This window comes from Macaca nemestrina, chromosome 4, assembly GCF_043159975.1.
Source record: "Macaca nemestrina isolate mMacNem1 chromosome 4, mMacNem.hap1, whole genome shotgun sequence".
Classification (NCBI taxonomy): Eukaryota; Metazoa; Chordata; class Mammalia; order Primates; family Cercopithecidae; genus Macaca; species Macaca nemestrina.
The window spans coordinates 122,485,657-122,557,745 of NC_092128.1; the positions used below are offsets into that span (position 1 = coordinate 122,485,657).

General features: G+C 37.6%; 2 long non-coding RNA genes across 2 annotated transcripts; both read left to right on the forward strand.

Moving 5' to 3' along the window:
• Positions 1-22,869: 22,869 nt before the first annotated feature.
• LOC105492389 (uncharacterized) lies at positions 22,870-39,138 on the forward strand. The gene is made up of 4 exons (XR_011621703.1): positions 22,870-22,955; positions 33,838-33,945; positions 36,898-37,029; positions 39,111-39,138. It is a non-coding gene; the product is annotated as an uncharacterized lncRNA (long non-coding RNA).
• A 4,891-nt stretch (positions 39,139-44,029) lies between these two features.
• On the forward strand, positions 44,030-50,798 carry LOC139362554 (uncharacterized). Its single transcript, XR_011621704.1, has 3 exons — positions 44,030-44,137; positions 47,225-47,388; positions 50,573-50,798. It is a non-coding gene; the product is annotated as an uncharacterized lncRNA (long non-coding RNA).
• Positions 50,799-72,089: the final 21,291 nt, after the last annotated feature.

Below are 72,089 nucleotides of genomic sequence, written 5' to 3' on the forward strand. Positions count from 1 at the left end.
TTAACATATGAAACTGATTTTGAAGTCTCCATGGCAACTACGAAAATGTTAAGCATAAATTATGTGATTAAAGTTATCAAAGATAGCTTTCTTTCAGCCTAAGCAATTTCAGACCAGATGATGAATCTGGGGTTCTTTTTCAGAAAGTCCTACCAAGTACACCTCTGGAAGATAATTAGAAGAGCTTTTGTCCATGATAGGCTATGCTGATTAATAATTTTAGAAATGAAATATATTGCTTTAATATAAGTGGAATCCAGGACTAATCTCTTCATTAGAGAAGATGTACTTGTATTAGTTTGGTGGCTTGCATTAGTTTGATAGTATAAGATAATCTTTCACTGGCGAAAAGTAGAAACAAAACTTCTTATTTTTCTATACCATTTCAGTGATGATAAACTTGGTGTAAATTATTTTGTTCTTTATATTAATTTGTGTGATATGAATGTGTGTATGACTGTGTTACATACATTTGTCTTGAGCAATTACATATCAATTGTTTTGAAGGGTAGCAGGATATACTATCCCAAAATAAGCCACTTTAGCATGAGAATGTCTTTGAGCTGAAGGCAGTTGAGAAGAAGTAGATATAAGACAAGCTCTCTGTCTTTCCCCTATTTGCCTAAACGCATGGCATAAATTTGCAAAAGTAAAGGTGTCCCTTCTCCCCTTTCTACCAGGAAGGACAAAGGTTTATCAACAGAGATGACTTTAGAGCATAGGGGCCTGGAGACCACACCAGATGAATTTATTAACAAACCTTACTAGCTGACCTTAATCTACCCTATGTTTGCTTTTCCACAATTTGCCACCCCTAGAGAATCAAGGTCCTTTTCTTTGTCTTATCACGCATCTAAATATTTATTTTGTTGTTGTTGTTGAAGATGCCACATGAAAGCTCGGATTCTGAGCCACCTCTTGAAGAGTTACTCACTTTTTTGGTATCTCTCATGTATATATGAGACTTACATGGTGTTTTGTTTGTTTGTTTGTTTGTTTGTGTTTTTTGAGATGGAGTCTCGCTCTGTCGTCCAGGCTGGAGTGCAGTGGCACGATCTCGACTCACTGCAAGCTCCACCTCCCAGGTCCACGCCATTCTCCTGCCTCAGCCTCCCGAGTAGCTGGGACTACAGGCACCCACCACCACGCCCGGCTAATGTTTTGTATTTTTAGTAGAGACAGGATTTCACCACATTCGCCAGGATGATCTCGATCTCCTGACCTTGTGATCCGCCTGCCTCGGCCTCCCAAAGTGCTGGGATTACAGGCACGAGCCACTGTCCCCGGCCTGAGACTTACATGTTAACACACTTTTGTTTGTTTTCCTCTTGTTAATCTGTCTTTTAATACTGAGTTTCTAGCTAAGAACTTGTGAGGGTGGAGAGAAAATTATTTTTTCCTCCCCTACAGTTTGTTGTTAGTGTCAAATAAAATATATTATATTCTAAATAATAAAATTACAGGTTCTTCATGGAATTCTGGAGTATTGTTTTGTAAAACATGTAAAAGTTGATTTATTAAACATCCAACTATACAATTGTGAAACATTTAATACATAATTCCATCCAATTTTCTTCAGCCTGTATGAACTCACCATAACTATTTCAGAAATCATTTTTGTGTTTCTGTGCTTGAATCTCATTCAGCTCTGAGATATCTAGATGAATCAGAAAAGTTGACTCTGGCAGTGTAAAAAAAAAAAAATCTGCCAAGGCAAATAAAATTAGATGGCAAAGAATGTTAAATTTGGGTCCAGAAATTAGCTATATAAAAATGAGCCAAACAATGAGAAAAAAATGCCTTAGGTTCTTGCATATTCCCTATATATCAATAGTTTGAAAGAATGTTAAAAACAAATCAACAAATAGATGGCCACAGAGAACAATTGGATACAAAGACAGAATGAAAATGATGTGGTTTGTAAGGCAAAGAGAGAAAGCTTTCCATCCATTCTTTGAAGGTCTGCTAAAAGTGAACTTAAAATAGGCAGATTCACAAGAGAAAAAGGTATACAAATTTATTTAATATGCGCAGGGGGAAAATCACAAGACAGTGATTACCCGATAATTCAATGGTGTCCAGATGCCTATATATCCTTTCTCATAGAGGAAGAAGAGATGGGAAAAAGTGATTATTTGATGGAAGTAAATGATTTTTAGGGGGAATGAATGGGCCTAATGTTCAATGTTTAGTAAATGATGCTCTTTTCGAATTTAATTGGACCATAGAACAGACAATGGTTTGGGACAACCATTGTCCTTTGGGCTTCATGTGTGGTGTTTAACTTTCAGTGTCTTTTGCCGTGATATGAGTTCTCATCTTTTTTGATTAACAAAATTTCAGGGAGGGAATTGAAGGCAATTGTGTTCCTCTTTGGCAGATCTGTTCTTTAGACGGATGAAGGAATATCAGAGTGAAGCCTCTTCCAGCATCTAGTAGCCTCCAGTGGCCTTTAACTTCAAATAATGAGCACACCAAGGTGTTACATTTGGGGGTGACATTCCCTGGACTCCTTTAGGTGACTTGTAAAGAAAAGGATGAAAAGAAGCCCAAATATGTCCAGCAGATAATGTCCTTTCTTCACTCTTTTTCCACAGCACACCTCTGGAGGAAGATTAACATGCTTGAGCGTGACCAATCACCTCTTGATTTTTGGTTACCACTTTTCCTATCCACAGCTGTGCTAAATTATTCTGTTAATATTAACATTCATTTTCAGTAAGCTAGCTGAATGACGCTTTCTCAAGTGACTCTTCAGCTATTGTTTTATCCGTCACTGTTTTTGCATCGCTACCTTCAGTTTTCAGGCTGGAACAGGGTCCTCCTTTCTCAAGACCTGCCGTCTTTTTTTGTTGTTTTAATAGCTTTGCCCCTTCTTTCTTCTTCGTTTTTGGAGAGTACCTCGGTTGTCTTCAAGATTACAGAATCACATTTCCACAGTGTCAGTTTTGCTTTTATTCTATGTCTGTTATTGATTTTGAGCTTCTTTTCGTTCTGCCAACCTCACACTCATCCCTAATTTCATTTTACCCATTTTCTGCTTGTTGTTCCCTAATTCTTCCATATAAATGACACCCTCTCTTGAGATTTGATTCCTTACATCTTGATGTTGGAATCAGATAGCAGGAAAGAGTAGTATCTTTTTTTAAAAATCTATATTACGGCTTCACATATTCTGAGTATTGAGATTTGCAGTCAATGGCTTTTAATCCTAGCATGCTTTCTGAAATCTCTCCCAACTGATGTACATTTTATTTGAACATTTTTCTCTGTACTGTGACATGTCGTCCTCATCCCTTTCATTTCTAATACAACTGCCAATTTTTATCTTTTAATGAGAGTTTAAAAGATTTTTATTTGTGTACACCTGACCTTTAACCTGAAAGTTTGTCACCATTTCAAAAGCTTTTTTTCCATTTTTTGATGTGCAGTTATCAAAACTGAATACTATAAAAATAAAAATCAGTACTTTTAATTAGGTTCTCACTATTTTCCAGATATTTTTAATAGACTTTTATGTAAAGTAACTCACAACGGCCCTGTAAAATAGGTAAAACCATTACCCAAATTGTAGAGATGAGACAACTGAAGTAGAGATTGTTGGAAAACATATTTGTACAGTGAGTCATTGGCAGAATAATGTATAAGCTCAAGAAATTTGATTCCAAACCCAGGCCTGAAGACTCTGCCAAGTTGCTTTTTCCATTTTAAGTTCATATATGTCATAACTTTCTGATACCTTAACGTGTAACGTGGCCTGACGTTCCGGCCACTTACTCCATAACCATTCATGTTTAAACTCCTTTACATCATAACAGATTCTGGAATCTATCTCTACTTTGATGAGTCCTGCTGGTCATTGGTCATAGATACGCTGAGTAATCCTATAAAATTAGGGGTACAGGGAAGTCCATTTCTGCATTATAATTCCCTACACAGTCTTCATCTCATCTTCAATGTTTGATAGACCCTAACGTTCTGCATCTGAGCATTGCAATACAACTCCATTTAACACAATTTAAAGGGACAATTCTGTCAGTCTCCACTATCTAGAAAGTGTGGCTATGACCATAGCACATAGGGGTGCTGGCAGCCCATCAGCCCTTTAACTTTTTTTTAACTAACATACACAAACTACCAATGACCTATGTCATATTCCTTGAAATGTCAATTCAGAATATTTTTTAAAAGGGAAGAAAGAAAAACACATTTGCTTATAAACACCACATATCTGAAACATGAATATTAAGACTAAAGACTTGTTTGGAGGCAAAGACAAATGTAAATAATTTTGCAAACACAAAAAATACCCATATTATATATTAAAAATACACTTGAAGAGAATCTTCATGTAAATTGTGAATTTATGGCATGAGTTTTCGAAAGGAAATTGGCAATCGATAAATAAAGAGAATATAAATTAAGGCCCAAAGTGTGACCATTTGGCAAACACAGGTTTATTGTAGGGAGGATGGTTGGGGAAAACTATCATATTTAAGGAGACAGAATAACTTTTTAAATAAATTTAAACAAATGAAAAATAAAGAACAAGACATTTCAGTAATAGATTCGCACAGGTGAGCACTTTGGCTATCACCTTGTTTTCTCATTTGGAGGGTGATTGCTAGATATGCAGCTGCACTCTAGCATTAGAGTGAGAATCTGACTATCAGGTTTCACCTAAATTCTTAGCATTTGTCTATTCAATTTTCTAGGATCCTGGCCAATTCTAAGTTTTAAAATCAATCAGACTAAGGTCAGAAAGGCTCTGAAATCACCCATGGGTATTGTAGCCTCCAGTCACCTTGATAATTAGTCTGAACGAAAGGATGTTTTATGTATAAATCTGTCATAAATCCTATGTTTATAGCAAATGAGTAGTTTCCATGAGACTGTAACTAGTTCTTAGAAGAAATAATGATATCTTTAAAGTGTTGGTTGGCCTTGGTGACAAAGGCCTGCATAGAAGTGGTATAAAAGAATGGCTCAGGTGGGAAGAAAGTGTACCCTGAGAATGAAAATGTTGAGATACTCCTCAGTGTGAACACAAAGCATTACCAGCAAAAGATGTTTGGGCTCGATTCTATGAGAAATGTTATCCTTTACAGTGAGGTGTTTTGAAAGTGTATAAGAAAAGTAAAACTATAAAAATAACATTAAACAATTTTTGGTAAAGTGATCTGGATAATGGTAACTTTTATTGTATAAAGCTTATGCTTAAAGTAGATGAAATGAGATGTCTGTAAAAATGTTTTTCATGGCCAATCCCCTTATGGCCAAAATACTTTTACAAGGGCACATTATCCAGTCATGCAGGATGAGAAATGTTTTTGCATAGTGTATGGCAGGGGAATGTTGCAATGAATTCAAGCACCTGACTCAAGGATATCCCATCCAGAAGAGAGATGAAAGATTTCTCTGTTCAAAGGCATTTAAAATGAACCAAGTAAATCAGACTGGTTCTTACTGAAATCTAAATGGTAGAATACAGAATGGTTGGCCAATGTATAGAGACTGAGGATGAGAAAGAGGGAAGAGAGAACGGGCTATGCCATGAAAATGAGACCATGCTTATTGTAAAAAAGAGCGGGAGCCTGTAGTCCCAGCTACTTGGGAGGCTGAGGCAGGCGAGTGGCCTGAATCCGGGAGGTGGAGCTTGCAGTGAGCCCAGATCGTGCCACTGCACTCCAGCCTGGGCGACAGAGCGAGACTCCGCCAAAAAAAAAAAAAAAAAAAGATGGCTGTGTCTAAAATCTGCCTCATTTCCTGAATGACTTGCTACCCATGGCTCAATGATATCCTAAAGTAATCTCTCATCTATCATGAAAAGAATCAAACAATTCTAAAGGCTGATGGCATTTTAGGCTATCACATTCAAAATGGAAACACAGCCTCTCTTTGATGGACGATGGCTCTATTAAAGGGTGAAGGGCAGGGTGCGGTGGCTCACGTCTATAATCCCAGCAATTTGGGAGGCCGAGGCGGGCAGATTATCTGAGGTCAGGAGTCCGACAGTAGCCTGGCCAACATGGAGAAAGCCCGTCTCTATTAAAAATTAGCCGGGCATGGTGGCGGGTGCCTGTAATCCCAGTTAGTCCGGAGGCTGAGGCAGGAGAATCGCTTGAGCCCGGGAGGCGGAAGTTGCAGTGAGCCGAGATCGCGCCACTGCACTACAACCTGGGTGACAAGAGTGAAACTCCATCTCAAAAATAAAAATAAAAAAATATAAAAAAATAAAAGGTTAAGTTACTAATTGTGTGTCCATCTTTATATTCTCAATTAAAGCAAAAAAGGAGATGCCTCTCTTGTCCTGCATGTGGAAGGAGTCAAGGGCATATTAACATTTGCTTTTCAGTGGTAGTTCGTTCATCCACTTAGTAAATACCAGTAAGTGTTTCTCATATGCAAGGCACCCTGTGAAGTGGTAAGTTGGACTCAACCTATGATAGCAAATGAGGTGGAAGGGCAATAGTGAAGTTTCGTTCAAGGTTGTCCCTCATTATTGAGATCATTGAGAATAAGAAATTGGCTTTCCTTTAGGGAAGATGCAGAATAGCTACAGCCAGCAATCGCTTGCTATAAGTTAATTTGATAGAAACAATAAACTCTTAAGTAATCACCATTCTGTAGCATCCGATTTTGATACTCATGTTTATTCTATGAGCGCATTAGTCATTGTGCCAGATTTGGCAAATAGAAATGAAAAATGCAATCTTGACTTTGTTAAAATCATAGGCAGTGATGGTAATGAAAAATAAATGGTTAAGCCAAAGATTTAAAGGTGATTCCATTTTTGCCTTCTTTTTAATTCAATTTTCCTGTTATAGTCATTCATTTTGCATATTTAAGAGATTTCGCTCTTTCTGGTAACAGTTTTATTGATATATAATTCACACTCCATAAAATTTACCCAGTTAAAATGTGAAATTAAACTTTTTTTTTTAGTTCACACAGTTGTGAACTTTAAAAAACCCAATAATTTATTAGTTGTGAAATATACAAAAAATTAATTTTAGAATTTTTCATTATCTCAAAAAGAAATCTGTATATATTATCACTTCCCAAATTTCCCCATTTTCCTAGTCTTAAGTAACTACTAATCTGCATCCTGTCTCTATAGATTTCCCTGTTCTGGACATTTTATGTGAATGGAACCATATAAAATCTATATTTTACAGCTTTTACTTAGTACACTGTTTTTAAAGCTTATTTGTGTTATAACATGGATCAATATTTCATTACTTTATATAACTGAATAATATTCTATTGTATGGTTATATCACATTTTGTTTATCCATTCTTTAGTTTATATACCTGTGGGTTATTCTTACTTTTTTGGTTATTATGAATAATGCTGCTATAAATATCTATGTGTAAGTTTTTTTTGTGGACATGTGTCTTCTTTTCCCTTGGACACATGCATAAGAATGGAATTGCTGGATTGCAATGTAACTCTATGCTTGACCATTCATGGAGCTGTCAAACATTTTTCCAAAATGGCTGCAACATTTTACATTCCTATCAGAAATTCATGAGGCTTACAATGTCTCTACATATTCGTCAACACTTACAGGTATCTAACTTTATGATCCTAGCCATCCTAGTGGGTATGATATGGTATTTCATTGTGGCTTTGCATTTTCTTGGTGACTAATAATATCTAGCATCTTTTTCTGTGTTTTTGGTCATTTAGATACATTCTTTTGGAGAAACATCTATTCAGACCCTTTGCCCATTTTCTTTTTAATTGCCTATTTGCCTTTTCACTATTGAGTTGAAAGAGTTTAAATATATATATGTATGTCTGTGTTCATAAAATACATATATTTTATGTATATGTATTACATATATGCAAGTCTCTTATCAGACATATGACTTACAAATATTTTCTTCCATTCTGTGGGTTGCCTTTTTTTATTTTCTTGATAGTGTTCTTGAGGCACAGAGGGTTTTCATTTTAACGAACCCTAATTTATTTACTTACTTATTGTTTGATTATGCTTTTGGTATATCTAAGATTGCATCACCAAATCCAAGTACACAAAGATTTATCCCTAAGTATTCATCTAAAATTCTCATACTTTGAGCTTTTGCATTTAAACCATCAATCCATTTTGAGTTTATTTTTGTATATTGTATGAGGCAAGGTTCTGATTTCATACTGTTTTTCCAATTGTCTCAGCATCATTTGTGGAAAGCACTATTTCCCTCCCCCACCCATTTAATGGTCTTGTTACCTTTTTAAAATGTCTATTGACCATAGATCAGGGGTTCACTTCTGACCTCTCAATTCTGTTCCCTTGCTCTGTTGGAATACTTAATGCCAGCAGCACAATAGCCTCATTATTGTTGCTTTGTTTTAAAGTAAAAAAGAGAGAATCTTTCAACTCTGTCTTACTTCTTCAAGTAGATTCAGTAGGATTCAAGACTTTTCATGGCATTTCTGGATCCACTGAGTTAATAGGAATTTTGGGAGCAACTTGTCAATTTCTATAAAGAAACAAGCTCAGATCCTAAAAGAAATTAGATTGAATCTATAGATAAATTTGGGGAGTACTGTCATTTTAACAATATTGAGGCTTCTGATTCATGAATAGAAGAGGTATTTCTATTTATTCAGATCTTAAATTTCTTTCAACAATGTTTTATGGTTTTAAAAATATATACATTTGAGATTATTTTGTGAAAATTGCTAATTATTTTCTTATTTTTATGCTATTGTAAATGCAATTTTTAAAAAATTTTTCTTTTCAAATTTTTCACTGCAGGTATATAGAAATATAATTGACTTTTGTTATTAATCTTGTTTCTTGAATACTTGCTGAATTTATTAGTCTAACTTTTTTTAATTCATTCCTTAGGATTTTCCACATACAAGATATAAGATCATGTCATCTGAAGTTATAATATGTTGTATATTCATTTTCACTCATCTCAAAGTATTTCTTAATTTTCTTTTTTCATTACAGTGTATACAGAGTGTACTGTTTAATGTCTACATTTTTATGTTTTGCAATTTTTTTCCGTTTTTGGTTGATAATTTCATTCCACTGTGGTCGAGAACAAACTTTGTTTTATTATCATTATTTTACATTTATTTAGATTTTTTTTCTTTTTTTTTTTTTTTTTTTTTTTTTTGAGATGGAGTCTTGCTCTGTCGCCCAGGCTGGAGTGCAGTGGTGGGATCTCAGCTCACTGCAAGCTCCGCCTCCCGGGTTCAGGCCATTCTCCTTCCTCAGCTTCCCGAGTAACTGGGACCACAGGCGCCAGCCACCTCGCCCGGCTAGTCTTTTGTATTTTTTCGTAGAGACGGGGTTTCACCGGGTTAGCCAGGATGGTCTTGATCTTCTGACCTCATGATCCACCCGTCTCGGCCTCCCAAAGTGCTGGTAGATTTTTTTTATGGTCTAGCACATGACCTACCATGAAGAAAGTTCCGGCCGGGCGCGGTGTCTCAGGCCTGTAATCCCAGCACTTTGGGAGGCCGAGGTGGGCGGATCACGAAGTCGGAAAATCGAGACCAGACTGGCTAACACGGTGAAACCTTGTCTCTACTAAAAATACAAAAAATTAGCCAGCGTAGTGGTGGGCACCTATAGTCCCAGCTACTCAGGAAGCTGAGGCAGGAGAATGGGCCTGAACCCGGGAGGTGGAGCTTGCAGTGAGCTGAGATGGTGTCACTGAACTCCAGCCTGGGAGACAGAGCAAGACTGTCTCAAAAAAAAAAAAAAAAAAAAAAAAAAAGAGAGAGAGAGAGAGAGAGAAAGAAAGAAAAAAAAGTTCGATGTGCACTTAAGAAGAATATATATCGTGCAGTTGTTGGGTGGAGCGTTTTGTAGATTTAGGTCTAGTAGCTTTATATTGTCACCTTGTGAAATTTTGCCTATTTGTCAAATTATTTTTGAGAGTGAGGTTTTGAAGTCTCCAACTATTGTTGCATTGTCTGTTTCTCCCTTCCTGCTTTGTTTCTGTCCGTTTCCCTTATGCATTTTGGAGATCCTTTTCTGGGTGCATATATGCCTAGTTATATCTTCCTGATAGATTGAGCCTTTCTATTATTATAAAATGCCCCTCTCTCTATCTAGTCACATTTTTTGTTGTTGTTGTTTTCTTGTCTATTTTGTGTGATATTAGTATAGCCACTCCAGCTTTCTTATGGTTGTTGGTGTGATGTATTTTTCTTCCATTCTTTTTCTCTCAATCTCTTTGTATCTTTGAATCTGAAGTAATGTCTTCTGGACGAAATATATAATTGGATTTTGTTTTTTTGCAGTTTGATTTTGTTTTCCTTTTATTCAATCTGACAGACTTTGCCTTTTGAATGGGTTGCTTTACTCATTTTCATTTTCTATTGTTATATAAATTGTTGAATTTATGTCTGCCATTTTACTTTTTGTTTGCTATGTGTCCCATGATACTTTTGTTTCTCTCTTCTTCAGTTACTGCACGCTCTTGCATTAAGTGTATTTTTCTAATGTATGATTTTAATTATTGTTTTTAACTACATATAGCTGTTTATTTAGTGGTTTCACTAGAGCTTAGCATATACACTTTGACTTTTCAATATCTGCTTCAAATTGATAATATCTTAATTTCAACTTATGTGGATGTATTATTCCTATACAACTATATTCACCTTTTCTTTTTTGCATGTGGGATTATTGCGATACATATTACAACTATATATGTCACAAACCCAAACATACATTTTTATAATTATTAGTTTATATAATTATATATCTTTTGGGGAAGCTGGGTAAAGAAGGGAGAGCAAGTATGTACTTATAGATGTTGTTATATTAACTTTATTAATTAACATTTTTGTTTCTTTTCAAAAGTTAGTTTTTTGAGAGGTGCTATGCTTTCGGCCTATTTTCCCCTTGTGCAAAATATAAGCTCAGGCTCTAGGCCTGGGAATAGGGACAGAGTCATTGCCTATCCCAACGTAGAATCTTTGACTTATAAGCTGGGGTGTGGGTGATCAAGGCCCCAGTATTCTCAGTACACTCACTCTTTTCCATGCCTTTTATCATGAGTGGGTGTGGTCCAGCCTCTTTTCCATGAGTGGATGTGGATTAGAGAAGGAATTCCCATCTCTCACTCAGCCCCAACCACATCCACTACTTAGTCTCTGCAACAGAGAAGTGAAAAATGGATGAGATATGCTGATGGACTGCCCTCCTGGGAAGGTAGTGCAACCTGCTTATGGGAGTGCTCTTGGATGCTCCCATCTGGAGTGAAATTTTAGACATGCTACACTGGGAGGAGAAAGTAGAAGTGCAGGTCATGCATAAAATGAAACAGACTTTAACTGTTTTAATTATATTTTCTTAAATAAGTGTTTTCTTTATTGGCTATGTGTCCTTAGGACTATTTCCAGAGACTCTAATTATTCGTTACTGTTATATATATATATATATATATATATATATATATAAAACATATATATATTTATATATATAACATATATATTTATATATATATTTATATATATTTGTAATTTGTAATATATAACATATATATATTTGTATTATATATATAATTTATAATATATATATTTTGTAATATATTACATATATATTTGTAATATATAACATATATATATATATATATATATATATATTTGTAATTTTCAGCCATTCTATGGGGCAGTGGGCCTATAAATCATCTCATGTTGCCATGCTGGATGTGAAACTCTTTAGAAGTTTCTATATTGAATTTTTCAGTGTTTTATGTGTGTCATCCTCCCCAAATCTCCACTACAAGAGTAGTGAAGAGTAACATATTGACCTGGCCTAGAGTGGAGGTGTGAAGGCCTGACCAGAGCCAGAAAAGAGAGCTGTAGGACAGGGAAAAGCTTCAATCCAAGGTCAAGTAAAATTATGGCTAAGGCAAAATAAATTGCAAACCATAGATGGTCCAAAAGGAAGGGGTCTGATACAACGAACCAGGTTATCCAAAACAGTTAGCAGTCTGAGCTTACAAAGTGTCTTGAGGTGACAATGGACATTGGGAGAAAGACTCTTTTAGAGTGGTAACTCACAAACGGGAAGGCTCTGACGTTGTGTCAATTCACAAAGATCTTCTAGGGTAATTTCTTGACCCAAATGAAAACCAGAATTTGTATGTACTCTATCACTTTTTGTACACTCTCATTTTTTCTTGATTAGATAATATTTCAATTGGATGAGGAATAGAAATGTGTATTTATTATTTCTTTTAATATTTTAATATTTTTGATATTTCTCATACTATTTTACTAATAAGTGTATGTATATACTATTAGAAGATCTTTTGGCTTCCTGGTAGTTATTGACTTTATTACTTTAACTATTATCTACATCCTGTTATATTTATTAATGTGATTATCAGGAGGATTTTTCTCCTTCTATAGTGTGGAATACAATTTTGGAATGTCATACTAAATAGTAATTACACATGTAATCACCTGAAAGGTTCTTCCTGCCCACTGCACAGACAAAATCAATTCACTGAGACCGTGGTATTGAGAAAGAGTTTAATTGTCCCACAGCAGCCAGGTCGGAGGACTGAAATTCTTGTTCAAATCAGTTACCAGGAAAATGTGAAGGCTAGGGTTTTTTTTTTTTTTTTTTTTTGAGGATAATTTTGAGGGCAGAGGGCTAAGGACTGGGTGCTACTGGTTGGTTGGGGATAAAATCTTAGGGGTGTGGAAAACAATTTTCATGCATTGAGCTTCCGGATGGGGGCCACAGGACCAGTTTAATCATGAGTCCCAAGTCTCGATGAAGTTAGGCCATCATCAGAATGCTAAAGTTTGGAAAACATCTCAAAAGATGAATCTGAGGTTCTACAATAGTATTGTTATCAACTGTAGGAATTAGAGGATTCACAGGTCTTGTGACCTCCAGAACAGTGGCTAAACTATGCCTACATTTTAGCAGAATTCAGGTCGCTCCCATAAGGTCTCTCATGGCCTTTCATTAGCAAAGAGGGGGTCAGTTTTAGGGAGGGTCTATTATTATATTTGCTTTAAAGTTAAACTACAAACTGAATTCATCCCCTGGTAAGCTTGGCCTGTGCCCAGGAATAAGCGAGGACCGCCAGCCTGTGAGTTTAGAGGCAAGATGGAGTCAGCCATACTAGACTTCTCTTACGATCATCATTTTTGCAAAGGTGGTTTCTCATACACTCTCACATAGACACAGATACACGCACATAAAATGACTAGAAATAGAAATAGTTCACATATCCAATGTTGAAAAATATTATTGAGTAATTTTCTATGCTTACATAGGCTGAGCTATTTTAGAAAACATACAAATCATATTTTCAAAGAAATTTAACATATCAACAATTATTACCTTTTTATAATTGTGAAATATACATGTGGTGTGTTTCTTGTCCTTTCACTCCTAATATCCTTGAAATCTCCAAGGTGAAGTGATCTTTTGTATGCTAATGATTTGGCTGATGGGTAGGGGCCCCTGGGTAGCCTCAGTTCGGGGACTGGTTGCCAGGGGAACCAACAATGAGATTTGAGGGTTGGACCTTTCATTCCTGTCCCCAATCTCCAGGGAGGGTAGGGAAGGTAAAGGTTAAGTTGATCCTCAATGGCTACTGATATCATCAGTCACGCCTGTGTAATGAAGCTTCCATAAAAACCAAAAAGGCGCAGAGTTCAAGGAGTCTGCAGGTAGATGAACATGAAGAGGTTTTCAGGAAGGTGGTTAAGAGCACATGAACATACGAAGAAGGAGGTGCACCCCAACTCCACAGAGGGAGATATTCCTGTGCTTCGTACCGTTCCAGACCTTGCCATATCTATCTCTTCTTCTGGTTGTTTATTTTTTTATCCTTTAATACATCATTTGTAATAAATCTTTAAAGTTAAGTGTTTCCCTAAGTCCTGTGAGCCACTCTAGCAAATTAATTGAACCCAAGGAGGGGATTATGGGAATCTATAACAAGCTGGTCCAAAGCACAGGCAAAATAACTTGAGGCTTTTGACTGGCAGCAGAAATCGGGCTGTCTTGTGGGACTGAGTCTTCAGTCTGTGCAATCTGATTCTATCTCTAGGTAGATAGTGTCAAAATTTAACTGAATTAGAGGGCACCAAGCTGATGTCTGCTGCAGAATTGATTGCTTTCTTGCTAGGGGAGAGAAATTCTACCATATCTGGTGTCAGAAGTGTATTGTGACAGTACAGTGAGAGAAATTGAGTTTGTTATTTTCCACTCAAAGATGAAAACAAAACAAAATAAAACAAAAAATAAGTGAGATGCAACTTTATGTATAGAAGGATAAAATGATGTAAGCTGCTCAATCCCCCAAAAAGAGGAAGGAGAGGAAGAAGAAGAAGAAGAGGAAGAAGAAGAAGGAGAAGGGGAAGGGGAAGGGGAAGAAGAAGAAGAAGGAGAAGAAGGAGAAGAAGGAGAAGAAGGAGAAGAAGGAGAAGAAGGAGAAGAAGGAGAAGAAGAAAAAGAAGGAGAAGTAAAAGAAGGAGAAGTAGGGGGAGGAGGAAGGAGGAGAAGGAGGAAGAAGAAGGAGGGGGAGAAAGAGGAGGAGGAGGAAGAAGAAAAAGAAGAAGAAGGAGGAGGAGGGAGCAGGAGGAGAAAGAGGAGGAGGAAGAAGAGGAGGAGAAAGAGGAGGAAAAGGAAGAAGAAGAAGGAAGAGGAGGAGAAAGAGAAGGAAGAGGAAGAAGAAGAAGGAGGAGGAGGAGAAAGAGGAGGAGGAATAGGAGGAGGAGGAAGAAGGAGGAGGTAGAGGGAGGAGGAGGATAGAGGGAAGAGCAGGAGGAGAAGGAGGGAGGAGGAAGGAGGAGAAGGGAGGAGGAGAGAGGAGGAGGGAGGAGGAGGGAGGAGGAGGAGGGAGGAGGAGGGAGGAGGAGGAGGGAGGAGGAGGGAGGAGGAGGAGGGAGGAGGAGGGGGAGAAAGAGGAGGAGGAAGAAGAAAAAGAAGAAGAATGAGGAGGAGGGAGGAGGAGGAGAAACAGGAGGAGGAGGAATAAGGAGGAGGAGAAAGAGGAGGAAGATGAAGAAGAAGGAGGAGGAGGAGGAGAAAAAGGAGGAAGAGGAGGAAGAAGGAGGAGGTGCAGGGAGAAAGATGAAGAGGGAGGAGGAGGAAGGAGGAGGAGGGAAGAGAAGAAGAAGAAGGAGGAGGAGAAGGAGGAGAGAAAGGAGAAGATGAAAAATAACTAAATCAATATCAATCTAGGTAAAATTAATTTTCAGAAAACAGTATCTCAAAATATTAATGAATATCTTCTTTCAGTGCTAAAAATATAATAGTATTTTTCTTCTTTGTACTTTTAGGCTTTCTTTTACATGCTTTGTAAAGTGCTTGAGTGATTGTATAGCAAAAAAACATAATGAGGTAATAAAAAAATTAGGCAGTAGTGTGGTCAATGTCACATATAGACTACTATACAATCGCTTCTCCCAGCTGTTCCCTTGACTCATGGGAGTAATCTATGCAGTGCACTGCTTTTCTGTGAGTGCTCAAAACTTCATTTTCTGAGAAGCAACCATTTGCACAGGGTAAAATATGCAGTCTCTACTTGCTGTTTCTTTTTCCTGTCCCCGTAACTCACATTCAGATGGTTGAAGTATCACATTATAATCACCTGACCCAACTTTGAAACATCGTCAAAATAATTTTATTTATAACTCATTTGAGTAGCTAATTTGGATTTCAAAATAAATTTAAGTTAAATAATAATTTGCCAAATTGCTTTCTGAAATTTGAGGGTTTTTTACTGTATAAGTTCATTCTCATGCTGCTGTGAAGAAATACCCAAAATTGGGTAATTTATAAAGGAAATAGTTTTAATTGACTCACAGTTCTGTATGGCTGAGGAGGCCTCAGAAAAACTACAGACAAGGAAGAAGACACGTCTTCACAGGGTGGCAGGAGAGAAAATGAGTGCCAGCAAGGGAAATGCCAGACACTTATAAAACCATCACATCTTGTGAGACTTACTCATTTTCACAAGAACAGCATGGGGGAAACTATTCACATGATTCAATCACCACCCACATGTCCCTCCCATGACACATGGGGATTATGGAAACTACAATTCAAGATGAGATTTGGGTGGGGACACAGAACCAAACCATATCATTCTACCCTTAGCCCCTCCCAAATCTCATGTCCTCATATTTCAAAACACAATCATGCCCTTCCAACAGCCCCCCAAAGTCTTAACACATTCCAGAATTTAACCAAAAAGTAGAAGTCTGAAGTCTTATCTAAGATAAGGCAAGTCCTTCTGCCTATGAGCCTGTAAAATCAAAAGCAAGTTAGTTACTTCCTAGATACAGGCATTGTGTAAATACACCCATTCCAAATGGGAGAAATTGGTTAAAAGAAAGAGGCTGCAGGCACCATGCATAGCTGAAATCCAACTGGGCAGTTATTCATTAAACCTTAAAGTTCCAAAATGATCTCCTTTGACTCCATGTCTCACATCTAGGTCACACTGATGCAAGAGGTGTGCTCCCATGGCCTTGGGTAGCTCCACCCTGTGCCTTTGCAGGGTACAGTCCCTTTCCCAGCTGCTTTCATGAGCTGGCATTGAGTGCCTGTGGCTTTTCCAGGTACATGGTACAAGCTATCAGTGGATCTACCATTCTGGGGTCTGGAGGACGTTGGCCCCCTTTTCATGGCTCCACTAGGCAGTGCCCCACTGGGGACTCTGTGTGGGGCCTCCAACCCAACATTTCCCTTCTGCACTGCCCTAGCAGAGGTTCTCCATGAGGACTCCATTCCTGCAGCAAACTTTTGCCTGGACATCCAGATGTTTCCATACATCCTCTGAAATCTAGGAAGAGGCTCCCAAACCTCAATTCTTGACTTTTGTGCACCTGCAGGCTCAACAGCAAGTGGTAGCTGCCAAGGCTTGGGGCTTGCACCCTCTGAAGCCATGGCCCAAGCTGTACCTTGGTTCCTTTTAGCCATGGCTAGAGTGGCTGGATTGCAGGGCGCCAGGTCCCTGGGCAGAACACAACAGGTGGGCCCTGAGCCCAGCTCAGGAAACTATTGTTTCCTTCTAGGCCTCCAGGCCTATGATGACAGGGGCTTCCATGAAAGTCTCTGACATGGCCTGGAGACATTTTCCCCATTGTGTTGGTGATTAACATTCAGCTTATGCATATTTCTGCAGCAGGCTTAAATTTCCCTCCAGAAAATAGGGGAGAAAATGGGTTTTTCTTTACTATTTCATTATCAGTCTGAATATTTTCCGAACTTTTATGCTCTTCTTTCTCTTGTACACTTTACCAGGTAAAAATTGCTTCCACCAGGTACCCTAAATCATCTCTCTCAAGTCCAAAATTCCACAGATCTCTAAGACAGGGCAAAATGCCACTGGTCTCTTTGCTAAAACATAGCAAGAGTCACCTTTGCTCCAGTTCCCAAGAAGTTTCTCACCTCTATCTGAGACCACCTCAGCCTGGACTTTATTGTCCATATCACTATGAGCATTTTGGTCAAAGTCATTCAACAAGTCTCTAGGAAGTTCCAAACATTCCTACATTTTCCTGTCTTTTTCTGAGCCCTCCAAATGGTTCCAACCTGTGCCTGTTACCCAGTTCCAAAGTTGCTTCCACATTTTCAAGTATCTTTATAGCAGCACAGCAATACTTCTGGTATGAATTTACTGTATTAGTCCATTCTCATGCTGGTATGGAGAAATACCAAATACGAGGTAATTTATAAAGAAATACCCAAGACTAGGTAATTTAATTGACTCATAGTCAATTAAACATAGCTGGAGAGTTCTCAGGAGACTTACAATCATGGCTGAAGGCACCTCTTCACAGGGCAGCAGGAGAAAGAACGAGTGCCAGGAGGGGAAATGCCAGACACTTGAAACCATCAAATCTCATGAGACTCACTCATTATCATGAGAACAGCATGAGGGAAACTGCCCCCATGATTCAATTACCTCCCACCAGATCTCTCCCACAACATGTGGGGATTATAAAAGCTACAATTCAAGGTGAGATTTGGATGGGGACACAGAGCCAAACCATATTAATTTGTAAACTATAAATGATATTAATAAATTATTCCATATACTCAACAGTGACATAAAACAGGAAGATTTTCTCAAGATTATGTAAATTTTAGAAATTTAATTAAATTTGCTTATCACTTATGGAACTGTAATTTATTAAGTCTCATAGTGCTTTGTATACATATTGAGTTAGGTAAGAGAAGTATAGAGTATAAAAAGATGGGATAGGGTACATATGCCAAAAAAGTTAATTTTAATAGTTTGTAAATGTGGCATAATGAAATGGGAAATGGATCAGTATGGGAAACACATATGCAATATAAACAAGCTCAAGGTAACTGAAATTTGAAATTGGTGTATCAGCTTCTGCTGCCTCCCCACTTCATCAATAAGACCTGTGAACTGAGAAACAGTCTCTTAAAAGGTTTTTCTACTTGTACTATTTCATTTTTTCCCCATCTTCAAGTCAGTCTTTACCTTGGAGAAGAGTGATGATTAAAGATAAAATTCAATCCCCTTTTTGCTTAGAATAACCTAAAAGACACAGGATTTGCGCCCTGCCTCCCCTCTGACCTCTTCTACCACTAGTCCTATTTCATACTCATCTCAACTACTCCATCTTCTTTCTGTTGTAAAATGTGATTTACTAAACAGCACCACTCTGGGTCAGAGCTCTAAAACAGAGTGAGAACCCCTTCTAAAGAGGACTCCCTGCACATCCTGCAACCTGGCAACACAGGAACTTGCCTTGAACCTTTGAACAGGGCGAAATTACCACACCCGCAATATCCTAGAAAACAGCTAAATCTTTCCAGGTCTGCAACTCCTCAACAGTAACAATCAATGAACTGTGAACTCAAGTACTAAGTCAGCCACCTCCACCAATGATGATTCTTTCAAAACAACTTGTGTAATTACCCTCAGCATCCTTCTAAAAATCCCTATACCCCTTCTTCTTTTTGAAACACAATTTGGCTTCTAGTCACATCTGTGTCTACTAAATTGCAATTCCCAAGACCCCAATAGATACCTCATCTTACTGCTTTGCAGTCTGGTCTTCGACCTCTTCATGGCTGTCACTATTGTGTTACAGTTTCTGCTAAATGCTCTTCCCACAGCACACCGACTCCTTCTTACTAGCTCTCCTTAGACACCTTCCCAGCCATCCTAGTTTCTACAGACTCTTAACTTTATCCCCAGGCACTCTCTAGTTCTGCCACAATGTTGCATCCCTTATAGCAGTTTTCAATACCTAAACTTATTTTGCTCATTTACCTGTTTAATTGCACATTGTCCACCGTCCTATCTGGAACTTAGGCTCTACATACGCAGGGAACTTCTTGTTCTCATCTCTTCAGTTTCCACGATAAACAGAGCTTTGCCAGACACATAACTAACATTAAATAAGAAGTGATTGTGTGAACAAAGGAACTTATTTTAATTACAAAATATTATTTCTCTGACTTCCCTTCTTCCTAAAGTCTTTAGTGAGTTCACCAGTGAATTATTGAAAAATAACATTTCACATTTCCAAAGTAAACAAAACTATTTTTATTCCTACCCTTGGCTTTATGATAATGAAAATGGAACGAGAAAGGCCAGGAGTGGTGGAAGTGTTGCGTCTGGTCCTTCTGACACCTTTTGTAATGTCTAAGTGTTGAGGAGCTTATGTTGTGCAAGTGCAATCTTGCTCTCTTCAAAACAAACGAAAAGCAATCACACTTCTGCTCTATGTAGCCTACCATAATCCTGTGACAATGCACAGTGGTACACAGTCTTTGGTCTTTGGTGTGCACCAGAATCACAGATGGAGTTTAATCAAAAGGAATCAACCTGGTCATCTAGCCATGAAAAGACATGCAGGAACCTTAAGTTCATATTATAAAGCGAAAGAAACCAATCTGAAAAGGTTGCATATTGAATGGTTCCGATTGCATGACATTCTGCAAAATAAAAACTATGCAGACAGTAAAAAGATTGTACAGCATCCTTTTGTGGATTATCAGGGAGGCAGAGACGGAGACGCAGAACAGAGGACTTTCAGGGCAATGGAATCACTCTGTATGATGCCACCTTGGTGGATATGTGTCATGACACTTTTGCCCAAACCCATAGGATGTACAGCACCAACAGTGAACCCTGATGAAACCTATGGACTCTGGTGATGATGCAGTGTCACTGTGGGTTCCCTGACTGTAACAAATGTACCATTCTGGTGGGGATGTTAAGGGAGGGGGCTGTGCATATGTGCGGCCCGAGAGTATCCAAGAAATCTCTATACCTACCTCTCAATTTTGCTGTGAACCTAACACTACTTTTAAAAAATAGAATGTCTTAAATAAATAAAAATTACCAGGAACAAAAACACAACAAAAAAGGAATTGCCCCAGTCTCGTCTCCTGGGTATTCAGTCAATTTACGGGGGATTCAGCCCCTCTGTAAATTAACTGCGTTGCACAGATGAATTGATTTACCCAAGAGGTTGAGAACTACCTCCTAAGAGATCACAGTTTCTTCCCAAGGTGGTTATTGGTAACCACAAATTCCCTGCTCAGCTTGCCATTGTCAGAGATGCTATTAGCTGAATTCAAAGGAAGTTGAGCCTTTGAACCACGTGATCTTTAGTGACAATTTCAACTTTGAGGTTTTAGAAGTATATGAACAAAAGTCTGAAAGGTTTAAATATAACTTGAATATAATTTAGTGATAGTACTATTAGGCATTATAAATCCCAGGGGTTACCGTAGAAGTGTTTTCCCTTTAAAAACAAAATTTCATTTTTTGAGAAATGAGGGTCCACCAAAACTTAGTTTGCTTAAGTCCCCGCAGCCACTCAGCCACTCTGCTATAGAATTTCTCCCAGATCCTTTCACTAATATTTTTAAAGCCTATGTCAGTTTCCTGTCTCTTGAAAAGACTAGACTTATTCACCAGTTATGTAAAGCAGCTCTGTGAAATAAAACTATGAATCAAGGTAATGCACTGAATTTCAAAGTGTTTAACTTTACTATTGGTAGAAAGTTTATGTTATTTGGGATTAGAAGTCATAGTGCTATCCATGAGATTTGTTGTTGGAAAAGAATTCCATCGCTCATTTCTGAGCTTAATCCTTGCCTCCAGAGCTTCCCCACAAGAGCAACGTGCTGCCAGGCTGTGGTGCAGCTGCAGGGCCCAGCAGCGTCTGCTCCCTCTGTGCCTCCTATACCTGCAGATCCTTCACAGTTACTGTCTCACCGCTCTGTCACTTTAAAGCACAAATCTATATAAATGTATTCCGCTTTTTCACATTCTTATTCCTAAACATTCTTAGTAGGCTGCTTAGCAACCAGAAAAGTTACGGTTTTGAATTTTTTTTCTGAAATAAGTGTAATCTCCATTTCCTGAGAGAGGTTGAACCTGATAGCAACTTCTTTCTTTATTCTCTGAGAGGTATACAACGTCAGTTATAATTTCTCTTTTTAGGGAATGAGGGAGGAAAGATAAGAATCTTTGTTTCTTACATGATTTTTTTTTAAATTATAAAAACATTATATTAAAACACTGGGTCTGAACTGACACTATTCTAGGTGATACAAAACATCATGTGGCCCTCCAGTCACAGTAGGGCCTTACGGAGATCAGGTGACCAACAGATTATTAGCTAGGGTCCAACTCACAGTGAGCCCAGGGTGCCCCCAAACCCACACTGTCGTTATTTCTGAAGTTTCAGAATGCATAATTAGAAGAGACATACGTAACAACAAGCAGAATCTCCATGTTGCTCTGTGATCTTTGAAATGGGGACTATTATGGTGTAAATAGCCAAGTGGAAGTCATTAAAACCACTTCTAATCTGAAATATAGCAAACCAAAACCACCAAACCGAAAGCAGTGCCGTCTTGTAGGGACTGCAGAGATTAATACCACCATCAAGGACTTGAAAGAGTTGGGGATAATGATTTCCACCTCATCCCCATTCCCCTCTCCTCGTTAGCCTGTGCAGAAGACAGATGGATCTTGGAAAATGGTACTGGACTATCATAAGCTGAACAAAAAGGTGAACTTTAATTGTAGCAGCTGTATTTCATTATTGAAACAATTTAACACGTACCCTGTGATTTTATTAGTTAAACAATTTAACACCTACCCTGGCATCTTACATGCAGGTATTGATCTAGCAAAAGCCCTTTTCTCCATCCTTGCTTCTAAGGCTCATGAGAAGCAGTTTGCTTTCATTTGGCATGGACAGCAATATACCTCACTGTCCTACCTCAGGGGTGTATCAGCTTTACAGCACTCTGTCACAGTCTAGTTTGCAGAGATCTTGGTTGCCTTTCTCTTTCAGACGATAGCACACTAGTCGTTTACATTGATGACATTAAGTTGATTAGACCTACTGAGCAAGAAATGACAGCTACCCTAGATTTATTTGTAAGACATTTGCATGTCAGTGGATGGGAAATAAATCTGATTAAATTTCAAGGGACTTCTACTCCAGTGAAATTTCTAGGAGTCTGTCAGTGTGTAGTATGTCAAGATAGCCCCAGTAAGGTAAAGAATGATTTATGGCATCTAGTTTCTCCTACAACCAAGAAAAACACACGAAGACCAGCTGAGGAGCTTGCTGAAGGCACAGGGAACAAGCAATGGGTACTGGAAGATGGTAGTTACAGACAACAGCTTTGACCATGTAACCAGTTACAGAAATGAGGACTGCGATTATCATGAGTCCTCCTCACTTCGTTATAAATATATCTGTGTGTGTATTAATCTATCTATCAACATTTTGTCTTTTCCCCTCTTTTATCCCTCTATTATGTATCATAAGAGGTACTGACTTTATACCATAATGGTGAAGCATTGTTAACTTTATGTCACAATATCCATTACAGAATACCAAGGAGAAGACTGAGCATCACCCAAAGGCTTGGCATACTCTCTGGGTTGTATGCAGGAAGGCTGTATCACCTTAGGTGCAGGTATGACATGGTTACTGTTTTCATTCGGAGATAAAGTATGGTTTAAGTAGATGCATCTGGGTGCCACATTGCCAACGGGTGGATTGCCAACGGGTGGATTTAAGTAGATGCATCTGGGTGCCACATTGCCAACGGGTGGACACATAAAATTAACGGGAGGTTAATTTTATGTGTCAATTTGGAAAGTGTTTTTGGATAAGATTAACATTTAAATCAGTAAACTCTGGGTTAAAGCAGATTGCCCTCTATAATGTGGGAGGCCCTCATCCAATTAGTTGAGGACCTAAATAGAACAGAAAGACCAGTTTCCCGAGCAAGAGGGAATTCTCTAGCAGATAGCCTTCAGGCGTCAACCATATCATGGGCTGCCCTGGGTCATTGACTGTCAGTCTTCATACTAGAACTGCAACAGCTTGCAGATTTGGGACTTTTCAGCCTCTGTATTCACACAAGCCAATTGCTTAAAATAAATCTCTTTCTTTGGATACACATATCCTATTGGTTTTGGTTCTCTAGAGAACCTTTACTAATGTATTACCCTACACCAACAGCATCTCTCAGAGTGCCGTCCAATGAGGATTCTTTTAACTCTTTTTTCAAACTCCTGTGATGATTGTAAGACAGAAAGCTCACATGGGTTAAATAAAAACTAAGGCCAGGTTTTTGTGAACTAGAGTAGTGTTGCCATAAATAGCAAGTGTTTGAAATCTATGGTTGCAAATGTTTTCTGTGTGTGTGCATGCGTGTGCACTTGATTATGATGAAAGCCACTTCAGCGTTAGCTAGGGATGAGACTGAAACTTCACAATTTAAATTCCTCAAATTTGAAATGTGTCAAAACAATCTCTAGTTTAATTACATTTTATCCAGTAACAGTACTTTTGTTCTTAGAGGTTTATATGTAATGTCAGGAAATAGAAATTTATCTTTGATCAATAATTGATTAAAGAGAGAATATTAACTAAAGAATATATTCTTAAATATTAGACTCTTGTTTTAATTAATAAAGCTGTAAGTCAAATAGCTTAGGATTCATTTCCACTTACTCATTTCCACAAATCATCTTGCTTGTGACCATACGAGTCCTGCAACATGACTTAAATATTAAAAGAGTCACTGTCTTGAAAATGTTGCATTTACTTCACAATTAAAAAATAAAATAGGACCCCTTTTTTTCTGTTCAGTTGTATAGAAGATTTGAGCATCAAAGTATGGGAACATTTTCTTACTTCTAATTAAAATTTCAGTAGAAGCTATTACAGGAGTATGTTAGATATCAAGTCAATGAAGATTGATTAAATCCATGGCTCTGTATAGATTTTGGGTAAAATTTAATAGTAACAGGGTTTAATACTAGACTGAAAACAATAGAGTTCTTTAAATATTATAAACATTTTAAAGTCAGGGAAAGAGTCTCCTTAAGTCTTACAGTGTTCCACTACAGTGGATAGGTTTCAGGCATGTGAAGTACAATGATTGCACATTAGACATTTTGCAGGCCTTATAGTTTATCATGGCCACCTCGGGAAATTAGCCAAAGACCCTGAAAGGAAACTAAATCTGGAATTTCAAAGTACTGAATTTTTCACAGGATGTTGATGCCAGGAGGAAATCTTCTTGAGAAAAACAGTAAACAGTAAAATTTAAAAGTAAATAGGGTTTTAGGAAACTGTAGAATAAAAAATGTGGCTGCCTTTTAGTTTGCAAGTGAACACCGAGTGCAAGATGTATTACTAATGCAAGTTGAATCCAGCATACAGCCTAATAGAACAAAAGCAATTTGCTTTATCTGACTAATTGGGGCATAAATAATTATAATGATCAGCCTTGTAGAAAATAAAAAAGACTCATTAAAGGCAGGGTGTGAACAGGAATGCAATGTTAATTTGGTTAACATTCCTAAACCCATATTGATTTTTAAATTGCCATTCTTGAATGTCCAAAGTTCAAGAATCTAGAAAAACTTGGCATAGTCCTCAGCGTTTACATTCCACAATTAACAAGCTTGATTCTTTTAAGCAAATTAGACTTCAACGAATGTTAAGTGAACTTCAGAGGTTAAAATTAGTGAGGAGCAAGGTATTTATAATATCTGTAGGCAAAGATCTTTGAAGGGAGTATGAACACTTGGGAAGCAAAGTACACCAGTTAGGATGTAGGGTGACCTGACTTGGGGTGTATTCAAATGTCTAAAAAGACCTCAACTTGATTTGACTACTAGAATTCCACCAGGGAAAAATAGTCCTTATCTTAAACTTTTCAAGTTGGCTTAAGTGCAAATCACTCCTATCAGTGATGCCAGAACCACTGCACCTTGGCAGGCTGAATTTCATGCTTTCTTTGAGCTAGTTTGATAAGAAGCAAACATTTGATGGGTGTGTGCCTAAGGACAGGCAAGCAAGGAAGAGAAGGAGGAAAAACTCAGTATAAAAATAATTTCCCTACTTCCTATTTTCCTACTTTGCCTTGGGCTGAAGATGTTAAAATTGTAACATGGAAATCAGAACTATCTGTTGACAGGATAAGTTAGCGAAATGGACAGAATTCATCAACAGAAATAATGAATTTTAGAACCTGCCTTAAATCATGAAAAAAATATATATATAGGATGCCTACTTTTCTTGACAGAGAGATGATATATTGTATTTTAATGCTTGGGTATTTCCTGACATTTTCTTTTCCTTGAACATATTTTTCATTAGTGCTACCATAGTGTATATTCAGATTTTTGAAGACTAATTTACAAAGAAAGATGCTCTAAAGAGTTTAATGATATACAATAATGCTTATCACAAGATGACCTGATACTTTGCAGTGGCACGATCTTGGCTCACTACAACCTCCACCTCCTGGGTTCAAGCAATTCTCCTGCCTCAACCTCCTGAGTAGCTGGGATTACAGAAGTCCGCTACCATGCCCGGCTAATTTTTGCATTTTTAGAAGAGACGGGGTTTCGCCATGTTGGCCAGGCTGGTCTTGAACTGCTGATCTCATGATCCACCTGCCTTGGCCTCCCAAAGTGCTGGGATTACAGGCGTGAGCCACCGCACCTGGCCGATGGTCTGATCCTTTCTATTAGAAAAAACTTCTCATTAACTCATTGTTCAGTGTGATTCTGGAAATGTGGAAAAGTAAAACTTGAGCTTCTGGCTGAGAAAAAAAAAGGTAATTATTTTGCTTTATGGAGTTCATTTTCAGTCCTTATTTGTTTACCAATTCTTCTGGTGTACAAATCCACTTATACGTTGTTGAACTACTTGGGCAAGAGCTAAGAGCAGAATGACACCAGTTATTACTAAAGAAGTTGAAACTTGTAAACCAAAAATAAAATTCTAAGCACTTGATTTGACAAGTGGAATTCCACCAGGGAGAAACAGTCCTTATCTTAAACTGGTCCCCAACTGAATGGGCCTCTCCTTTCTACCAAAGACAATCCAAAGTTAACCTGTAAATCAAGCTCAGGCCATAATAGTTAGGGTGAGCAGGACGTGTATTATGCCCTCTTCTCTTTAGAATTCAGGCACCACTGACCAACATTAATGTTAAAGCCAAGATCTTAAGACTGACAAACAGCATCTTCATGGCAATAAGATACCAACATGACAGAGAACAGGTCCTGAAAGAAATCAAAGCATTTTACCCCCAAATATATTTTTTGACATATTTTGAAATGACTCTGCAAGGTTTTCTCTTGTGGGGAAAATCTGCATTCTGTGGAGATCCACCTTTCCCTTCCAGGGCCTTTCCCTGATCCAGGAGAGAATGAATTAAGAGCTTGGCACCTTTTTAAGTCTGATAAGAAACATTAATAATCTATTCTCCCTGAAGCCTGCCACCTGGAGGCCTCATCTGCACGATAAAAACCTTGGTCTTCACTATGCCTTATCATAACCCAGACATTCCTTTCTACTGATCCCAGGTCTTTAGATAATAATTTAACTATCTCAATCAATTGCCAATCAGAAAATCTTTGAATCCACCTATGACCTGGAAGGCCCCACTTTGAGTTGTCCCCCCTTTCCAGACTGAACCAGTGTACACCTTACATGTATTGATTAATGTCTTATGTCTCTTTAAAACTTATGAAACCAAGTTGTAGCCCAACAACCTTGGGCACATGTTCTCAGGACCCCCTGAAGCTGTGTCATGTCTCATAGTCCTCATACTTGACCCAGAATAATTCTCCAATGTTTTACAGAGTTTTACCCTTTTTGTTGACAAACTCTTGTTGAGAACTTCCATCTGGACCAAGATCATCTATAAAACAAATGACTTAGTATTGACATGGAAACAGAAGAGCAATAAAATACTTAGAACAAAGCCTGGCGTATAACATACACTTTGCAATGTCTGTAATCATTGGCTTCTAGTGTACCTGTTACCAGAAAGGGGACCTGATCCAGACCCCAACTGAGGGTTCTTGGATCTCTCTCAAGAAATAATTCAGGGCAAGTCCACAGTGCAAAGTGAAAGTAAGTTTATTAAGAAAGTAAGTTTATGAAGAAAGTAAAGGAATAAAAGAATGGCTACTCCATAGACAGAGCAGCCCCGAGAGCTGCTGATTGCCCATTTTTATGGTTAGTTCTTGATGATATACTAAACAAGTGGTGGATTATTCGTGTCTCCCCTTTTAAGACCATATGGAGTAACTTTCTGATGTTGCCATGGCATTTGTAAACCGTCATGGCACTGATGGGAGTGTAGCAGTGAGGACGGCCAGAGATCACTCTCGCGGCATTTTGTTTTTGGTGGCTTTTGGCTGGGTCTTTTACTGCAACCTGTTTTATCAGCAAGGTCTTTATGTGCTGACCTCCTATCTCATCCTGTGACTTAGAATGCCTTAACCATCTGGGAATGCAGCCCAGTAGGTTTAGCCTCATTTTACTCAGCTCCTGTTTAAGATGGAATTGCTCTGGTTCATATGCCCTTGACATACCCATCACCCGAGTATTAAATGGTGTACACAATAGATAATTTTTTAACCCTCACCCTTCTCTCCCTTCCTTCCCTTCCCCCTTTTGAAGTCCCTAGAGTCCGTTCTCTCCATCCTTACATCCACATGTACCCTTTGTGGGCATTTATTGGAAACGGTTGTTTTGTCTTTTTTTGTACTGGTCTCAGATGAGACCACTAATGAGTAGGCAGACAAGGCTCTGCCCACAGGCTCTCGGGGTTTCAAGTGTCTGAATGTCAGTTGGATATTTATTTCTAGGTGTGATCAGACCATTGTCAACCAGCTAAAAGCATTTAAAAGTTTGTTTTGTCCAGAGTTTATGGTCTTTATGGTGGGTAACCGTGTTCCACCTGAACATATGTCTTGTCCGTTTTCTAGAGCAAGCCATTCTGAACATTCTACAAGCCAGGGGCATATGTGCAGAGATAAAATTTCCTACCCTCTGCGATTACTGCCTTAAGCTGCATCCTAGCATCCATGAAATAAGAGACACAAACAATATGACTTGAACTTTAATGTATACACAGATCACCTGGAAAGCATGTTAAAATGCAGATCCTAACCTAGTAAAACACGTGTGGATCCCACATTCTTCATTTCTGATAATTCCCCAAGTGATGCTGATGACACTGGCCTATGGGCATGGCAGGTAGCCAGTAGGCAAAGTCAGAGTAGCAAGGGTATATTCTTTTTTCTAGCATTAGGTCATTCATTTATTCTATAAATTTGCATTCTACACCCATTACATGCCAGGCACTGCTAGGCACCTATAAGACATGCATTAACAAGAAAGACAAAAATCCTTATCTTCATGGAACTTGCATTTTAGCAGGGGAATAAATGATAAAAAATAACTATAATAGATACATCAACTATACAGTACTATGGAAGACCATAAATGCTCAGACAAAATATAGAGATGGGTAAAGAGATTTTGTGGTACAGGGTAGGGCACAGGTTTCAATTTGAATAGGATAGCTAGGACCTTTTGAACAGTGGGAGTGACAGATATTTGGATTCTGGATATAGACTCCAGAGAGAGTTCATCTGGATGCGTCAAGCATTGGCAAACAAGAGATGCAATCTCTTTCTTTTGAGTTTGTGCAAATATTGAAAACACTAAGTCCCACAGAAAGAGCTCTGCATCACCCACTTGGCAGTTCATGCAACTTTTCCATGATATTTTGAGTTCAGATTCTCTTTTTTGTTGTTTTATAGTTATTTTATGAGCCCATGTGAACAGTTGCCATTTTAAAAATAAGATTTTTCCAGCTTGAATATAAAGTTCACTATTTTCTCACTTTAAACATTTGAGGATGATCACGTTTGCCAACTCTGAGATTCAATTTCTGTTAAATTATACTTTAAAACCTGTAATATATTCAAATAAATTAATACAAGGTAATTCATATATTAAATGTTCCCTTGCAATTAGTCTCTGGAACTTGGAGGTCTCATGACAATCTGACTAATAACAAGTCAGGTGCTGAGTGAAGCATGCTATAAAGATTATAATTCAGTGCACTCAAAGTGAGTGTTAATCAATTCTGTGACAAAATTAGAAGTTACAGACCATGATCATCTATTCAGAGACTTAAGAGTTCATGGAGGCAAAATTGTTTGGCAAACACAGTCTTACCTCCTAGTTCCCTTGGCGGCTGTAAGTCATCAGGGGTGAACTAACTGCTTACTCTCCAGTTTTATAATATGGATTCAGTGCCCTTGGGATAGATGTCCAGCAGGTACACCCACAGCCTACTGGGAAGCATCTGTGACTTCTTGTGCAAAACAGCCCAAGTAAACAATTAAATAGAGAAATTATAAAACCTTCATTTTGTTTTCTTTTTCATTTTGGACAAATGCACACCATTACTTAGCTTATGTCCAGCTAAGTGGAAATCAGAGACAAACAATAAATTGCTAGGTGATAGGGAAGTTTGATAATAATGTGGATATTTTAATGGAAGAGAGTATTCATTAATGACTAGGCAGAGAGCTGCATTTGCCAAAGATGTTGAAGGTAGGACATTGTGTCAATGAAGAATTAAGCTCCAAACTGATGTTCTGAGGGCTGAACTCACTACCCTGTCTTATCTACCTCACATTGCTCCTGGGATCTCCTCTACCACCTACTTGGGACTGCATCCTCATTGTTAAAGACTCTGCTGTAAAACTATGCCTACACAACAGTAATTCCTTGCTGGGATTTTTATTACTCCTGGCTTGGTATTGTTCCCAAAGTATCATAAAGGACCATACTGATGCAATAGTAATTTTGTGGTGCCCCAAATGGTTTTGGATGCCTGGTATTTACTACGGAATTTGAAGGTATATATATTGCTCCAGGGCACAAAGATAGAAAAGAGAACTTATATTTCTTCAATCCTCAGATGCCTTCCTGAATTATGAAAATGCACAGTATTGCACTGCATAAAAGAAAATTGAGTTAAGAACAAGGCTTAAAAACTTTATAATTGAATAGCAATCCATGCCCATCAAGAGTGAGTTAGGAAAGAAAATGTGAGTCCAGTGTCCCTGCTTGAAGACCTTCACCTAGTCTAATCACTGATGCTTTCTTCAAAGAAAATTATTATATTCCCCAGTAAATGCCAATACCATACCAATAAGGGTCTTCTTCTCTGGGCAGTCTGAGCACAAGGTGCTTGATTGGTACCCATGGTCATACAACGCTCAGGAACATCCTCACACACCTTGCTAACTTCCTGCCATGAGATTTCACCTCAGCATTCCAATTCATCTATCAACCACTCACACTCTGTTTGTTCAGCAAGTGTACTTTCGATTTATTTTATTTTATTTTTAGTATTTTTTTTTGAGATGGAGTCTCGCTCTGTTGCCCAGGCTAGAGTGCATGACGCAATCTCGGCTCACTGCAAACTCTGCCTCCTGGGTTCACACCATTCGCCTGCCTCAGCCTCCCCGGTAGCTGGGACTACAGGTGCCCGCCATCATGCCCAGCTAAATGTTTTGTATTTTTAGTAGAGACAGAGTTTCACTGTGTTAGCCAGGATGGTCTCAATCTCCTGACCTTGTGATCCACCCGCCTTGGCCTCCCAAAGTGTTGGGTTACAGGTGTAAGCCACTGCGCCCGTCCTGTACTTTCAATTTCAATACTTCCCTCTGCCTATACCTGTCACCATTTAAGTGCCATTAAAATAAGCAGCAGGCAGAATCCAACACTGTCTACTCCTGTACCTATCACAATTCAGCGCGTAAAGCCTTCTCTACTACATACCAAGGGAAATTCTTCAGATAGGCCGGCGGGCCTGGATATCAATAAGCAATGTTTTTCTAAAGAAGAGACACGATACAGCAGTTGGTCAGGAGTCAACCTCAGAAATCAAGCTGCCTAGCTACAAAGCTACCCTCCATAACACACTAGTTTGGGCAAGTTATGGACCTCCTCTCTATTCCCTTGACCGAAAGCTGGTGATAAAGTAGTACTCACGTCATATTCCTCTTGTGGGAATTAATAGTTAGTAACTTATAGAATTTTGAAAACTGGGCTTGGCACAAAATATGCACACGGTAAATATTACTTACTGTATAACCTATTTCCCATGATATTGCAAAATCCACGGGATAAAGGAACTTTTCTATTTTGCCCACTGCTATTTCACCAGAACAGAGTGCCTGCCTTATATCAGATGTTCAGAAAATACTTATGGAATGAACAAATATAGTTTTATTATTGACAAGGGTTGATATTTTCACTTATGCAAAACTTTGTTCTAAACAACACTGGGGCCGGGCGCGGTGGCTCAAGCCTGTAATCCCAACACTTTGGGAGGCCAAGACGGGCGGATCACGAGGTCAGGAGATCAAGACCATCCTGGCTAACGTGGTGAAACCCTGTCTCTACTAAAAAAATACAAAAAAACTAGCCGGGCGAGGTGGCGGGCGCCTGTAGTCCCAGCTACTCGGGAGGCTGAGGCAGGAGAATGGTGTGAACCTGGGAGGCGGAGCTTGCAGTGAGCTGAGATCCGGCCACAGCACTCCAGCCTGGGGGACAGAGAGAGACTCCGTCTCAAAAAAAACAAAAACAAAAACAAAACAAAACAAAAAACAACAACAAAAAAAACAATTTTGGGATTCAAATATGCAGTGTTCATAATCCCTGTTTCCAGAAAGTTAAGGAGGTATATGGTACTAACAATGTAATCCTCCTTTTAAAAACATAACACTCACTAAATATAACTTTATTAGGTTATTTTCTAAATGTGTGTAAGGGAATAATTTGTTAACAGTTTGATAGAGTAATATTTATAAATGAATAACACATTATGCAAAATCATATGAAGCAATACATTTATCCCATGGGTATTATCTTTGAAAGTTAGTACAATGTTCTGTTTTAAAAGAGAAGTTAAAAAAATGGCTTTTGACAGGGACAGGGTCCCTCTACATAGAAAAGTTGTTTTGTTGGAATCAAGATCAAATAAGTTTCTGTCAACACATACTGCCAAAAAATTTAAAAACAGGAAGTAATCTGGAAATTATGTCAAAGGGAAAGAAATATAGTTGTTTCTGCAATGAGTGTCAGGGATTGTTCATCCTATTAGATGATGCATTGTAATCTGAACAAACCAAAGTTCTTTAAGGTGTGATCATCAAACCTTAAACCACTCACTGATTACCCTGCAGCCACAAGTATTATTAGGCAGTGGATGCTACAGAAAGCCTGGAATCTAAGATCGTAGAGTCATCACTTTTTCTATCTTCATGGCCTGACAAATTATGCCAAAGAATAAAATGTTCCTCTAGAGAGTACATTTTTTAAAAACTATGTAATCTTCACTTTCAATGAATGGCAACTACTATGTTTTCCATTAAACTTTAAAAACTATTATTTTACTCAGTGTGCTAAGAAGGGGATCAGGACTGTATCTTTGCCATATAGTCATTGGTTCTGGGGGAGAAGATGAAGGCTACATCTTAGAAGAGTTGCTACCTCTTACCTAGTCACCTTAGATATTTGCAAGAACAATTTCCTTGACATATAGGCTTTGTTACTCTTTTACTGTTTTGGGAGGCAAGGTGTATTTCATTAAGTACCTGAATATATCTCTTCTCTCTGTGTCAACATTGCTGACTGCTTCGTGGTTGATACTTCCAAGTATTATTGCGCTGATCACCCTGTTGCCCTCCTGCTGGTCTATACCATGAACTACATTCTCCTAACTCATGGTGTGCTTTCAATCCACTGAGGGATGGGTTCATTTCTGATCCACTAACAGAAAAGACAACTGCACATATGTCTACATGCAACAGGGAATACTCTAGATACTATTAAGAAGATATTTGCTAAATTAATTTCTTATTTACAAATGGCAGTAAGTTCACATTGAGCATGAGCATAAATTCTGTTACAATTTAGAAAAAAGCATGATTATACAAGAGGCTCAAATTATTATTTCCAGTTTTTAGGCATTTGAATGGTGCATTAGAACAAATAACAACTACTCAGGCTTTCCTTACTTAACATACAATCAAAGGGTGGTAGGTGTAAATTATGGGAAACATAGGTATTAGATATAATCTATAAGGTCTATAAAAATATTTTGTAAAATACCACCTTCCTTAATCAACTAGTTTACCACATTTTTCTTCAAATGCAGCATCATAAGTTTTGTGTCAGGAGTTATTAGTGTTGGTATACTTATTTTATAAGGAGTACTTTGATATAGCGAAGATTGGGTAATGGATTAAATGCTTTAAAAAATGGTGTGCTCCCATGAAATTGATGTATTTATGTAGACAAAAGAAAATACCAGAGAGAAAATAATATGTCTTGGTACTGGAAATCTGTATAGCCAGTAATCAGTAATTAGGTTATTGCCAAAAACAGGCTAGATAAATTAACTTGGATTAATGTTGTAAACTATGATTTTTTTAATACTCTTTCAGGGCGCACTGCTGATTCTGTAAATAGAATCTTGAAATGTGACAAAATACATGATTTAAAAGTGGCAATGGTTCGCCTGGGAGACCTCAGCATTTCCAGATGCTTCCCAGGTACAGTCTGAAGTTATGAACAAGGAATGGCTTAATGTCTTAATTGATGAGTCTTCTAGTCAATTAACAAGGTAATGAAGTAAAACTTGTTTATGTGCAGCCAGTTTCAGAGGCAATGTATTATAAACTATAAATACCAAGTAATGAGAATTTTTAACACGAACACCTTAGGGCACATACATCCAATAGCATGACATTTTCTTCAAGAGTTGTGCCGGGAAGTAAAAGATGAACAACTGTAGATGGTCTAAGGTCTCTTCCAGGGATGTCAACAATGTCCATGTTATAGCCTCTGTTCTGGTGTGCACCCTGGGGTTAGAGTGCTGTGGAGCAGGTATGCTCAGCCTTGAGCATCGTGTGAATGCTACCGCACCACTGAACTTTGCACTGGCTAAGTCCATAATGGATGCATGCTCCTGGGCAGGTGAGGGGTTCTAGCACGTATCTGGACAATGGGCCATGATGGTCAGCTCCAACCCTACACAGAAAGGACTGGACCTGGAGAGGACAGTTACCCTATTGTCATTCATATTGTGCTCCTGCTGGTGAAAGATTTTGAGCCAGGAAGCTTTTCACTTTCCTGTGATAATGTTACTAATCTCTCTGCTTGTTCTGATTTTGTAGTTTCTTTAGCAAAAAGAGTTTTTACAGATTTACCCATTAGCTATGTATGCCACATTTCCATCCACTAATATAATACTTAGCAGAAGGAAATATTTTTGAAGTATTTGTGTTATTTTCACTTTTTTTTCCCTAACTAATGAAGAAAAGGTAGTGTGAATTGAATAATTAAGAATTGGTTCTGCAGCTCTACATTTGCCAATATAAAAAAATTTAAGGGGCTGAATTATTCAAAAGCAAATTTAGCATGAAGTTTAGAATCTGAATATGTATTTGTTGAGTAAACTCATGGAAAACATTTATATTACCTATTGAATCAGAAAGGGATGTATAATCTACAGGAACTTCTGAGGTATATAATAATAATAACTGTACCCACTAACTTCATAATATAATAAGTCTTTCTTTCTTTCTTCTTTCTTTCTTTCTTTCTTTCTTTCTTTCTTTCTTTCTTTCTTTCTTTCTTTCTTTCTTTCTTTCTTCTTTCTTTCTTTCCTCTTTCTCTCTTTCTTTCTCTCTCCTCCCTCCCTCCCTCCCTCCTTTCTTTCTTTCTTTCTTCCTTTCTTCCTTTCTTTCTTCCTTCCTTCCCTTTCCTTTCCTTTTCTTCCTCTCCCTCTTTCTTTCTTTTTCTTTCTCCTTTTCCTTCCTTCCTTCCTTCCTTCTCCTTCCTTCCTTCCCTTCCCTCCCTCCCTCCCTCCCTTCCTTCCTTCCTTCCTTCCTTCCTTCCTTCCTTCCTTCCTTCCTTCTTTCTTTCTTTCTTTCTTTCTTTCTTTCTTTCTTTCTTTCTTTCTTTCTTTCTTTCTTTCTTTCTTTCTTTCTTTCTTTCTTTCTTCTTTCTTTCTCCTTCCTTCCTTCCTTCCTTCCTTCCTTCCTTCCTTTCTTTCTTTCTTTCTTTCTTTCTTTCTTTCTTTCTTTCTTTCTTTCTTTCTTTCTTTCTTTCTTTCTTTCTTTCTTTCTTTCTTCTTTCTTTTCTTTCTTTTCTTTTCCCTGAGACAGTGTCTTGCTCTGTCACTCAGACTGGAATGTAGTAGTGCTATCATGGCTCACTGTAGCCTCGAATTCTTGGGCTCAATTGATCCTCCCACCTCAGCCTCCCAAATAACTGGGACTGGGATCATAGGCATACACCACGAGGCCTGGTTATTTGTTTGCATTTTTGATAGAGATGGGGTTTTGCTATCTTGCCTAGGGTGGGCAAGCAATCCACCCACCTCATCCTCCTAAAGTGCTAGAATTACAGGCAAGAGCCATGGTGCCTAGCAAGATTTTTTTCTAAAAGTACATGATAAACACTTGTGTTTTCTTTAATGCTACAGCAGATGAGTTTTTGGAAGTGGAGAAATTTAGTATTGAATTACTCAAAATGTACCTACTGAAGAGAACATAGACCAACACAAAAAAAGTATGACAGTATATAAAAAGATAAATCTGAAGAAGAATAAAACTTATCTAAAAACACATGAAGTACTGTACAAATACTAGCATACTTGGGGTTACCCCCCCCCACATGAAATCTGGGGCTTAGACTCCAATTTCTATTGTAACTGCTTCTGTTGATTTTGGCTGTCCAGAGAATACCCACTCTGCCAATATTTTGAGCTCAGACTTTCAGCCTCTAGAATTATGAGAAATAAATTTCTGTTGTTTAAGCCATTCAACTTATAGTATTTTTTAAATTGCAGCCCTAGCCAACTAATACGACTGCCCAACACAATGTTCTTTTAGAACATGTTACCACGTTTTGAAATGAAGCAAGTCTAGAATAATAGGAAGACAACAATAACAAAACATTGATGAAACTAGTAATCAAAGTTCAAAACATGTTTTAACTTTTTCTAGTTCTCAATGCCCCATTCAAATCTCATATACCTAGCTGGCGCTTCAAGTTGAATTTTCTAGTTTGGTGACCACCTTCTATGTCATAAACTCAAACCCAGAGAAACATCTGTTTGTTAAACCTTTGTTTGTTAGAGTTTCTGGAAATGACCTTCTCTTCCTGGTCCTTCACACTTAGAGATGTGAGTAATGCCAGCAGAGTGTCCTGACCTCTTTAGTGGTCAACTCCAAACTCTCAACAAAGGGCATCCCTTCTTATATCTGACTGTTATATTAAAGGTTTGTCTTCTGCTTGAAGTATTGGAAAAAGAGTAGAATCAGGAGGAGATATTTCAGAATCAAAAAAGAAATGTAAATCACTCAGAGGAATATGAAAAGTATTAGGAATCAGTGAAGTGCAAATAAAATCATTCAGTTCTTATAGTTTATCAAATTGACAAAACATTTAAAAAATAAACACTTCCTGGTTCATGTATGTGTTTCACTCCTCCCCAGTGACAGCTTTGCACGTGTCCGTCCCTCTCCCAGGAAGACTCTGCACCTTGCTCTGCCATCTCTTCTAAGCTAATGCCCTGTCAGCTTTGAAGTCTTACCTTAAGGGAACATTTGCACCTTGCCCATTTCTAGGTATGCTTTACACAACCCTTTATATGTTTTCCTATCTCACTTCTCAGACTAGTAGTAAAACACATAATGGTATAATTACCTTTCTGGCTTTTATTTCTCTGAATATATTTTTAGGTATTTTGTTAGCGATGGGTCTACATTCACTTTCTCTTTTGAAGTTAAGTAATTGTGAACAGTCTAATGCTTGTGACCTGTTTCTGATTGAATGGAGAAGTAATTGTCACATCATTACTGAAGTGGTCCATCCTGTTCCCACTGATCTGCAAAGCCTTCTTTGTTATAGTTCATGTTTTCATACAAGAATGAGGCTATTTTTGAATACTGTTTCAAGGGTCTGTCTACCTATTCCTGCAACTACTCCAAGTTTCAAATATATAAATTTTAACATATTTAATATCTGCAAAGGTGATTCTTTCCATATTTACTTCTAGAAAAAGTTTAGTCATTATCTCTTTATCCCCTACCTTCAATGTCTGTGTCCCTTTTTGCAGGAGACCTGATAAGTCAGATGTTTTATTTTTGTATTCTGCCTTCTGTTTCATTTCCTGTCTTTCTGTATTACAACCCGGATATTTTTCCTCAATGGATGTATATTCCTGCCCATTGATTTTTCTTATGTGTATGTATTCTGCTGTTTAACACGTCCACTGAGAATACAATGTCAATTGTCACATTTTCCATTTCTATACATTTTATTTGGTGTTTTTTTTTCATTATTCCTGGGCATCTTTTATTATCTCTTACTTAAGGTTTTCATTTTCTTTTTTATTTACAAAAATATATTTATATGTGTATATACAAATATATAGAATATATATTTTATTCTATATTTTATAATTCCAAAATCAGCAGGCACTAGAAAAGCTGGATTTTGCTGTTTATGATGACTCTCAATACTTGATTTATAATTTCTGTGATTTTAATTGTGAACTCATCAACTGTATCATTTGTATGTAGGATATGTTTAAGAAGTGGGGTTAAGGGCAGGGCGCAGTGGCTCATGCCTGTAATCCCAGCCCTTTGGGAGGCCAATGCAGGCAGACCATGGGGTCAGGAGATAGAGACCATCCTGGCCAAGACACTGAAACCCGTTCTCTACTAAAAAACACACAAAAAATTAGCTGGGTGTGTTCACGGGCGCCTCTAGTGCCAGCTACTCTGGAGGCTGAGGCAGGAGAATGGCGTGAACCAGGGGGGAGGCAGAGCCCGCAGGGAGGCGGAGCCCGCAGGGAGGCGAGATGGCACTCCAGCCTTGGCAACGGAGCAAGACTCCGTCTCAAAAAGCAACAAACAAACAAACAAAAAGAAATGGACTAAGAAAATTTCTTTTTGTCAGCTACATTTGGAAAATAATAATTAGGAACTGTTTTCACATTAAATTGTTTATTTGTTTTGCTTGTTTTTTGTTTGGTTGTTGAGATCATGCAAATGTTGTGAATTTTGGCTCCAATCTTTCATAAGGTTGTGGTGTGGCTTCCCAGTCGAGATTGCTTCCCCTTCTCCACCCAGGGCCAAGGCTGAGATGGGCAGGTTTCCCTGATCCCTCTCTTTGTGGGATTATTACTACTACTCTTATTATTATTACTTGTATTTCAGTTCTTATCAAAATGGCATCTTTACGTGGGGCCCCAGATACAATATCTGCTCATGTTCATTAAAACTAGAGTGACTCTATATCATGGTTTTCCTTTGATATTGCAGGTTCTATTCAGATTAGCATTTGTTGTAAATTTTTAAAAAATAAAATACTGTGTTTTGTTGTTGTTGTTGAATTCGAGTAGGTTGTTATAGGCTGTTTACCAAGTGGCTGGGGGAGGTAGTTGTGTGCAGTTAGGTGCCAGCCATTCCCTCTGCATATGCCTAAACACCCTTAGGTGCATGAGAAAGGCCCCAGCATGTTCTTCTTATAAGACACATGTTTGCTGGGGCCTGTGCAGTATTATTCTACATTAATGTTGCTGTTATTGTCTAGGCTCCACTGCTATAAAAAAATCAGAGTTAAGTGATAACTTTTATACTAGTGTCATCAGTTCTTCAAATAGAGAGTCCACTACCTAATAATGTTTTCATTTTTTTCTCAGGTGATTCAAGAAAGCTTTTTGGTGTTTATTCTGTCTAAAGTGAAATAATTAATATTATTGCGAATGGTATTGCAATTATAAATTCAGATAAAAGTTCAATATATATATATTTTTAAAAACAAATATTTCTTGGTTATCCAAATCATCCTAAAATAAATGTTTTTCTTATTATATTAAAAAATCTCTGGAGCAGAAATGCACTTTAATTGGTTGTTATAAAGATATAATTCATTCTGTGTCCAAACCAACTACACAATTCTACCAATAAAAATCAAACCCGCAGTTGATATAAACATGTTACACACACACATTTATTATAGCTCAACTATACAACTACCAAATGCATAATGAAAATTCCATTAAGTCATATAGGTGAATAGATAGATAGATAGATAGATAGATAGATAGATAGATAGATATGACCTATCTATTCATGTATAGGTGTCTACAATAGCATTGGACAGTATTTAATGAGAGTCTTCCAAAATTTGATTTCATACTATTTAAATTCTGTGGGACAATTGTAGTAACATTATTAAATAACTAAAAGCCCACATACTTTCAGCCTTAGAAATGTGTAATTATTGAAAACAAATTCTAGAAAGAGGAACCACTAAAATTTACCTGAAATAAAAAAGCAGCAGGAGGCCATGTGCTGTGGTCCACACCTGTAATCTCAGCACTTTGGGAGGCTGAGGACAGTGGATCACTTGAGTCCAGGAGTTCCCTACAAAAAAAAAAAAAAAAAAAAAAAAAAAAAAAAAATTAGTCAGGCATGGTGATGTGTGACTGTAGTCCCAGATACTTGTGTGGCTGAAGTGGGAGGATCACCTGAGCCTAGGAGGTTGAGGCTGCAGTGAGCCCATGATCACAGCTCTGCACCCCAGTCTGGGTGACAGAGCAAAACCCTGTCTCAAAAAAATAAAATAAAATAAAAAGACACTGGAGGAACTGAACAAATTAAATCGTATAGCACAAGTGATAGAAAAGCATAACTTTTTTTTTAAAGAACACTTTGGAATCTGTAGGAAAAATCTTCTGATAGAGTGCTCATAATCATTTGTGTTTTGTGGCTAAATATAATTAATTTGAGAGGTCTATAATTTTACAAAATCTAAACATTTGCTGAATCAGCCAACAGAAAACAAATAGTTAACATTTCTGGTAAATTTTATTGTGAAATAGGAGAATATGTGAGACATAGGTTTTCTGGAAGGCAATAATCAAATATATCTGTAAAAACATTTGAGCTGAAATATTTAGACATTTCAATAAGAAAAGCATTTGAATTGACAATGCACTCCATTTAGTAGCTTTGATTTCTTGAGCTCATGAGTTGTCTCAGCCTTCATAAAGGAAACACTTTTCTTGTGGCCTCAGAGGTGAGTCAGTAAAGCTGTCAACATTTACAATTTCAATATATTTTGACATTGTGTCACCATTTATCATAAATTGTAACTTTGAAGAGGATTGCAGATATTTTTCCAAAAACTGATTAAAAATAGTGAGAACATGTTTTAAACCTTACGATCTTCAGAACTATATCAGTGGGCTAGTATCAGAGACACATTTAGCTGAGAAACTAATCATCATGTATGTTTGCTGAACTAGTTGACAAAATTCACCTCTGCCATCAAAGAAAGTCCAGCAAAAATAAATAGTATGGATGAAACTCATAAGACATGTTAAATGTAGGCAGTAAATGGAAAATTATATAATAATCCATGAGATGTGTACGTAAGTTAAGTGGAACGTCAGCGTGTGGAACATAGGAAGGGATGGGAGGACCAATAGGAAGTGTATTCTTAAGACACTGAAGGTTGATGAGGCCTTGGTGATCACAAGGTCTTAAACTGAACAGTCGTTGGTGATGCGACTCTGGGCCAGTGAATACAGATGAGATCCATACCTGCTCAGCAGGTTAAACAGAGAGCCACAACTGTGGCCAGCTATATTTGTCCTGCTTCTTCAAAAGAACAAGTCTGTGATGCTCTGGCCACCTTCCGGCTGATCAGCCAGTTTCTCAACCTCAACTCTTGTTCTTATAGCCACAATAGCAACGGGAGTGACAGACCCTGCAGTCATGGTACCAGCACCTCTGAGAACATGTGTGCGTTCCCGCACAGAGGCTGTGTGAGCTCCGCACCCTTTGCTCTCTTACAATGAGCCTCCCTAGAATGCACCAGGAAACAAGGCTGAAAGGAGAAAAAGAGAAAGAAGAGAATCAGAAAAATTGACTGTTTAGTCAACAGGCAAATTAACCTGCACAAGACTAATATTTAATTTGGAAGTGACCAAGTTAGCTTGAAGAAAATTAGCTAGTTTCACTGTTGAGAAGTCATAGGAGCTCATAAGAAAGTTGAACATAATTACAAAATTATGTATATTTCTGCACATTGAGGTTCTGATTGTGAGTTCCAGTCCTCCTCTGTTTGTGTGTATGTGTGGGTAATCATAACAAAATTACTAACACTTTTGTCTGGTGGTGAGATTTCAGGTAAATTTTACTTTGTATTTGATATCTTCATCCACATATAAATTAACCACAAGGTAAATGTATGGAATTTGTAGCTTCACTTAGTATACTCTCTGTAACATTTAGCTTTTTAAAGAAATTTAATTGCTAAATATGAAAGTTAGACAAAAACTCTGTCCCAATGTGGTGTATTAAAGTCAACAGAAGTAGCACGCTTGATCAATTTTGCTGGAACATGAAAGAGTTTCTTAATCAAATCTATTAAGTCATAATTTGGTCTGTTTCTGGATGACTTCTGTTGCTTTACTTTGTGGTTTCCTGGCTTTTCTTCTACTTGCTTGTCTTTTCAATTTGGTGACCTATTCAATGGAGAGTCCTATAGAAAAGCTCTGAATGAAATTCTCAAGCATATATAGGATGTGTCTGGCAGGTGCCAGAGACAGCTACCAATACACAGAGTCAAGCCAGATTTAGAAATCATCAGACAAATGAAGACGGCCCCATTAAGGCAGAGGTCAAGGTTGAACGTGCCTGGCCAGCAGCCATCCCTCCCGTCCTGCACTTCCTCGGATGCTTCTTTGAAGGGGTTTGGTGGCCACTTCAAAATTCTTTCGAAGTTGGTTTTTTCTTCTCCCTGGAATTGTCTTTGTAAAAAAATAATTGTTACTTTTTTATTAATTATTATTTCTTTTATAGTTATTCTTGCTGAGCTACAATGACATTCATCTCAAATCCATTCCTTGTAATGGAGAGGGAAATCACTGCCCAGCAATTGGTCAGTGGCTTTTGTGCTTTTCATGTTTATATCTTAACATTTGCTGGATCCAGATGAATAGATGGCTTTAGTCTTCTCAAAAGAAATAACAATGTCAACCTCACACTTGTTTTATGATGGAAAATCTTCGCCATCATAGTTTTCACATGAAAGATATATTTGCCACTTCCCAAATGTCAAATCTAATAGAAAGAGGATATAAATGATATATTTCCTTATAGCCATCAACCCTTTAAGGTTATGACATGATGTGACATACCTATTTGTCATGATAAAGTAAGCACTTTTACTGATGTCTTGAATTCTTTAGTGTTTTCAAGTACTGTACATAGTCTGAATTTATTCTGAAGTGTACAAATTTCTATAGCATGTATCATGTCAGGCCTCCTTTATAGTTACCAGGGATGCATTAAATATTAACTATTTTGCTATAACTATTATTAAATACTTATGTATTAAATATTCCTCAATTAGGCAAGATTTATCTGATCTTTATATTTTTAAGTAAAAATAAAAATAGAATTTCAAAAATAGCAAAAGGCATAAGATATAATCTAATAGAGGGCCTACAATGGCAATGACATTTAAGCAAATATAGTTACCAAAAAATTCGTTTTTATATAATAACTCAATTGCGTATAAGACACAGTGCGTATTACAGAAATAAGCAAATGTATAAATTAATTGAGCAATAAATGTCAACAAAATGAAAATACCAAATATGCAAATTTCATGACAGTGCCAGTGGTTTGTTATGAAATGAATATTTGAAAGAAATTCAAGTTATGACAACCTCTGTTTACTTTTTCTTTTTTTTTCTCTATTTTATTTTCTTCATCCATAAAATAAACTAATATCTGGGCATGGTGGTATGCACCTGTAGTCCCAGCTACCTAGAAGGCTGAGGCAAGAGGATCACTTAGGCCCAGAAGTTCCAGTCCAGCCTGGGCAATGTAGTAAGACCCTCTCTCTAATAAAATTATTTTTTAAAATCCTAAAAAATGAAATAAATTATCATGAATCACTATTAGCTCGCTTCTTATTTCTCTAAGTAGTTCTATTTTTGTTAAAAGTAATAATCATTTGTCTTTATGATACAAAGACATAACCAGAAGAATGAGAATATTTATATTTTAGCTTTTTCTGCATTTGACACCTAAAAGAATTTAAATTTGTTTTTGAAATCGTCACAAATGTACATATGTTAATAAGCAGAAAGCAGATAGTCTTTTTGGATATCACTTTACCAACACTTCTTTTTTTTTTGAGATGGAGTCTCGCTCTGTCGCCTAGGCTGGAGTGCAGTGGCGTGATCTCAGCTCACTGCAACCTCCACCTCCAGGGATCAAGCCATTCTCCCGCCTCAACCTCCCGAGTAGTTGGGATTACAGGTGCCTGCCACCATGCCTGGCTAATTTTTTTTTTTTTTTTGTATTTTTAGTAGAGACAGGGTTTCAACATGTTGACCAGGCTGGTCTTGAACTCCTAACCTCGTGATCCGCCTGCCTCGGCCTCCCAAAGTGTTGGGATTACAGGCATGAGCCACCGTGCCCGGCCACTTTACCAGTATTTCTAATGTATCTTCATCTAAAATGCACTAAGAAGGAATCATGTTTTCTCCATTCACCCTGCGACCCAGCACTGCTGCTACTCACCCCCATTCTGTCCTGACCATCTCCTGATGCCTACCGTCAAGCACATGGAATCTATTTCCTGTTGAAACCTCTGCGGTGTAAAATGTCATTATCCTCCTTCTACAATTAACTTCGTAAGAAGGTGAGAATATCCATTGAAATTTAGCAAATCTTTCTTCTTCAGCAGCAGCCCGAGAGCTCTATACAGTATTTCCATATTAGCACAAAGTCCCACTCTCCTGCAGTTTTCCCTTAGGAATGTCCAACCCATAGCTCTTTCCTGTGGAGAAGGGGCATTAGGAAGCTTACAAGACTATTAAGATGGGAATTTTGGTTTAACAAAGTGATCCAAGAACATATATCTACATTATATATATTATATTTATAGTAAATATCATTTATATATAAAGGAGATAAACAAAACCAAATTATACTGTGCTACTGTGGTTCAAATTAAAATAAGAATCCTTGAAAGGCGAAGTAGCTGGAATATTGTATTTGTAGTTTCTGAGTCATGGAATCAACTGCTATTTCTGTATGTGAATGGTTTTATTAATGAGATTGAGATTGCTAGAGTAAACTACCTTCTTTAGGTCATGATCAATTGGATGAACTCTTATATTAGACCTGCTTTTCCTTTTTTATGGTTTTGAGACAAAGTCTTGCTCTGTTGCCCAGGCTGGAGTACAGTGGCGTGATCTCAGCTCACTGCAACCTCCGCCTCCCAGGTTCAAGTTATTCTCCTGCCTTAGTCTCCTGAGTAGCTGGGATTACAGGCGCATGCCACCACACCTGGCTAATTTTTGTATTTTTAGTACAGATGGGATTTCACCATGTTGATCAGGCTGGTCTTGAACTCTTGACCTCGTGATCCTCCAGAGTTGGCCTCCCAAAGTGCTGGGATTACAGGTGTGAGCCACCACTCCCAGCCCTGTTTTTCCTTTTTATACTCAATCTCAAAATGTGTCTTGTTTTGAGACAAATTCAGTGTTCCAGTTTGGTGCTGTTCACACAACCTAGCAAGTGCCCTCAGTAAACATCTGGGAATGAATGAAAGAGCCATTCATAGGTAATGAGAACTACCAAACAAGAAAAAATGATTACTAGATTTTTAATAAAAAGTCCTTTGTTAAACTGCTTGAGGCATTTTATGTCAATTGCAAGTATAAAACACTGCATTTCCACAAACATAAAAACAGTTTTAAGCATATGCTACCAGGAACCAGGTATTATGATAATTATTTTATATACATTACATTATCTCATCTGTGCCCCAACCTCCAGTGAGGGGCACTGTTATCTCCTATACATGAATAAGGATACAAGAGGATGTACAGCTTGCTCAATGTTGAAAGCTAGTAAGTGTCAGAGCCACGATTTGCAGTGAGTACTCAAGCTCTAGTACATGTGCCTAAACAATCATACGATGCTCCCACTGACATGGCTGCATGTCCAGTAGTATTTCATAATTATTACAGGTGGTCAGCAAAGTGGCCATTATAAAGACCACTAACTGAGAACTCTTTTCAGCTTCCTTCAATGATTTTATTTTCTTCCCTACCTCTGTAGAAATTTAAATTTTTGTTCTGGCATAATCGGTTTTATCCCCCCAATGAATTTCACTTGTAATGTGCTGTAATTGTGCTAATTTTCTTTATTTTTTATTTTACTTTTTTAAATTTTGAGGCCGAATCTTACTCTGTCGCCCAGGCTGGAGTGCAGTGGCGCGATCTTGGCTCACTACAACCCCCGTCTCCTGGGTTCACGAGATTCTCCCACCTCAGCCTCCTGAGTAGCTGGGATTACAGGCGTATGACACCACGCCTAGCTAATTTTTGTAGTTTCAGTAGAGATGGCATTCACTGTATTGTCCAGGCTAGTCTCAAGCTCCTGATCTCAAGTGATCAGCCTTCCTTGGCCTCCCAAAATGCTGGGGTTGCAGGCATGAACCACCGCGTCCAGCCTAATTTTCCTTTAATGCAATAGTTTACTTGTTAGGTTAATAGTTAAGTTGTTCCTGATATTTATATTGGGAAAATTGTGAACCTTCTGTCAAATATAAGATTTTAACAGGATTATAACATTCAATTATACCTTTTTAAATATATTTTGAAATTTATTTTTGCTTTTTCACATCTCTAACCTAATAGGATAATAAGCATAGAAATATTTACAACTACTTGCTATATATTCTAACTTTCAGTACACAGTAACAGGAAAAGGTGACAATATCTCACAGATTGCTTCCTCTCAAGGAACATTCAAACTCACTGGTTATGCAAGAGAAACAGGAAAGGATACAGATTTTATCTGCATGGATCTAGCTGCTCCTAGCTGGTGTTAATAGTAGATTTATATGTGTAAATAGAGTCTCTGGCAAAAGTTGGCCATCCTGAAAGCCTTATGTTGTTTTCCTATCCGTAAATATTCTTTAGTAACGGCTTCTTTGTATTATAATTTGAGAGCAAGCACTACAGCAGATGTTAGAACATTTTTTTTCTTTGAATTGTCGTGTGATATATTACACAGTTATACCTTGCTCTGTGCAAGAATTTGGATCCTGGAACCAAGTATTAATTTAAATTTAGAAATCTAATAAATATTTTAAATTCATAGCACTGTTTAAAGTTATACATCCATGAATATTTTAAAACTAAAATGAAGACTTCTTCATTTATAGGATTAAAAATTATACTGTTACTGTCCACAATTGCTTCAACTTACATGATTGAAAATTGTACTGTTACTGTACACTATTGTTTCAACTTACATGATTGAAAATTGTACTGTTACTGTACACTGTTGCTTAAACTTCCTTTGGCTTTTAATAAAAAGCAATTTCGGCTCACAGGTTTACCTCACTTTCGTTAGCACTTTCATTGAAATAACTGAAATATGTGTGTGTGTGTGTGTGTGTGTAATTATATGGGTGTTTTGGAAATCACAGAACATTGTCATCAGTAACCTGAATCTTTGAGCCGTTCTTGGATTATTAGAAAAGGATATGGTTTCATTCGTGAGAGAAGGCAACCAGAAGAAACAGTTTGAGATTGAACACAGCAAAAGGATATTTTTGCCTTGGAAATAAGTGTGTGGGTTTCTGGACACCCAGTAGATCATGGAAAATCAATAGGGTGCTAAGAACAGATCTAGTGCCCCCTCAGGGAGGAACAGAGAACAGCACCCTCACCCAAGCTTCCTAAAGAGCGTTCTTGCTCATTGCCTTTAGGATCTTCCATCAGAGGACAGAGACACAGAGGAAGTGGAGCTGCACCTGAACTCACTTTAAACACAAGCTGCCACTGCCAACACGAGTGTGCTGCGAAGAAAACATATTCAAACCCACAAATGCCTCCCAAGGAGGAAGGATCCTGTTGAAGTAGCCAGTTAGAGGTAACTTTGAGTTTCTACTATTCTTTGTGTTCCTGACATAATGAATAAAAGGTGTTTTTGTTGGGCTGAGCTTATTCGAGTGATTTAGAGATGAAAGCGTGATCTTAGAGATGCTAGCTAGCTTTTGCTGCATAATAGAACATGAAAAATTTAGTAGAGTTGGTGGGGACCCATGGGAGGTTGTGGATAGAGAAGGAGAAAGAAAATCAAAGAAAAGAGGAGCAGGCATAGGAAGCCAACTCCATATTAAGAGATTGGGGAGGTTACCCGTTAGCTGACATGACAGTAAAATATCCTGGGTCTTGGGTGTTAAAAGGACTGTAAAGGCAAAGGATGTCTGATACTTAAGTTGTTTTTCTTGCTGTTGTATAAATTTACTCCAAGTCCCGCCACCTTCAACAAAAATGGCTCATCTCCAGAATGCTTAGTTTGTATGTGTTTGTGATGCTTCTTATTGCTTGTTTATTTTTTCCTTGTATGAAATCAGGGAAAGGGGTTTCACTTCCCACCTGAGCTCTGCTGGTACGAAGCAAGAATGAATGTGCTGGACACCAAAATGATCCAACCCTCAATTCAGTAGAAGCAGGAGCTCAGTGACAAGTCTCCTGGAATGTGAGGATATCTTTGAGCTTTAACATTTCATAAAATAGGGATCAAGCCAATATTTTCCAGATAGTAAGTGACAGGACATCACTGCGACATTTGGGTTACCCAGAATTGGGGAAATTGACTCAGTATAATAATCAAATCCAGAAAAGACACACTCTGCCTTTCCAGTTATCCTTTTCTTATATCCCACTGGCAGCTACTCATCTTAAAAGAATCTTACCAACCACAAAGATTATTGGAAAACTTAGGTCATAAATATATAGGGAATATTGGAATGACCCAGGGGACACAGGCACACCATTAGAGTCAGAAGGTATACACACAGAGATCTTGCTTCTCCATCAGTCCAGGCCTCACATGGTGCAGGCTTGGAGCCTTGGGGCCTATGCTCCAAATTTGAACATAGGCAAAGGTCTTCCTATGTTGTCTTTCTGTTCTCAGATCATGTAGTCAAGTTTTCTTGGGAGCCATGTCCACCATCTTGCAGCATCTGGGTGAAGCCACTCCCTTTTGGGGTTGGGGCATTCTCAATTAATTGTTTATTTAGATGCTAAGAATGGTTCCTTTGAGTCCTATTCAACTTTATCTGCTACTGGCTCCTGCAGGCTCCTGTAAGAAGGCCTGGTGAGATATGTGGGTAATAATCCAAAGGCATTAAAAAATGCAACATATCTGCTGATTTCCTCTTTCTTTCCTCCTCTCCTTTCTGCCAAAATATTTAATCAATAGTTTGACCTTGAACTGGGCTTGCCTTACAGGTAATCAAGTGGTAGAAGTTTGTGCATTGATTAGTGGAAACCATTCACTAAATTATAACATATCTGTTGTACAGAGTGATATGAGAATAAATATGTAGGAGAAAATATTTGCAAAACACCTACCTAGTATAGGGTTTGTGTCCAACATATGCACAGACTTCACAAGCCTCAACAGTTAAGAAATAAAACGACATAATTATTATGTGAGCAATAGATCTGAACAGATACCTCACCAAAGAAGACGTACAGATAAATAAGGACATGAAAATACACCTGAGATCACATGCCATTAGAAAATCCAAATTAAACGACACTGAGCTACCACTACACATTTATTGGAATGGCCAAATGAGGTGGGTAGAGATTTCTAAAATACCAAATAATAGCAAGGATGGGAAGCAACACAAACTCTTATTCATTGCTCATCTGACTGCAAAATGGTACAGCCACTTTGGAAGAAAGTTTGATGGCTTTTCACAAAGCTACACACAGTCTTACCATACAATTCAGCAATTGTGTTCCTAGGCACTTACCTAATTGATTTGAAAATGTATGTCCCCATGAAAACCTGTATGTGAATGTTTCTAGCAGCTTTATTCATAATCTCCAAAAACTGGAAACAACTAAGATGTGAATGGATAAACAAGTTGTGATACATCAATGTAGTGAGATATTACACTGCGACAAAGGTGGGATGAGTTATCAAGCTACACAAAGATATGGATGAACTGTAAAAGCACATTGCTAAGTAAAATACATCATTCTGAGAAAGGCAATTTACTATATTATTCCATTTATATGAATTTCTGGAAAAGGCAAAATAGATGGTAAACAGATCAGTGGTTTTCAGAAGTCCAGAGCAGGGAGGTAAATAAACAGCTGAAGCACACAGTCAGAATTTTTTATGTAAGAGAAAATATTCTCTATCATATTATAATGACGGCTATATGAGACATGAATTTGTCAAAATCCATTGAACTTTACAGCAGTATCTATACCTTCTTCTATGTATCTGTATCTATACTATACAAAACAAAACAAACCCACACAATGATGGGGGCATGTTAAATGGACATGGGATCCAATAGAAAGAACTCCCAATGGCCGAAGCTGAAACAATCGGAGCAAAAAAAAAAAAAAAAAAAAATCATGATGAGTTTAATACAATGTATTAAAATTGGGTATGCACTTAAATAAACAAAAGATTGTGGCCGGGTACAGTGGCTCATGCCTGTAATCTCAGCACTTTGGGAGGCCGAGGCAGGCGGATCAGGAGGTCAGGAGATCGAGACCATCCTGGCTAACACAGTGAAATCCCGTCTCCACTAAAAATACAAAAAATTAGCCGGGCATGGTGGCAGGTGTCTGTAGTCCCAGATACTAGGGAGGCTGAGGCAGGAGAATGGCATGAACCCGGGAGGCAGAGCTTGCAGTGAGCTGAGATTGTGCAACTGCACTCCAGCCTGAGCAACAGAGTGAGACTCCATCTCAAAAAAAAAAAAAAAAAAAAATTGGCATGGGCCAGAATAGACAAAGTTCCTGCACAGAAGTCCAAACAATGTGTGTAGATACTCTACCCACAAGCAGAGGAGCACATTACCACTCCTTAGGTGTGGGCTGTGTATAGTGACGTCTTTGCAGAGAGTGCAGAATGGAAAGGCAGAAGCAAAGAGTAACTTTACAGTGGAGAATCCTGAGGAACCCTGCTGTAGCTGGGTGATAAAGGGTGAAATCACAGTCACACAGAGGGCTGATAGTACATAACTTTGATGTAATGTAATGGAAATGGCATTTAACCTCAGCTGTCTTTTCACCAGAATCCATAACCACATTCTAATCATGAGAAAAACGCCAGACAAATTCCAATAGAGGGGCATCCTACAAGATGCCTGACCAGTCCTCCTCAAAAGTGTCCAGGCCATCAAAACAAGGCAAGCCTGAAAAACTGTCACAGCTAAGAGAAGCATAAGGAGACATGACGTGAATGTGATGTGGGATCCTGGATGGGGTTCTGAAACTGAAAAAGGATATCAGGAAAAAACAAGGGAAGTCTGAATAAAGTGTAGACTTTTGTTAATAATAATGTGTTAATAGCTGTTCCCTATGTGTGACAAATGAACCATACCAAAGTGAGATGTTAATAAGGGGAAGTGGATCTAGAGTACATGGGAAATTTCTGTACTATATTTGTAATATTTCTGTAAGCCTTAAGAGTTCTAAAAGTTTACTAAAATATACAAAACACATATTATTTGATATGTAAATATAATATCTTATCACTAAACATTTCTGTGTTTTCTTATACAGGCAACTGGTAATTTTAACTGCAAAAAGAATATATTAAAACAAATTCCTAAAAGCAATGAAGTTAACCCACGAACAAATAAACTTTTCATGAAAACATCCTCACAGCAGTCCTCTTTTAGGCACTGTCTCCCAGAGCCTCCCACACTCCAGATTCATTTTCCCACCTCTGGATTTAATTATTGTTCCCATTGCTCATCTTGCATTTTTACTTCATTGCTTCAGAAATAACTGATATTTCCAAATAACAATGTGTTTCTGCCATGCTGAGGGGTCCTCAGATTCTTTGGTATACATTCAGTACCTAGCTCAATAGCAGGCACATAGTAAGCAAGCTGGTGGATACTTACTTGAATATTCAAATATTCCTTTAGCTGCTCAGAGTTTTTCTTTTACTTCTTCTGAAATCTGCAAGTTTGTTTTCCAAGAGCTTCGGCATACGGTGGTGGCAGTAGATTCTCCCTGCAGTGCACAACGAGAAAGTGCATATTGAGAAGCTGTTTGCATAGGTTTGCTAAGCCTTTATCATGTCTGTTGTCGTTTTCTTTAGCAAGCCTGGGTAATACTGGTTTATAATTTCTCTTTATGGGTAACCTCCTTTTTTTCTTTGACCATCAACCGAAAGTCATGACCTTCAAGTGAGTGACATGCACTAGGGCAGGCACACCCCTCTCTTATCCAGCCAGTTGGAAATAGCTTTTCCCCTCTCTCCTCATGAAATCCAGCACTGAGTTCTAAATGTGATGGTAACATCCCCCTAGAATTGCCCCTTGACATTTTTGCAGGTGCACTGGAGCCAATCTGGCATTTCTGCACAAGTGGTGGCTGCAGCCAACCTTTGCAGCATGGCAATCCCTGCTTTCTGAAGCAGTCTGTTTTGATGCCTGTTTTTTCTTATCACACTTGCAGCTTCCAGAATGCTGCTTCCTATAGGTTTTCTGTCAGAGTTTTAAAATATCTATTACTGCTCAACTCAAATTTACCAGTTTAAAGAGCAAGCCATACAGGCCACACTAGAAATTTCTAAATATAACAATTCAGGTCATGTAAAAAGGAGACCTTTAAAAATATATTTTATCATTTGAAAATGCTGCATTTACGAAGGCATGTTATAACTTAACTGTATCCCTGTATTAGCTTCTATTAGACTAGCAAAAAAGACTGTCTACAGTTCTGGAACATGTTTTAACCAGACTGTTTATTACATGAATGTGCATGAAATATTTAAACAGCAAAATTTCAGCATCTTACACCCAAGAAAAAGAGAGGAGGAATATGAGGGAATAGGGTGTTTGACTTTGCATTTCAAAATATATTCATAAAATTTTTAGAAAAGATGTAAGATTTTGAGCTTGAGATCCTCAAATAATTTTTTTACTTATGCTATTATAGAAAAAAAAGTCCAGAAAATGTAGCCAAATGCCGCTGCTATTGAGAAAATAAAAATCCCATTAACAAGTAACCCAGGTAGCTTCATTAAGTATGTGAACGGCCTTGAATTACAGCATTTATATGGATTTTTTGATGCAGAACAGAAAACAAAAATAATTAGAACTATAATAAAAGTACTAAAATTCTAAATTAATTTCTAACAAATGACCCATTTTGGACACTGAGCTCTGACTTAAAATATTTTTTTGTGGTTTGTATATTTTAAAATTTAAATTTTATCACATTTTTGTTAATTTTCTGGGTTTTGCAGACAAAATTGCATTATCTGAATCTATTATTTTCTCTTTCTTTTCATAATGGTCATGTCCTATATTAATTTCATATCTTATTAATTGACTATATATTCCAGAACCATTTAAAATTATAATGAGGTAAGCAATCATTATTGGTACTAACATTTAAAAGTACTATTATCTCCAACATCTTGCCATAAAATAATAATTGAAGGTATATATTCCTTGTTTTGAAAGGGAAGTATCATTGTGTTCTGCCTTTGAAAGATTTTTCCATGTTTTTAAAAATCAGGGAAAGCATTTAATAGAATTGAATGACTTCTGAGATAGTACAATGTCTGTCATTTTGTTGTATTATAGAAAAGGATTTCTAAATATAACATTAACCTTGCATTTTTGACCTAAATACTACTTAGTATCCACAGATTATTTTTAATATACCATTGAATTTAATTTTTTGTATTTTAATTTAGTCATTTTTTTTACAACTGTAATCCTAATTGGGATGATTCATCATTTTCTACTATCATACTTTCTTGATCAGGGTTTAGAATGAGTTTTGCTTTATATTAATGTGCTGCTCTTGGTAAAGTTAAAAGCCAAAATCAAAATTCAAATTTACATTTTACCTTAAATTACATAGGTATTAAATTCCTCCAATATTCATCCAATTTAGCATTGGGAAATAGAAAGGTATGTCCTTACTTGAATTGGCACTATATGAATGTCTATTTGATCCTGCAAATACACACATCTCCCAAATCTCCCATTTATTATTTTTACTTTTAAATGTTTTTGAGGTAGCCTATGCACATAGTAATACCTCAACTATCACTAGATGGACTTGTAAAGCAAAGCCCCTCATCTGTCTTTTGCATTTTTTTCCCAGTCTCCAGAGGAACCACTTAAAAAAATTTTTTTGTGGTTTTTATTTATGTAGATCTCCCTATAACTCTAGAAATACATTTCCCACTTGTACTGTAATTCTCACAGTGCATGTCCTTTGCCTCACAATTTGGGGGCATGCTTCTCACTTGGTAGATATGATCCCTGTGGAGATGGGTCCCACTCTGGGAAAGGGTGCAAATGAGCAGGCTGGACCAAATACTCCAATACCCACAGGAGTGTGACTGATAAAGGGGAATTGGTTTGTGTGATTCCAACTACAGCAGAGTCCTTTTGGAAAGGCTAATATGACAGCTAGAAGCAGGAGGATCCTGCCTCTGCCCTTCTGGCCTCATAACTACAAGGACCCCCTCACCTGAATCTGCTTAGGGCTATTGTTCCCAGCACAGTGAGTACAAGTCAGCAAGGTAACAGAGGAGCAGAAGGTCAAGTGATGGGATCTCAGTTCTCCTATGCCCGTGATGACATCTGGGGAGCACTCAGGACCACTGGGACAGAAAACTAGACATTTTTGGTCTTTTCAGTTATATGAGCCCAACACTCTCATTTTGCATAAGCTAGCTTGTAATGGATTTCTCTTACTTGCAACTGAACAACTCCTGGCTAAGCAGAAATTGGAACCACTATTGTGTATTTGCAAGTGGCAAAATTCACATGGAAGTGACTTAATTGCAGTAGGACAAGGCAGAGAGGATTCTTGAAGGAGATTAGTTGTTTAATTTGTTTAACTTGTTTGTGACTTGGGCCTCCAACTGGGGTCTACCATAGCTGAAGCTTCAGGGATACGGGAGGAAAAACATCAGGTTGCTAGACTAAGGTGCCTATTTGCCGAGGATATAAATTATATTCCATAAGACAGAGGCAAGTTTTAAGGAAAACTGGAACATAGTGACAGCAGAAATAAAACAACATAAAGTGTAACTCATATTGACTACATCTGCAAGGAGCAGGGCATCTAAAATAAGACTTTGGTTATTATAGGAAGCGAAGTGTTGGCCTTTAGCTAAAGTTAGTATAAGCCAATGCAGAGATGTAGGCGAGTGGAATGCACGGTGGTTAGCCATGGCCCTGGGAGTAATTAGTGAACTCTCACCAGCAGCACTGCCTTCCCAATGACTGCTAAGTACACCCTGGTTGACCAGATAACAATTAACTCCTATTATAAGTCCCCCAATTGCATCTTCCTGGAGGGAAGTGGTCTTGTCAGTCCCGCCCTTTACCACAATCTCTTTTTCCAGTAGAAGAATCAAAGCGAAATGGTATGGCTGAGGGCTAGGAGAATCAACAGTGTTGGTGTGTATTTTGCTCAATAACTGAAACCAAAAGGCTGGGCTTGAGATTCAATGGACCATGATAGGAAATCCTGCTTGAATGTTAATTTTTCATAAACTCTAAAGAAAAAACTATACTTTTAGTATATCGTTGTGAAAAAAATCCTACTCATTCCTGGCAAAATTCTATCCAAGCCTGGGCTCACAACTGTCTGACTCCCCAGGTGCCTTGTGGGCCCCAGAGGTGAATAATATCGAGTCTCCCATGAAGTGCCTCTCTGCTCTCTGAATTTTCTATTGATCTCCACTATCATCTGTTGATTTGGTCTTTCTCTCTCACCTGCTAAATTTGCTCATGTGGTTGCTGGTCTTTGTTTATGTATTTATACAGGTCACAGTTATCGGTCCTCTTGCTGCTGGGTACATAGATTTGTTTTGTGCTGGGTCTTGATTGAGAAATCTCCCTGAGACCCCTGTGAATATGGGCATGGCTTGTTTATGGATTTCAGTGTGACCTCCCCAAATAGCACAAGGGTTTTGCTCCAGGGATCCCATTTACCCTCCAGCATTTATACTCCTACCTGAATAAATTGGTCCAATTTCTTCAGCACGGGAACCTCAGGACTCTCTTCTGTTCTACTGGGCAGATGGCTCCCAATCTCCTGTCCCCTCATTCCCGTATGTTCGTTGCTAATTTATATTGTGTTTCAACACATTTCCATAGTAATAGGCTGGAAAGATTCCCCATAGGGAAAGTGAACAGTTGCAATACAACCATAACTACAAGAAGCATGCCATTTTCTGGGAATAAAGAGGCCAGTAGGTTCAGGTCTATGAGGGTGAGGCAACGCAGGGCACCTGCTGAGCCAGACCAAGAGTGGGGCACCAGAGAACGCAGGGTGGGTTAGCCTAGGACAATGGTACTTGTCTACCTTGTGAACCTTGGAAAGGCATTTCATTATTACAAATGTCAACTAACTACACTGTGGAGAATAGGATTATGAACAGGAAGGATCAGAGATCTAAAGGGCAATTCATGATAGTTGTAATTCATGGTAATTTGTGAATAATTGTGGAGAAGTTGAGGATATTTTGTATACCAAATCAACGAGACTTCATAAAGGCTTGAATATAGAGAATTAAGGGGTGGTGTTAATGTGGATTCCTAGATTTCTAGCTTCTTGAAGATGATGGAATGCCATAAACTAAGACAGGGGACCTGGAACAACACTAGATTTGGGAACACAAAAGGAAATCATAAGTTCAGTGTTGTATATGTTTATGTACATGAACATGCCAAGTTTGTTGAGGTTGCATAGGTTTCAAACTGGGCCTGAATTGGGGTTAAAAAAATACTAAGTCATCAGCCTTTAGATGAAAATTATGGCATAAGTACAAAGACCAGAGAGCCTAAAGCAAAGTATTATATCTTGTTAGGTTAGCTACTGCATGTGACCAAAAACCAACATAACACGTTGCTTAAACACAGAAGATTGCATTCTTTCATGGAAAATATGCTGTCAGACCTGAAGTGCAATGCAGGTGCAGCAGTCTCAGGCCTCTTTAATCTCACTGCTTCACTGCATCCGAAAGCTCCAAGTATGGTCCAAGATGGCTACTGGAACTCCAGCCATTAAGTTCGCATTCCAACCAGCAGGTGGAAGAACGGAGATAAGTGTAACCTTCCTCTAATTAAGGCCAGTTCCAAAAACTCTCATGTACTATTTCCATGCACATGGATATTATTGGCCAGAATGTAGTCACATACTCTCTTAGTCCATTTGGGTTACTACAACAAATTTATCATAAACGGAATGGCTTATAAACAGCAAACCTTTCTCATTCACAGTTCCGGATGCTGGAAAGTTCAGAATCAAGGCTCTGGCAGATTCAGTCTCTTGTGGGGGCTCATTCTACAGTTCACAGATGGTGCTGTCTCTCTACATCTTCACATAGTGGAAGGGGCTAGCCAGTAACACAGGGTCTCATTTATGAGAACACTGAGACCCATTCATAAGAGCAGAGCCCTGATGGCCTGATCACGTCTAATATCATCATGCTGGGGATCAGGTTTCAATGCATGCCATTGGGGGAACATAGACATTGTGACCACAGTGTATAGCCAGTTCCGAAGAGGTTAGCCAACATTTTTGTTTTTCTGGGTTGACTCATGCAAAGAGAGCATTCAGGGATTCAAGGGCTGAGAGAAGTGAAGAACATTGTGTTGGAAGACGTCAGGCAATTTTCACCAAAGCAAACAAAAATAACAAACTTTAGTGGATATTGACATTGCTATCTAGTCTCGTAAGTATTTTTTTGAGTTATTAATTTTAATTTTGACCACAGGCCTTGAGGTAAATGTGGCAAATACTATTCCCATTCTAGAGACGGCAAAGGAGTGAGTTGAATGACCTGTCCAAAATTCCAGCAGCACTGACATCTTGGACCCCTTGAGATTCAGGCTTCGGAGTGAGAGCAGTGGCATCTCCCAGTATCTGGCAAATGTGGCTGAACATGAGGAGGAATAACAGATCTAGTCAGATTCACACAGTTGGCCAAGTTACCTAGTTATCATTTTCATAGGTAACAAATACCTATAAAGTAAGGAAATATAAAACCTAACTCATAGACATGAATTATTTCATGTCTAGTTATTACTGGGATTGACAAAGAAATTGAAGAATCTAGGAGGATTTCTTCTTAGATGAAATGTAGGTGTGTATATATACACACACACCTACACGTATATGTGTATATATATTACATATGCCTATACATTATATAGACATATATGTGTATATATACCTATACATAGCTGTACATATGTGTGTAAATATATAGAAATACACTGTATATATACATATACAGTATGTATATATGTAGAAATACACCATAGATACTATATACATATATAGTAAATATAGTATTTATTATATACTGTATATACTATATTTTATACTATATAGACATACATGTATATATACACATATACAGTATATAAATATATACTATATAAGTATTACTATATATACACACATATATACTGCATTTCTCCTGCTGAGAAACTTCAAATCTCTGAATACCTGAAACCAGAAAGTAGAGAGATGAGAAGTAGAACAGCGATAGTATTATACACTGGGAGGTAAATTTGCTAGAAATAAAATGACGGCAGAAGAAAGAGGAAGTCTGGCAGCATCCCACAGGAGGGCTTGCAGGTTTTCGTGTATGACATCAATCTACAGTGTTAGAGAAACAGGCAGTCAAGACGGGAGGAATCAGCCCCGCAGAGTTCTGGTAAATGAAAGCCTGTTAGATCTGGAGAACGGATTTAAGGCTGTGCATGCCAGACTTGCATGAAGGCCTCTGTCTGGCAAGAGGAGAAAAACACTAACGTGTGCACAGCCAGCAGTGTGCCTGTTGGAAATCACCTGGTCTGGATAGACTCTTTCCAGGGAGTGGTGCAACAGCCTCCAGATGGGAGCCAAAAAGAAGACGCTGTAGAAACCCAAAAGCAACTTTATTCTAAAGACTCAGGTTAGAAGGATATCTAAATTTTATAGGCATGAGATGAAAATTTTAGGAAGCTGTCATCCTTAAGAAAATGCAAGGAGATTTTAACTATAAGAAATAGAAGCATAGAGTCATAATACGAAGACACAGGTGAAGTGAAATATGAGGCAGAAAGATATAATTATGATTTCAGCCAGATTTCCGAGGAACTAGTAATGAAATAAAGGAATTAAAAATCCACATTGGGATTGTGATGTCCATACCACCCTTGGCAAAACCCCGCCAGCGATGTGGCGGACACACAGAGAGGGCAGTGCTGACAGCAACCAGGGGCATGACTGGAGCAGTAAGTGGAGGGCGGCGGCTGCACCCAGGGCATCTAGAGTCTCATAGTGCAGATGAAGGGTGAATGCCAGGGAGGGTTTAGGGGATAGGGAGTCGCAGATCTGTCTCATGATCTGGATACTGATATTCTGGAGCTGGGCTCACTTTGTAAAATATGTCACAATGTACACTTATGATTTGTGTACTTTAAGTCTATGACACTTTGGTAAAATTTTATTTTAAAAATCACAGTTGAGCAAATCTGCTTCTTTGGATATGGGAGCAAAAAACAAAGAAATAATTATTCCAGAGTTAATTATTGCCCTCTTCTTCCCCGAGTGACATGTAGATAAAAAAGAACATGTAATCTAGGTGAAGATATTAAATGGGATTCATATCCAGATACTTATATGCAAGCTTTTAAGTGTGAAATACATCTATCTTTATTAACAAAAATCCCTTAATGTGATCATATATAAAATGTTTGAAATATGTTCTTAGTTGATGCTTTAAAAAGTGATTTAAAATATTTTAAGTGCTTTTAAAAGAAAAGCCAATATGGAATATGATAACCACATTTTACATGGCTTGAAAACATATTTTAAAATGTCTCTAGAATTTGAATTGCTTTAGCGATGGTCACTGATACTTTACAGGTGAATGTGTTTGACAGTTGGTAAAAGCTTAATATTAAAATGATTCAAAATAATTAACTAGACAGGAAAAAGTATGTCTCCACTTTCTATTTTTATCAGAAGTATTGCAATAAATATAATTTATGTTTCTTCCCCAAATATCCTTTACCTCATATGTAATTTCATGCAATAAAAATTATAAGATGTTCTATGTGTTAATTTTCATATTTTACTAGGTTATGTTTTCTTTCTTTTTTTTCTTCTGATTGTGGTTTTTTTCCAACTGATAATGGGACTAGTTCACATTTTCATTACTAATTAATTGATTTATTTAAAAATAATTAAGGTAAGTTTGCAGTAAAAAGTTTAAAATGTACAAAATGTGGACAGTAGAGAGCAGCGTTACTTCTTCTTCATCTTCTTTGAATTCATCTTTCTTTGGTAATTACTAATTTCTTGTTTACCCTTTGAAGTAGAATACACATAGGTACTATTTTTAAATATTATTATTTTAAATTGTGTGTATTATTTTAAATATCACTTTTATGATGTTAATCATATTATAAAATAATATTTGGAATTGAGGCAGTCTTTTGGGGATAGAAACCATTATGTTGATAAAAATGTCAGTATTCAATGTAATTATTTTTAATTCTAAATACTTTGGGAATCTTCCCTGAGTTGTGACAGAATAGATTGCCCAATCCTGTTGTCTGCTATTATGATGAGTAGTGCTATGAATAGATAGGTGTAGAGCTGCATGTGAGTACAATCGAAGTCTTTGTTCATTTCTGCTCATTCGTATCTTCACTGAATGTTTACATACTTGTCTTTTGAAAGAGTAATAAATTCTCTTGGCCAAACCTAAAAATTAGCAAAAGGATCTTGGCAGACATTGCTGGTGCTGCCCGATGTCTGTTATTCCTCTTGCAGATGCAGAGATCAGGTGACCTAGCCTTCTCCACATGAGTAGCAGATGGAACCGTTTCCGGACAATGAAATGTGGTGCGGATCCCTTCCAAGCTGAGGGAGCAAAACACTCTTGTCAAGTTTTCCAGCCTTTCTTCTGCTGGCATGATTGTGGAGAAGGCCTCCTAGTTAGCCAGAAAAACAACAAGATTAAATTGGCCTCCATGGAGGAAACTGCCCTGATAGCCACTGTGGACTTTGTGCAAGGAGCAGTGTTTTTGCATGTTGAATCAGTGAGCTTTTGGAGTTCTTTGTTACTGCAGAATAACACAAGATAACTTGTCCTCCATTTTCCCCTTCCCAAGAGGGAGCCAGTGGGTACAGAGCGTTGTGTTTGTGCAGACAATTTTTTAAAATATTTAAACTAATAGGTACATATAATCACCCCACACACTATTCTATACTTTGCTTATTCATCTGCATAAATATCTTTGAGATCACTTTATATGACTACGTAAAGTTCATTTTTTTCCTTTGGCTGCATGTTATTTCATTTGCATATATCATAATTTAATTCAATGATTTGACAGATATTTATATTTCCAAACTTTTCAATGATACATAATGACTAAACATAAGCTTTATGCATGTGATCTTGATTTTTGTTTGTAAATGAACGCTTACAATTGGAATTATGTGGCAGGCAAATGATGTGTACATTTGAAATTTTGATACCCAAAAGTAGACCTTAATTTTCTTTCCTGACATCACTGTGCCTATTGGTATATTTAAGCATTTTTCAGATAAAATTTGCAAATTGTCTCTTAGCTATAGTAAGTGAGTTCTTTTATTATAAAATCACCCTTCATAGGTTGTGTTCCAAATTGTACTCCCAAAGTAAAGATGTAAAATTGACTGCCTATGCAGCGATCAACAGAGGGTGTTCCTAGACTTTTTGACATTTCCCAATACGGTGGGTGAGAGAACAGTCCGCTGAGTTTATTTTATGTGTCTCATAATTATAATGAGACCTCATTATAATGAGTCACATCTGAGTAATGTTTAAACGTCATTCATAGTTCTCATTCTGTGAATATATGTTCTTACTCTTTGTTCATATTTTCTATCGAGTTTTCTTTTCTCATGAAGTTAATTATATATTACATAAATTAGAGTCTTGAGCTTTCTGGAATTCACTCTGTATGAAAAGTATTACAAAAGTCAGATGCTTGTTTTTAAAAAATACAGACACATAGTTCGTCTAATACATTTACTAAATGTAAAATATGATTCCTTTGATAGATTTGTCTAATCCAGTTGTAGTACTATACAAAGCATACTGTTCCAATCCCTACACATATATAGTGATTATATATATACTTTATATATATATATATATTTATATTTAGTAGAGTTACTCTCTTTATTCTTTTCAGAATTTTTGTAAATATTCTATATGACATTTAAATCAGCCTGTCTAGGACTAGAAGGTTTTTCAAGATCATATTAAATTAATAGATTATTCAGCAACAATATTTTTCTATGGTCTATGGAAGCTTTATATATAACAAAGATAGTGTTTCTTTTGATTTTCAAGTTTTTTTCTACAAGCTTGTTGATATCTTTAAGTGTTCCTCATAAAAGATTTACAAATTGATTTTATCAGCTTTATAGTAAATGAGTTATTTTCTTTTATGTCTGATTAATTTTATTATTTATTTAGGACAGCTATTTTTTATATTATTTGCACAAATATAAATATGGAATTATCTTTTTATTCCAAGAAACTTTTGAACGTATTTGCCTGTTTTCATATTTATTATCTTTAATAGATTTTAGCATTTTTCTCAGATTTATGCCTATCAATCTGTAGTTTCATTCATTAGTGATTTTTGGAGTCAATTTCATGATATGTTTTCCTAATTTTTAAAAATGGTTACTAAAGGGGAAGAAAAATATGTTTTTCCTCAGCCCTCTTGAGTTCTTAGTTGAAATGGACCCATGTAACAAAAGACATTCATAAAAGAAAAACAAAAAGAAGTTTGGGACAAACTCAGGGAACGAGTAGTGCTCAAAAAGGTGGCATTTAATTACAGCTGATGTAGCATCTTTATCAAAGAACAGGACATGTTTAGAGAAGGGATAAGAACAAGGGAAAGGACTTTGAAGTCTAGGGGTGGCAACTTGGGACAAGGGAAGTAAGTGGCAGATAAAGGCTGGACCCAGAAAGGCCTAAGGTTGTTTAGTGGTGTGAAGAGTAAAAAGTTCCTCTTCAAAGTTTCTCTTGTTGTTAAAGAATAAATAATAAGTGTTAGAAATAATAGTTTCTTCCAAAAACTAACTTCTTTCAAGTTTCCTTGCTTTTTGCTAGTAACCCTTTTTTAAGCCCAATGTAGTTAAATATAGTAAGGGAATAAGTACATTCTATGTCCTTGTACTTTAACCAAGTTATTTGTTCTGGCCTACAGCCTGCTCAGACATGTCCAAACATGCCCAGGCATTTTCCAGCTTACAGCCTATACCTCTTCCTTATTTGGAAATGTTATTATTTTCTTTTCTTTTTTTTTTTTTTTGAGATAGAGTCTTGCTCTGTCACCCAGGCTAGAGTGCAGTGGCACAATCTCGGCTCACTGCAAACTCTGCCTCCCAGTTTCGGACCATTCTCCTGCCTCAGTCTCCTGAGTAGCTGGGACCACAGGTGCCCACCACCACACCCGGCTAATTTTTTGTATTTTTAGTAGAGATAGGGCTTAACCATGTTAGCCAGGATGTTCTTGATCTTGTGACCTCATGATTCGCCCACCTCGGCCTCCCAAAGTGCTGGGATTACAGGCTGGAGTCACCGTGCCCGGCCTATTATTCTCATAGTTTTCTGTAAACAACCCTCATTCTTTCTTTGTTCTCTATCACGTGTTTACCTATTTAGCAAAGTTTTAAGTTTTTAGCCAATCAGGATCAGTCTAGATTGTGCGGTCCAGCTCTAGCCAGTGGAGACAGAACACAGCAATAAGGACTAAATGCGTCAGGGATAAAAACCTCTGCCTTTCTTTGCTCATGGTGCTTTCATGACAATCAAGCTTCCGAGAAGCACCTTTTCTGCAAAAAGTAAAACCGTCTTGCTGAGAAAATTCATATTCGATCGCTATTTCCTTTGCAGCACCAAAAATTTATTTGTAACAGTGGTGACCCTTGGTTCACACTGGTAGTGAGGGGAGGGAGAGGATCTTTGTCTTTACTTTATGTCCTGATTTTGGGCAAGTAGAGAGAGTGCAGAGAACTTTCCTGCATTTATTTCCTCTTATTGCCTTAAGCTCAACAGTCCTCAAACCAATAAAACACATGTTGGGGTGGCATATTCTCGTCCCTCACAATAGTTAGATCATAGATTTTTTTACTCTATGAAATTCCCTCTGAGAAAACCTTTAGTTTATGGAACTGATAAGTTGTTACTTCCTTATCATTAACTTTAAAATGTTTTCAAACTTCCTTTGTGATTTCCTTTACGATCCATGGATTATTTTAAAAGATATCACTTAGCTTCCAAATAAAAGATTTAAAGTGCTTTTTTATTTATATGTTACTGATTTTATCTGTATACTATTGTGTTAGAGAACATACTGTATATTTGTTTTCAATTCTTTTAAGTGTGTTGACACTTTGTGACCCAGATTATGTCACCATATAATATGTGAGCCAAATTTCATATTTGTATGCACCAGAGAAAAATGTATATTAAGTCATTGTTAGGCACAATGTACGTTGTGTCAAGTAGGTCTCATTTTTTAATTGGGTTGTTCACATCTTAATGTTTTGTCTGCTACTTTATCACTTACATATATGTGCTAAAATCTCCAATACAATGAGTTTAAATTTATTTTTGAAATTGTGGTAAAATATTTATAACACATAATTAAGCATTTTAACTATTTTAAAATGTACAGTTTAGTGGCATTAAGTATGTTCACTTTGTTGAGCAACTATTACCACCATCTATCCACAGAACTTTTTCATCTTTGCAATATTGAAGTTCTGTATTCACTAAACAATAACTCCCCATTCTCCCCTCATGCCAGCCCCTGGCGACCAGCCTGTGTGTATGAATTTGACTACTCTCAGTACCTTGTATGAGTGAAAACACACAGTGCAAGTCCTTCTGTGATTGGCTTGTTTCACTTATGTGATGGTTAATACTCAGTGTCAACTTGATTGAAGGATGGAAAGTATTGATCCTGGGCGTGTCTGTGAGGATGTTGGCAAAGGAGATTAACATTTGAGTCAGTGGACTCGGGAAGGCAGACCAGACCAACCCTTAATCTGCATGAGCACCATCTAATCAACTGCCAGTGAATATAAAACAGGCAGAAAAATGTGACAAATTAGACTGGCCTAGTCTCCCAGCCTACATCTTTCTCTCCTGCTGGATGCTTCCTGTCCTCAAACAACGGACTCTAAGTTCTTTAGTTTTGGGACTCGGACTGGCTCTCCTTGCTCCTCAGCTTGCAGATGGCCTGTTGTGGGATCTTGTGACTGTGTGAGTTAATACTTAGTAAACCCTCCTTTATACATATCTATCTATCCTATTTGTTCTGTCCCTCTAGAGAACCCTGACTGATACAGCTTAATATAATGTCTTCATGCCTTGGCCATGATATAGGATATGTCAGAATTTCCTTCCTTTGGCTATATATGTGTGTATACACACACACACACACACACACACGTGTTTATTATAATTTTGCTTACAATCAATCAGTAAAATTAGGTATATATATATATAGACACATATATACATATATATGTATACATACATATATGTGCATAAGCAAAATATATATACACATATATATATGCATATATGCATAATTATGTTACCAGGTCTTGACCATGAGTTGTCCTGGTCCTTGGTGTTTTGAAGAAAGAATTGAGCAAAATGCACAAAGTAGCAGAGGAATGAAACACAGGAACAAACCAGCAAAAGCAGGGATTTATAAAAGTGAGAAAGCACTCCACAGGCTGTGAGTGGACCACTGCAAGCAGCTCAAGGGCCAAGTTAGAAAGTTTTCTGGGTCTTAAGTACTCCCTTTGAAGTTATTGTGAGCTACCTCTTATGTGGATGGAGGATTTGGTCTGTGGCTAATTTAAGGCTGAGGTGAATTAGTGCCCTGTGTAGATGAAGGGATGGTCCCTGTTTGGCCCACAGCCAATCCAAGGCACTTTCCCTCTCCCTCTGAGATGTGAGGGCAGGGGAAGGCTGTATGGAGAGTAGCCTTTGATCCTTTGTTACTCAGTGTGGGGAGACGAAGTTTTTCCTTTTGGATTAACTTTAGGAAGTTTGCGGTAATTGGCCTTATATTCCCTGGACCCAGACCTTGGTGTTTTACCTTGATTCAGCCCGAATTGGCCTTAAGTTCCCTGCCTCCAGACCCTTTTCTCCTGCCTCACGTATATACGTATGTATGTATACATATATGTATATATGTATGCATATATGTATGTGTATATATACACCTAATGTTGCTTATTCTAAGCAAAATTATAATAAATATATATGTATATTTATACATGTATAATTTATGTATATATATGCATGATAAATGTACAAATAAATAATTTTGCTCATTTATACTAAGAAAAATTAGGATATTATGTATATACATATTTGCTTATTCTAAGCAAAATTTTAATAAAATATAGACATAAACGCATATGTATGTATACATATGTACACATATACACATGTATGTATGTTTACATATGTCTATGTAAACATGTGTATGCATACATGCAAACATATATACATATATGCATGTATACACATAGACATATATGTATATATGTATATACACATATATCCATGTGTGTAGACATATATTTATCTATATAAACACAGACATATCCATATGTCTGTGTATATACATATATTTATGCATATATACACATACATATCCACATGTCTGTGTATATACATATACACACACACACACAGACACACACACACGTAAGTTTGCTTATTTATTCCTCCACTGATGGACAATTGGGCTGCTTTTATTTTTTGGCTATTGTGAATAATGCTGCTATGAACATAATGTACAATATGTCTTTGAACCTCTGCTTTCATTTGTTTGGGTACATACCCAAAAGTGCAATTGTTGGACCACATTTTTAAGTTTTTATGGAACCATCATACTATTTTTCATCATAGCTGTACCATTTGGCATGTCCACTAGCAATGCACAAGGGTTCAATTTCTTCAAGTTCTCACCCAACATGTATTTTCTCTTTGTTCATGCATTTTTTTGATAGTAGCCCTCCTAATGGGTGTGAAATGGTATCTCCTTGTGGCTTTTATTTGTATTTCCCTAATGATTAGTGGTGTTAATCATATTTTTATGTGCTTTTTTGTCTACTGTCTTTGGTGAAATGTCCATTTAAGTCCTTTTCCCAGTTTTGAGCGACTTTGGGTCTTTTGTTGTTGAGTTTTAGGAATCCTCTATATATTCAGAATATTAATCTCTAATCAGATATTTGATTTGCAAATATTTTCTTTCATTCTCTGGATTGCTTTAGATCTTTGGAATCTGAAACATAGTTTATTGGTTGAGTGCATATTTTAAATTGTTATATATCTTTGTGGTTGACTAAGAGGCTTCACATAAACCTTTATGTAAATGCATAAAATCGTTGCATAAACAACCAGGTTAAACTGCTATCTTTCTGATTCTAGAGGTAGAAGTTTAACATTTTGTATTGTCAGGTTTTATATAACAAATATAGTCTATTTTGTAACTACTAATAAAAATATTATTTACCTCCTGTAATTTTTATGTAATTTCTGTATTTATTTCCTGATTGCCTGAAGATTTTCCACAAGTAGTTTAATATTAGATTTCAAATCTTTGGCCACTTTCTGAAACACAAGTGGTGTCATTTAAAAGATCAATGTTTTTTCCACATATTTGGTGACAGGCTCATTTTTTCTTTAGCTTGGCTGTAAAATGATAGAACTTATTTTTGAGTTCATATGAGTAGAAGATAAGAACATAATGTAAGGCTCAGTTATTTTTAACTTGACAAGTCCTTCTGCAGAAAAGAATATATTAAGAAATCACAGTTCATAATCAAATTCATTGAGGAATTCATTAGAGAGTTTTCCTTTTTCTTCATGATATATACAGTTTGGTATCATGATACAATAATAATGTGGGGAAGCTGAGAGTACTTTGCAGGTGAAAATGAATAAACGGAAAGACAAAATAACTTATGATAGACTCAAGAGCATCTTGTTATGAGAATCATGAACTACTGCAAAGTAGCTTTATAAAACTTAGATTTGGAAACTTTCTTATGTCTGGGCATGTCATGCATTTATAACCCTTCCCTGTAAATGAACATGCTTTTTCATTTAATGGACTGTTCATCTATTTTTTAAAAAAACAAGTTCAAGTCAAAAATCTAACTAATTACACTGGTGGAAAAACTGGAACTGACACTAGCTGGAGTGGGTGTGGTCACACCCAGCTGGGCAGTTCAGGGACTGTGGGGAGAGCCTGGTTCCATCCTACCCCAGCTTCTTCACCCCCTAAAGGTGAGAAGGCCTGAGATTCCACTGCCTCAGTGTCTCCTCCATGTTCAAGACTTTTCATTGTCAGGAGTGTGGAGTGCACTTGTAAAATGAAATCACCCAAGTTCTTAGATTTTCTTCTGGCATTATAGTGTGAGGAGCTTTTTTGACCCACTCCCCAGTGAATCTGGTAAAAAGAGAAAGAGAAGAGAGAGAGAGAGAGGAAGGAAAGAAAGAAAGAAAGAAAGAAAGAAAGAAAGAAAGAAAGAAAGAAAGAAAGAAAGAAAGAAAGAAAGAAAGAAAGAAAGAAAGAAAGAAAGAAAGAAAGAAAAGAAAAGAGAAAAGAAAAGAAAAGAAAAAAGGAAAGGAAAGGAAAGGGAGAGAGAAGGAAAGAAGGAAAGAGAGAGAGAAGGAGGGAAGGAAGGAAAGGAGGAAGGAAAGGGAAAGGAAGGGAGGGAGGGAAGGGAAGGGAGGAAGGGAAGAAGGGAAAGGAGAGGGGAAGGGAGAAGGGAAGGGAAGGGAGAGGGGAAGGGAAGGGAAGGGAAGGGAGAGGGCAGGAGAAGAGAAAGGGAAAGGGAAGGGAGAGGGGAAGGGAAGGGAGAGGGGAAGTGAAGAGAAAGGGAAAGGAGAGGGGAAGGGAAGGGAAGGGAGAGGGCAGGGGAAGAGAAAGGGAAAGGGAAGGGAGAGGGGAAGGGAAGGGAGAGGGGAGGAGAAGAGAAAGGGAAAGGGAAGGGAGAGGGGAAGGGAAGGGAAGGGAGAGGGGAAGAGAGTAGGGAAGGGAAGGGAAGGGGAGGGCAGAGGAGGGGGAGGGGAGGGGAAAATTTAAAGCATCTTTAAACAATCCTAAGAACAGACAGCAAATAAGAAACATTTGTTCAAGAAAATCTATAAAATTCAGTAAGAAAGGTAGAATCAGTGGTATCTGAACAAAAGCACTCCTTTCCTCACCCCTCCCAGTTCCTGAACGGGAGACTCTGTTCTGGACTGCTGCAGCCAAGCACACAGGGCTTCCCGTACCACCTCACAGTTTCAGATATTTTCTCCCAGAAATAGCAGAATTTCAGTGTTTCTCATCCTGCCCTTAGTTACTGAGGCAAGCACTGGGGGAGTGCATGGAGAGGGGGACACCATTTTTCTGCCCAGTCCACACTGCTGAGAATCCTGGGGCCCTTGCAGCCCTTTCTTGTCTCATAAGGGAGTAGTTCTATGCAAGCTGAGATGATCTCATGCTGCTTGATATCTCTCCTACCTGCTTCACCAAGTGCTGAGCTCCCAGAGCAAGGTGTCACTCAGAGAGATTCCCCAGCTCCAGGGCACTGGCTCAGAGATGTTACCCAAGAGGAGAAGCCAGCCATAAATTACTTCACAACGGAAGGGACTTCATTTGAATAGAGCATGGAAAGCGTCAGTGCAATTCTCCCTCAAATGATCTTCAAATTCAACACAGTCCCTATCAAAAACCTAGCTGACTCGTTTGTAAACATTGACAAACTGATTCCATAATTCATGTGGAATTGAAGGAACTCAGAACAGCCAAAACAATTCTAAAAACGAAGAACAAAATAAGAGACTCATACTCACACTTCCTAATCTCAAATCTTACTACAAAGCAGCAGTAATCAAGACAGTGTGATACTGGCACAAGGATACATGTAGATAAATGGAATAGAATGGAGAGTCTAGATGTAAATTCATCCATCCGTGGGCAACTGATTTTCTATAAGGGGGCCAAAACCACTCAGTAAAGGAAGGAGGAACGCTTTCAATAGGTGGTACTGTGCCAACTGTATAGACAACTGACAAAATAATAAATTTGGGCCCTTGTATTGCACCATATACAAAAGTTAAGTAAAAATGTGTTAAAGACCTAAACGTGGGAGCTAAAAGTATAAAACTTTTCGAAGAAAACATAATCAATCTTTAAGACTTTGGATTTCACAAAGGATTATTAGATATGATGCCAAAATCATAAGTAACAATAGAATAAAATAGGTAAATTGGACTTCATCAGAATTACAAATTTTGTGCCTCAAAGGACATCAAGAAAGTGAGAAGACAACTCACTAAATAGAAAATATTTATAAAACATGTATTTTATAAGGGTTTTCCATCTAGAGTGTATAAAGAATTCTTACCGTTTAATAATAAAAAGGTTACTCAATTCAAGAAATAGGTGAAACAGCTGAATGTATTTTTTCCAGGAAATATATAAATGAAGATATACACATGAAACAATGTTTGATATCATGAGTTATAAAAATGCAAATCTAAACAATAATAAAATACCACTTTATACCCATTAAGATGGCTGGAATCACAAGGTCAGATAGTAACGAGTGTTGGTGAGAATTTAGAGAAATCAGGATACTCATATACTGCTGATGGGTATGTAAGATGGTCCAACCACTTTGAAAAACAGTTTGGCAGTCTCTTAAGCAATTAAATATATGGCCACCATATGAACCAGCAAATTCACTCTTAGGTACATACCCAAGAGAAATGATAACATATATCCACTGAAAATGTCTGTGTCAAGCTAGCCAAACCCACAGCCCATGGGCTACACGTGGCCCAATGGGCTTTGAATGCAGCCCAACAGAAATTTGTAACTTTCTTAAAATGTTATGATATTTTTGTGCAATTTTGGTTTTTAGCTCATCAGCTATTGTTAGTGTTAGTGTATGTTATGTGTGGCCTGAGACAATTCTTCTTCCAGTGTAGCACAGGGAAACCAAAAGATTGGACACCCCTGGAGTATGTGATTGTTTATAGCAGCATTATTTATAATGACTGAAAACTGGAAACAATGCAATTTTCCATCAATGAAAAAATGAATGAAAAATGTGCTACATTTATACAATGCATTTTTATTTGTTCATTAAAATGAATGAAATACTGATATATGCAACCAAATGGACAAACCTTGAAAACATTATGCTAAATAAGAAAAGCCATATGGTATATGAATCAATTCACAGAAAATATCCACAACAGGGAAATTCATAGGGAATTATTACAGAACATAGATTACTGTTTTCTTAGGGTTGGGTGGGAGGGGTGACAGGAGTGTGATGGCTAAAGAGTATAATGTTTCTTCTTGAGATGACAAACTGTTCTAAAATTGTGGTCGTGTTTGTAAATATTTGTGAATATATTAAAATCCATGGAATTTGTTTAAATGGGTGAATGACATTTTAAATGGTTGAATTTACAATATGTAAATTATATTTAAATCTGATTTAAAAAGCAATGCACAAAGGGAAAACTAATTTATTACATTTTTAAATGAGTATAAATTAATGAACAAATAACCTGTTAATAGAGACTAAATGGCCATCTGGGTAAGAAAGAATGTCAGTGACTAATGGTAATAAAAGTAATACTTACGAATGTACGCCTAAGAAAGCAGAAAACATTCCAGACCAGGCATGGCAGCTCACGCTTGTAATCCCAGCACTTTGGGAGGCCGAGGCGGGCAGATCCCGAGGTCAGGAGATCAAGACCTTCCTGGCTAACATGGTGAAATCCTGTCTCTACTAAAAATACAGAAAATTAGCAAGGTGTGGTGGTGTGCGCCTGTAGTCCCAGCTACTCAGGAGGCTGAGGCAGGAGAATGGTGTGAATCCAGGAGGTGTAGCTTGTAGTGAGCTGAGATTGTTCCACTGCACTCCAGCCTGGGTGACAGAGCGAGACTCGAAAGAAAGAAAGAAAGAGAAAGAAGGAAGGAAGGAAGGAAGGAAGGAAGGAAGGAAGGAAGGAAGGAAGGAAGGAAGGAAGGAAGGAAGGAAGGAAGGAAAGAAAGAGCGAGCAGGAAACATTTCAGAAAAGATTTTCAGGAAAATACATTTTTCTCAAAGAAGTCTAGGTAAGTTGCATACCCCAATGACCACTTATCTACAATGTCTTACACATGAATTAATATATCTAAAAAATCCGCAAACATGAAAATCACAATTACCTTTGGTCAAAACATTTTGACTTAGAAATCCGTGTAATAGATTAAAGACGGCCACAAATTCCTTGCTACTTCTCTCACTAAGAGGTGGAATAGAATTCCTCTGTCTTTGAGTCTGAGTTGAACTTGATGACTTGTTGATTAATGCAATGTCACAAAAGAACAGAATCTGAAACCATCTCATAGGAAGGGCTTACAACTTCCACTCATAGAATCATCTTCCTGGGATCCCTGAGATACAGAAGTCTGAGGCTCCATGCTAGAGAAGCCACAT